The sequence below is a fragment of the Triticum urartu genome, chromosome 3A (assembly GCF_056163025.1).
Source record: "Triticum urartu cultivar PI428250 chromosome 3A, HENAU_Tu73, whole genome shotgun sequence".
In the NCBI taxonomy this organism is placed as follows: domain Eukaryota; kingdom Viridiplantae; phylum Streptophyta; class Magnoliopsida; order Poales; family Poaceae; genus Triticum; species Triticum urartu.
The window spans coordinates 25,349,918-25,405,889 of NC_141875.1; the positions used below are offsets into that span (position 1 = coordinate 25,349,918).

At 50.0% G+C, this 55,972-nt stretch overlaps 3 protein-coding genes and 1 pseudogene across 5 annotated transcripts; all 4 read left to right on the forward strand.

Moving 5' to 3' along the window:
- Positions 1 to 16,802: 16,802 nt before the first annotated feature.
- On the forward strand, positions 16,803 to 17,558 carry LOC147978062 (LEAF RUST 10 DISEASE-RESISTANCE LOCUS RECEPTOR-LIKE PROTEIN KINASE-like 1.2). The gene has a single exon (XM_087514629.1). It carries the CDS (start codon positions 16,803 to 16,805, stop codon positions 17,556 to 17,558), a length of 756 nt encoding a protein of 251 aa, XP_087370755.1.
- Positions 17,559 to 28,219: 10,661 nt separating this feature from the next.
- Positions 28,220 to 35,698, forward strand: LOC147978063 (LEAF RUST 10 DISEASE-RESISTANCE LOCUS RECEPTOR-LIKE PROTEIN KINASE-like 2.1). Of its 3 annotated transcripts, none has more exons than XM_087546114.1 (4): positions 28,221 to 29,059; positions 33,169 to 33,204; positions 34,099 to 34,528; positions 34,622 to 35,698. In XM_087546114.1, exons 1-4 carry the CDS (start codon positions 28,234 to 28,236, stop codon positions 34,698 to 34,700), a joined length of 1,371 nt encoding a protein of 456 aa, XP_087402240.1. In that variant the 5' UTR covers positions 28,221 to 28,233; the 3' UTR covers positions 34,701 to 35,698. The 3 variants fall into 3 exon arrangements, with proteins under 3 accessions (XP_087402239.1, XP_087402240.1, XP_087402238.1); XM_087546112.1 differs by having other exon boundaries at positions 33,451 to 34,528; positions 34,622 to 35,696; XM_087546113.1 differs by lacking the exon at positions 34,622 to 35,698 and having other exon boundaries at positions 28,220 to 29,059; positions 33,451 to 34,532.
- LOC147978064 (LEAF RUST 10 DISEASE-RESISTANCE LOCUS RECEPTOR-LIKE PROTEIN KINASE-like 1.2) lies at positions 29,077 to 31,822 on the forward strand (annotated as a pseudogene).
- A 6,782-nt stretch (positions 35,699 to 42,480) lies between the features above and the next one.
- On the forward strand, positions 42,481 to 44,029 carry LOC147978065 (uncharacterized). Its single transcript, XM_087514630.1, has 2 exons — positions 42,481 to 42,498; positions 43,124 to 44,029. Exons 1-2 carry the CDS (start codon positions 42,481 to 42,483, stop codon positions 44,027 to 44,029), a joined length of 924 nt encoding a protein of 307 aa, XP_087370756.1.
- The last annotated feature ends 11,943 nt before the right edge of the window (positions 44,030 to 55,972 follow it).

Sequence of the window (55,972 nt, forward strand, 5' to 3'; positions counted from 1 at the left end):
AAGGGTTTTGTCTGTATTACAAGGTGTGAAGTTGAGTAAGACTCAATGCCTGACCAAAGCAGAAGATATAGAGAAAATGAAGGATGTTCCCTATGCTTCAGCCATAGGCTCTATCATGTATGCAATGCTGTGTACCAGACCTGATGTGTGCCTTGCTATAAGTCTAGCAGGGAGGTACCAAAGTAATCCAGGAGTGGATCACTGGACAGCGGTCAAGAACATCCTGATATACCTGAAAAGGACTAAGGATATGTTTCTCGTTTATGGAGGTGACAAAGAGCTCATCGTAAATGGTTACATTGATGCAAGCTTTGACACTGATCCGGACGATTCTAAATTGCAAACTGGATACGTGTTTACATTGAACGGTGGAGCTGTTAGTTGGTGCAGTTCTAAACAAAGCGTCGTGGCGGGATCTACATGTGAAGCGGAGTACATAGCTGCTTCGGAAGCAGCAAATGAAGGAGTCTGGATGAAGGAGTTCATATCCAATCTAGGTGTCATACCTAGTGCATCGGGTCTAATGAAAATCTTTTGTGACAATACTGGAGCAATAGCCTTGGCGAAGGAATCCAGATTTCACAAGAGAACCAAGCACATCAAGAGACGCTTCAATTCCATCCGGGATCTAGTCCAGGTGGGAGACATAGAAATTTGCAAGATACATACGGATCTGAATGTTGCAGACCCGTTGACTAAGCCTCTTCCACGAGCAAAACATTATCAACACCAAGGCTCCATGGGTGTTAGAATCATTACTGTGTAATCTAGATTATTGACTCTAGTGCAAGTGGGAGACTGAAGGAAATATGCCCTAAAGGCAATAATAAAGTTATTATTTATTTCCTTATATCATGATAAATGTTTATTATTCATGCTAGAATTGTATTAACCGGAAACATGATACATGTGTGAATACATAGACAAACATAGTGTCACTAGTATGCCTCTACTTGACTAGCTCGTTGATCAAAGATGGTTATGTTTCCTAGCCATAGACATGAGTTGTCATTTGATTAACGAGATCACATCATTAGGAGAATGATGTGATTGACATGACCCATTCCGTTAGCTTAGCACACGATCGTTTAGTATGTTGCTATTGCTTTCTTCATGACTTATACATGTTCCTATGACTATGAGATTATGCAACTCCTGTTTATCGAAGGAACACTTTGTGTGCTACCAAACGTCACAACGTAACTGGGTGATTATAAAGGTGCTCTACAGGTGTCTCCGAAGGTACTTGTTGTGTTGGCGTATTTCGAGATTAGGATTTGTCACTCCAATTGTCAGAGAGGTATCTCTGGGCCCTCTCGGTAATGCACATCACTTAAGCCTTGCAAGCATTGCAATTAATGAGTTAGTTGCGGGATGATGTATTACGGAACGAGTAAAGAGACTTGCCAGTAACGAGATTGAACTAGGTACTGAGATACCGACGATCGAATCTCGGGCAAGTAACATACCGATGACAAAGGGAACAACGTATGTTGTTATGCGGTCTGACCGATAAAGATCTTCGTAGAATATGTGGGAGATAATATGAGCATCCAGGTTCTGCTATTGGTTATTGACCGGAGACGTGTCTCGGTCATGTCTACATAGTTCTCGAACCCGTAGGGTCCGCACGCTTAACGTTACGATGACAGTTTTATTATGAGTTTATATGTTTTGATGTACCGAAGTTCGTTCAGAGTCCTGGATGTGATTACGGACATGACGAGGAGTCTCGAAATGGTTGGGACATGAAGATTGATATATTGGAAGCCTATGTTTGGATATCGGAAGTGTTCCGGGTGAAATCGGGATTTTACCGAAGTACCGGGAGGTTACCAGAACCCCCCAGGAGGTAAATGGGCCTTAGTGGGCCTTTACTGAGAAGAGGAGAGGCGGCCAGGGCTGGGCCGCGCGCCCCTCCCCCCTAGTCCGAATAGGACAAGGAGAGGGGGCGGTGCCCCCCCTTCCTTCTCTCTCTCCTCTTTCCCCCTCCCGAATCCTATTCCAAGTAGGAAAGGGGGAAGTCCTGCTCCCGCTGGGAGGAGGACTCCTCCGGCGCACCTCTCCCCTTGGCCGGCCGCACCCCCCTTGCTCCCTTATATATGGGGGCAGGGGCACCCCATAGACACAACAATTGATCGTTTGATCTTTTAGCCATGTGCGGTGCCCCCCTTCACCATAGTCCACCTCGATAATACTGTAGCGGTGCTTAGGTGAAGCCCTGCGTCGGTAGAACATCATCATCGTCACCACGCCGTCGTGCTGACGAAACTCGCCCTCAACACTCGGCTGGATCGGAGTTCGAGGGACGTCATCGGACTGAACGTGTGCTGAACTCGGAGGTGCAGTGCGTTCGATACTTGATCTGTCGGATCGTGAAGACGTACGACTACATCAACCGCGTTGTGCTAACGCTTTCGCTTTCGGTCTACGAGGGTACGTGCACAATACTCTCCCCTCTCGTTGCTATGCATCACCATGATCTTGCGTGTGCGTAGGAAATTTTTTGAAATTACTACGTTCCCCAACAGATAGAAATTTACAAGCACTTAGAACATTTGTCAAAGTTCACCACCAAAAAAATTAGTTTTTTTATTTTACTGTTCATACGTGCTCATTTGAGCTTGAGCTCATATACTCCACGTCTGTAAAGCATAGCGCTAATATGCACGCACAAACGAAATCAAACCAATATATTAATCGCGTGGGACTTGACTTGGTCATTGGTACTACTATTCGGCTTGGGGGGTGACCCAAGCAAGATGCACCTTTCCGGACGGCCACGGCAACACAGGACTGGGAAGTGGAAGTGGTCTACTCTTGTCGGAGTAAATGACCACGGGTAGCCTAGCCGGCCCCCCTGGCCCTTCTGAAAAAATTACGAGCCGATCCGGCCCTTAAGAATCCAAGACGTGGGGCCGCCTTCCCCTTGCCAGCTATCTCCCAGGCCGACTATCGGAAGGCAGCCCGGCTTTAGCCCTCATGAAGAAAGCCGCGGGAGGGCCGGATCCAAGAAGCCGGCCACGAGAAGGCCGACTCCAAGAGGCCGGCTCCCACAAAGCGGTCAAGATCGTACCCTCGAAGTCTTCATCCACATAACGGCGATGTGGCGGGGCATGGCTATAGTAAAGCCTGCCACCCCCGAATCCCGGAGCACGCCTGGCACAGTGCGCCGTACGGGGTGGCCATGACCCGTCCGGCGTGGCACTGTTGCCATATTGACCCTGATGCCACCCACGATGGGCTGTCAGCGCGGCCCACGGGCGGTGGGCCCCTTCAGGTAGAGAGACACCCGAAGGCGGCCAGGCCTGCCCCAGTCGGCCCAAGATAGGGCCGGCTCCCCGCAGCCGGCTTGCCTCCTCCCTCGAAGGAGACGCCCCATTAAGGAGACAAGACGCGGTGAGGCTACAGCGATCGCACGCCGGGCGGCGGCACTGTAGCCACGCCCACCTCAGCGAAGCCCTCGTCACCAGGTTGAGGCAACAGTAACCAGCCACCGACAAGGCCCTGGACAGTGGGGCCTGCCTATCGACGAAGGAGCCGGCAGCCGGTGGGACCCACCAGCCGGCGGGCCCCAGCAGCCGGCGCAGAAGCCGGCGAGCGTAGACACAGACGGCTGGGGCCCACGCCCAGCCGGATTACCATTGTACCCCCGGGGGTGGGCCTATATAAACCCCCTGGGGCACCCATGCAAAGGGTGGATGAGAGCTAGTTTTAGATGCCACATAGAGAGGAGAGGAGAGCAAGCCGTGCCCTTCTTCTTCCTCTCGCCAAACAGCTCAAGGAGCATCTTGTAGCCACTCGTTCATCTAGTGATCATGCAGAGACCCCGCAGAGCAGCAGTAGGGGTGTTATCTCCTCGGAGAGCCCCAAAGCTGGGTAAGATTCGCCGGCGTGCATGTCTTCGCCTCATCCCGCTTCCAGGCACCGGCGACGTCTTACTGGCTCCCACAATGATAAGCCACCCGTTGGCATATGTCGCACCTACCACCCGACATTTGGGGCCCACCGTGGGGCGAGGTGCACCGTCGTCCGGAGACCTGTTCTGGATGGGAACCCTCTTCCTCCCCAGCGAGCGTAGCCAGCCTGGCAGGCCCGATGGCGCTTGCCACGACGTGCTGCAAGGCGTCGCCAGCGTCTGCGCAGCGAGCGGCCTCGCCGATCTCCTTGACGAGACCCTCATCTCCGACGAGCTCGCCTCTGACGCGGGCACCGACCACCTCGTCAACCTCCTCGGCCAGCTCCACGTCTCCGGCGAGCTTGCCGTGGACTTGGAGTCTATTGGCTCGACCGATCTGATGCCTGTCGACTCCGACACGGCCTCACTCGACGTTTTCCTCACCAACGTCGCGATCTACAACGACCCTCTTCCCCGGGCCGATGGCTGCGACGGCGCCACCACCGAGGTGATGGTGATCGGCCACGGCGGTGCTTCTGGCGAGAACGCCCTCGACGCCCCGCATGCAGCGGTCCACGACTTGTCCATCCCCCTCCCGGCCGATGCCGACGCCAAAGCACTGGAGGCTCGCCGCCTCGCCCTCCTCGCAGAGGGCCGGAAGTTGGCCTCCATGAGACGCCTCACCGAAGCCCACCAGCGCGAAGCCGACCGCGCCGCCTTTGGCACGCCGCCCCCAGGCGGGCCAAGCCGAGCCGGCGTTGTCAGACAGCGCGGCACTGCCCTCGCCGACACGCTAGGAGTCGACCGCCCAGTCTACGCCACTCCGCTCGAGAACCTGCGCGCCGCCCAGGCGGCCGTAGACGAGCTAGACGGACTGGGGGCCGAAGAACTCCCCCACATGACCAGACGCATCCAGCAACTAATCGATGCAGCCGCACAACGGCACGAAGCCGACGCCCGTGCGGAAAGCCCTTCCCCGCGCCGAGAGCACGGCGCGACGAGCCGGACGCCAACTGCGGGTAAAACCTGCACGCGACACGAGAAAGAGCTGGCTGCCAGCCGAAGCCGAACTCGGACCTCCATCGAGCGAGACGCAGAAGGCCGCCCCCGGGCCATGGAGCGGCGGGCCAACCCGCCTCCGCCTCCGCCCCGTGGGGAGAGATATCCCACACCACCGCCTGTCGCGCATCCGACTCTCAGCGGCCGACTAGGCCGCCGCAAGGGAGTCGGCGAGAACGACGCCCGCCATCGGATCGACCGCCTAGCGCGATCCCTGGCGCTAGAAGAAGAAGATGATGTCGGCCCGCCTTGCTTCGGCCCCCGCATCCACGACGAGCCTTTCCCCAAAGGGTTCTCGCTCCTAAGAGACACGCCCAAGTACAACGGCTCCGTGAAGCCGGAAGATTGGTTGATCGACTACTCCACAGCGGTTCGCATAGCAAACGGCAACAGGCGCGTTGCCGTGAAGTACGTGCCCCTCATGCTGCAACGCACGGCGCGGACCTGGCTCAATAGCCTCAGGCCCTACAGCATCAACAGCTGGCTAGACTTCACAGAAGCCTTCGTCCGCAACTTCACCAGCACCTACAAGCGGGCTCCCAAGCCCAGACAGCTCTCCTTGTGCGTACAAGGCCCTGCCGAATCCACTGGCGACTACCTCACGCGTTGGGCCGAAATCCGCAACTCTTGCGAAGGGGTGCACGAGCTGCAAGCCATAGACTACTTCACCGCCGGATGCCGAGAAGGCACCCTCCTTAAGCACAAGCTCCTCTGCGACGAGCCGACTACCCTCGAAGAGCTTCTGGTCATAGCGGACAAGTACGCCACCGCCGACTCCTCAATGAAGACTGAACTCCGGGTAGACACGTCCGGGAAGGTAATCAACCCGGCGCCCAAGACGCCGGCTAGGGACTCCGGCCGACGCCCGTACCAGAACGACCACAAGCGCAAGGGCCCCGTGCCGCTCTCCACCAGTCGGCAGGTGGCCACAGTCGAAGACGAGCGGCCCGAAGGGCGGCCCGCACCCAAGAAGCAGAAGGGCGGCAGGCCGGCTTGGCAGCCGGCTTTCTCCTACGAGCAAACTCTCGACGCCCCGTGCAAGTTCCACAGCGGCGCGAAGCCATCCAACCACACAACCCGGAAGTGCCACTGGCTCACCCGAATCTCCAAAGGCGAAGGGCTCGCGCCGCCTCCGCCTGCTGGTCCGTCGCCTCCGGCTCTGCAGCTGCCGACCGCTCGGCCAGCAGTCGGAGCTGTGCACGATGAGTTCCCCGATGAGCATGCCGCCTATGTCGTCTTCACAAGCCAGCCCGAAGGCCGGCGTAGCAGACGCCGAGAGCTCGAGGAAGTCAACGTGGTCGCTGCCAACCCCACCGAGCACATGCACTGGTCAGAAAAGCCTATCAGCTGGAGCCGGGCCGACCACCCAGAGGTGATGCCATCTCCCGGCTCTTATGCGTTGGTTTTGGATGCCACCCTTGCAACAGACAGACATGCCGCCCGTTTCTCCCACGTGCTGATAGACGACGGGAGCAGCATCAACATCCTGTACCGTGACACCCTGGAGAAGCTGAACGTCAAGACGAAGCAACTCATGCCTACTCGGACTGTGTTCCATGGCATTGTACCTGGCCTGTCCCGCGCCCCCATTGGCAAGATCAAGATTGATGTTCTCTTTGGGGACAAGGATCATTTCCGCCGAGAAGCAATCTGGTTTGAAGTGGTGGACCTGGAAAGCCCCTACCACGCATTGCTTGGCCGTCCCACCTTGGCCAGGTTCATGGCTGTTCCCCACTATGCTTACCTCAAGATGAAGATGCCGAGCGCCAAGGGCATCCTCACCGTAGCCGGCGATTACAAGAAATCTTCCGACTGCGCTGCAGCTAGCAGCCGCCTGGCCGAGTCCCTTGTGATTGCCGAAGAAAAGAAGATGTTGGACCGAGTCGTGGCCATGGCCAGCAAACAGCCGGCCCTGTCCCCCGATCCAAAGGAGTGTGATGCCCAAGGATCTTTCCAGCCGGCCAAGGAGACGAAGAAGATACCTCTTAACCCAGAGCGCCTAGAAAGGTTTGCTGTCATCGGGGCAAACCTAAACAGCAAATAGGAAGGCGAGCTCGCGGACTTCCTTTGTGAGAATCGGGATATCTTTGCATGGTCCCCCAAGGACATGCTGGGTGTTCCGAAGGAATTCGCCGAGCACAAGCTACACGTCCGAGAAGGCGCAAAACCAGTCAAACAACCCCTCCGCCGACTGTCGGAAGAGAAAATAAGGATTGTGGGAGAGGAGATAGCCCGGCTTTTGGCAGCCGGCTTCATTATGGAGATCTTCTTTCCAAAGTAGCTCGCCAACCCAGTCCTCGTGCTAAAGAAGAACAACAAGTGGCGCATGTGCATAGACTACACGAGCCTCAACAAGGCCTGCCCCAAAGATCCCTTTGCCCTACCAAGGATTGATCAAGTGATAGACTCCACGGCCGGATGCGAGCTGTTGAGTTTCTTGGATGCTTACTCAGGATACCACTAGATAAAGCTAGATCCGGCTGACCGCCTGAAGACCGCCTTCATCACGGCATTCGAAGCTTTCTGCTACCTGACTATGACATTCGGCTAAAGAAATGCCGGTGCCACTTTTCAGCATTGCATGCAGAAGTGCCTCCTCAAGCAGCTCGGCAGAAATGCCCACGTCTACGTAGACAACATTGTGGTGAAGACGGAGAAGCGCGACACCTTGTTGGAGGACCTCAAGGAAACATTTGAGAACCTGCGCCGGTTCTAGATCAAGCTCAACCCCGAGAAATGCGTGTTCGGAGTGCCAGCCGCCCAGCTCCTAGGCTTCCTGGTCTCCGAACGCGGCATTGAATGCAACCTAGTAAAGATCAAGGCCATTGAGAGAATGGAGATTCCCACCAAACTTCGAGACGTCCAGAAGTTCACCGGGTGCTTGGCCTCCCTGAACCACTTCATCAGCCGGCTCGGAGAGAAAGCTCTCCCCCTCTACCGCCTCATGAAGAAGACCACTCACTTCGAGTGGAACGACCAAGCCGACCAAGCTTTTCACGAGCTAAAGAAGATGCTGGTCACGCCGCCTGTCCTGGCGGCGCCGACTGAGAAAGATCCCATGCTCCTCTACATTGCTGCAACCAGCCAAGTGGTCAGCACCGTCATCGTAGTCCAGCGCCCAGAAAAGGGCCGAGCCCAGCCGGTCCAGAGGCCGGTGTACTATTTGAGCGAGGTGATGTCTACCTCGAAGCAGAACTACCCGCACTACCAGAAGATGTGCTATGGCGTGTACTTCGCCGCCAAGAAGCTGAAGCCCTACTTCCAAGAGCACCCCATCACGGTCATATGCACCGCCCCGCTTGTCGAGATCATAGGCAGCCGGGATGCATCCGGGCGGGTGGCGAAATGGGCCATCGAGCGGGCCCCCTACACGATCTTCTACCAGCCTCGCACCGCCATCAAGTCCCAAGCATTGGCCGACTTCCTCGTTTACTGGGCCAAGACCCAGTACCTACCGCCAGCTCCCGACTCCACTCATTGGCGCATGCACTTTGACGGGTCCAAGATGCGCACCGGCTTGGGAGCCGGCGTCATCCTCACCTCTCCCAAAGGCGACAAGCTCAGATACACGCTGCAAATTCACTTTGCCGCCTCCAACAACGCGGCCGAGTACGAGGCGCTCATACACGGGCTCCGGCTTGCCAAAGAGCTCGGCATACGCCGGATCCAATGTGACGGCGACTCGAACTTGGTAGTCCAGCAATCATCCGGCGACTGGGACGCCAAGGACGCAAATATGGCAAGCTACCGCTTCCTCGTTCAGCAGATTAGCGGGTACTTTGAAGGATGCGAGTTCCTCCACGTACCGCGAGCCGACAACGAGCCAGCTGATACCCTGGCTCAAATAGGCTCCACTCGGCAGGCAATACCAACCGGTGTCTCTCTACAACGCCTCCTCAAGCCGTCTATCAAGCCGTCTGCAGAGTCCGATTCCATCTTCGTGCCGCCTGACCCCGACGCGGCCGGGTCCGGCTCGAAGAACCAAGCAGGTGACCCGGGGACTTCGGTAGTCGGCCCGGGGACGTCAGTAGGCGGCTCGGGGACTTCCGTAGTTACGCCCGACCCGGGGACTGCTACACCCGGCTCGGCGACTGCGATAGTCGGCCCGGGGACTGCACCAACACAACAGGCGGCGGCCGAATCCGGCATTTCACCACCCAGCCCGCCCGCCCTGGTCGTAGTAGCCGTGTTGGCAATAGAAGAAGTCGCAGCTCCATCATGGGCTCAGCCCATCCTCAACTTCCTAATAAACCAAGATCTGCCAATTGACGAAACAGAGGCAAGACAAGTCCAACGCCGAGCCGGAGCATACACAATCGTCAACAGAGAGCTCGTCAGGCGCAGTGTCACTGGAGTCTTCCAGTGATGCGTCGAGCAAGAGAAGGGCATTGCAATCCTCAGAGACATCCACCAAGGAGAATGCGGCCACCATGCGGCCTCAAGATCACTCGTCGCCAAAGCTTTCCGCCATGGGTTCTTTTGGCCGACGGCTTTGGATGACGCCAAGGAGTTAGTTAAACATTGTAAAGGGTGCCAAGTCTTCAGCTCCAAGCAACACATGCCGGCTTCGGCACTCAAGACCATTCCCCTCACTTGGCCCTTCGCCGTTTGGGGACTGGACATGGTGGGCCCATTCAAGACGGCGCGCGGCGGCATGACACATCTTCTTGTCGCCGTGGAAAAATTCACCAAATGGATCGAGGCAAAGCCGATCAAGAAGCTGAATGGGCCGACTGCCGTGACATTCATCGCAGATATAACAACTCGCTACGGCGTGCCACACAGCATCATCATCGACAACGGCACGAATTTTGCCAAGGGAGCTTTGGCACGTTTCTGCGCGACGCAGGGCATCCGGTTGGACTTAGCGTCCGTTGCCCACCCGCAGTCAAACGGCCAAGTCGAGCGAGCCAACGGCCTCATCCTTTCCGGCATCAAGCCCCGACTGGTTGTACCACTGGAACGTTCGGCCGGCTATTGGCTCGATGAGCTACCGGCCGTCCTCTGGAGCCTGCGCACTACCCCAAACAAGTCAACCGGCTTCACTCCTTTCTTCCTCGTGTACGATGCCGAGGCGGTCATCCCAACTGACATGGAGTTCGACTCGCCTCGGGTAACCATGTACACAGAGGCGGAGGCCAAGGAAGCACGAGAAGACGGTGTCGACCTGCTGGAAGAAGGCCAGCTGTTAGCCCTCAGCCGGTCCGCCATCTACCAGCAGGGCTTGCGCCGCTACCACAGCCGGAAGGTCAGACCAAGATCTTTCCAAGAAGGCGACCTCGTGCTCCGGCTGATCCAGCGAACAGCCGGCCAGCACAAGCTCTCGGCCCCTTGGGAAGGCCCCTTTGTCATCAGCAGAGCGCTGGGAAATGACTCCTACTACCTGATCGACGCACAGAAGCCGAAGGGATGAAAGAGAGACAACTCCGGCAAGGAGTCGGAACGACCATGGAACGCCAACCTCCTCCGAAGATTTTACAGTTGAAATGCAGTATGTATCACGCTAACTTTTGTACTAAGTACGAGACAATAGGCCCCCCGAGGAGAGCTCGGGGACTGCCATCTTTTATCTATAAATGAAGAGTATCATGCTGATGATCATGTCATTACATTCACTTTTTTCGTCCGGCACCGGGTTCGACTAGTCGGCCCGGTGACTGGCCGCCTTGAGTTATATTAGAAGTCCTACCCGCGGTCAGACAAGTAGTGTGCCGGCACCCAAGCCTTCTCTTGCCAAAAGTCGCAGTTCGAAGAACCGGCTGTCCAGCTGGCAAAAGTTAAAGGCAGGAAAGGACACCCACACGAAAAAAGGCTAGGGACTAATGGACTAATATAACAAAAGCCGGTTTCTCTCCCACCACCGACCGACTACCAGAGTAGCCGGCCGGCCGACTTCCATTCACCTCGCTTTAATCTAAGAAAGCTCGAGTACTTGCCTTCCCCAAATAAAAAAATAAATATAGCCAAGTTCTTCCTCAGCCGCAGGCTGCAGAGTAGCTGCCGGTTGGGAAGGCAGCAGCTAGGGGAAGGCGGCAAAGGAAACAGCCTAAAGATAAAAAGCATACGCGAATGGAAGCCAAACACACACACGATCATATTTACACAAAGGGCCTTCAAAAGGCCAGCATTCAACATAGTTTGAATACACCCCCAGTGGGTGGAACTGCGCAAGTTTAATAAAAAATTATTCAAAGAGTAACAAGCAGGAAAAGCAAGGACGGCAGATTAAGCCAAGGGAGCGACTGGCGAGTCGGGCAGGTCGGTAGAGACGGCAGTGCTGGCTGGAGGAGTGGCCGGCTGGCGAACCTCGGCATGATCACCACCTCCCGCAGAGGGCGCGCTAGCACGCGCCTCGTTGCTGGAGGCACAGTCAGGCTGTGGATGGCTGGCCGCTTCACCGGCCGGCTCGACGTCGTCGCCTTCCTCCCCTTCGTCGTCTTCACCTTCATCGCTGGAAGCTATCTCCTCCGCCAAGTCCTCACCCGCTGCCGGGTCCAGCCCGAACCATTCCTCCGGCTGGGCAACGCCGTCGTCATTTATCTCAGGAGCAAAGACGCTGATGTCAGTCGACTCGGCGGTCGTTGAGGCACGCTGAGCGATAGCCGGCCGCACCTCCTCCATCTCCTCGTCGGCCTCCAGCCGCCAGGTGCGCAGCTGGTCCAGGTTCAGCCCGGGATACCAGGCTCGAACGAACTCCAGCGCCCGCCCAGCTCCAAGCCGGGCCGCCGATGCCTTCCAGGCCTTGAAGCGGCCAACCGCAACCTCCAGCCAGTCGGCAGTCCGACTCGGGGTGCGGGGAATCGTTTCGCCTGGCCAGAGGGCGGCCAACACCTGCGCCCCGGCGCGCTGGAGGCGGCGGAGCATGCGGTGAGCCGGCTGCAGCCGGGCTTGAACTGCCAAGAGTTGCTCCTCAAGCGTCCGGCTCGCGTCCGGCGCGATTTCAGCCCCCGCCTGCCGGCGCGCCTCGCGGTGGGCCTCGATGGTCTGGGTGGCAAAGACGGAGTAGCTGGGGAAGTAGTCTGCACAAAGAACAAAAAGCAGCACAAGTCAGAACACAAATCACGGGGCAAGGGGCAAGCAAGGAGTGAGGAAGGCGGCTTACCATCGATCAGATCCTCAATCCGGCCGAAGCCCTCGCTCAGCGCTTGTTTTGCCTCAGCCCAGCCCGCCGCTTCGGTCTCGAACTCAGCTTTGAGGGCGTCCTCGCTGTCCTGCGCCTTCTTCAGGGCCGCCTTGTAGCTCTCCTCCTGGTCGGCCAACTTCTTGGCCAGGCGGTCACGCTCCAGGACCAAGGCATTGTACTCGGCTTCCTTGGCGTGAAGGGCGGCCTGGGCCCTGCTGAGCTGCCCCCTCAAGTCGGCATTGGCTCCTGCAAGCATGAAGACAAAGGAAAAATCAATAAGGAAGAAGTCGTCAGGGAAGATCCGACCCGACTGCTCAGCAGTCGGCCCGAATCTCGGGGACTACACCCAGTGGGTGCGCTGACACGCCCCCATAGGAGATGAACGAAACGAAGCACGCACTCCGGCTGCTGGTCAGGTCCTCGGTTTTCTGGCCCAGCTCCTGAGCCTGGGAGTTGAAGACAGCAGCGCGGAGGTTATGGTATTCCTGGAAGATCAGACAGGATGCAAGAATAAGATAGCTGTCAGGACCTAGCAAGTTCCAAGCCGCCTGCTCGGCAGCCGACTCGGAACTCGGGGACTACACCCAGTGGGTGCGCTGACGCGCCCCCACGGAAGAAATCAAAAAAGCAAAACAACCAAGGTCAGAAGGCTCACCCGGATGACGGCCTGCATCGTGAGGAACTCCTGGGTATATCACTGCAACGAAGCGGCCTAGGCTTGAAGCCGGTTCCGGACCTCCTGGGCTGCCGTGTTCAGCTCGGCCGTCCCCCCGCTGGGCATCCACAAGAACGTACTGGCGCTGGCCGCCTCTAGGGCCTCCGCCGTCTGGCTGGCGCCCGCAGCTCAGTGCGACTCCGGCACGGAAGTAGCTCCCCCTGCGTGCCGGCGAAATGCCGGCTGCACCTCGAGGCTGGCCCCTGCCTCCGGCTCGCCCCCGGCCGGCTGCTCTGGCGCTGCGGCTGGTTGGCCGCTTTGGCCCGCTCCAGTCGGCGCCGTCCGCGGCGCCTCCTCCACGAAGACCACATGGTCCTCCCTCCTCTCCATCACCGGCGGGTCTTGGTCAACCTCCTCCGATGGGGGCACGGGGATGTCGGGGGCCACGGCGCGGAGGGGAACGACGAGCAGTGGAGGCTGGTTGTGCGAAGCCTCCGCCTCCGTCTCCGCGGCTGCCGCCTCCGCCCGGGTCATGGCCGCCGCGTCGGCCTGCTCCTGTGCCGCCTGGGCGGTCCTTCGCTCCGCCGCCTCCCGCTCCTCCCGCACCTCCAGTGCGTTCCGCTCCGTGGCCTCCATGAGGTCGGTGCGGGGATCCACGCGGCGGGAGCCTGAGGACCCCCCAGTCGGCCCGACTACGGAGCCGCCAGGACCTCGCTCGAGGGAAAACGGTGCCCTGCCCGGCGAGAAAAGAAAGGTTTAGAAGAGCCTCAATCGAAGAGGACAAAAAAATATACAAGACGTTTGATGACTTACGCCGAGATCGCGTGCGGCTGTTTCACCGCCTTGCGGTAGCGGGCTGCCATCACGGCCGCCTCATCCCGCTTGGTCGCCACCATGGAACCCTTGGATTTCTTCGGCCGGCTGCCGAAGAAGGTCGACGCGGCCCGGCGTTTCTGCGCGCCGCCACGGCCCGCCGACGCGGCAGACAGGCCCGTGCCTTGATGATCAGGCGCCGGCTGGCGGTGCGGAGCGACTTCGACCTCGTCATCGTCCGCCCAGTCCTCGAGGCCGGCCCCGAGCCCCACGCCTCCTGCCTCATCGCCTTCCCCCACGATGGCGTCTTCCATGGCGGCCGCTCCCAGGTCCGGATCATCGACGTCGTCCACCGTGCGGTCGGGGAGGAGCTGGCGCTCTACCCCTGCGGTCCCAGCCGTCGGCGGAAGAAGAGGGTTCTGCTAAGGGCAAACCAATTGATCAGAAGTCGGCCATCATGAGGCCGGCTACAAAAAATAAGAAAAGAAGAAAAACTTACGGCAGGCGGAGGGTTGGCGCGAGAATACGGCCCCTTGCCGTATCGCCAATCCTCGGCGAGCTTGCAGTTGGAGATGTAGTTCACCGTGTAAGACACCTCGGCATGAGGCATCTCGCTGGTGCTCAGCCGGCACGGGTCGAAGCGGCCGCTCATCTAGCAAATCATGTGAGGCTGGCCTTGGAGCGGAAGTACTCGGCGCTCCATGAAGGCAGCCACCAGGTCGGCTCCGGTCAGGCCCTCCGACTGGATCATCACCCGGATTCGGGAGACGGCTGCGTTCCCGGCCTGAGACAACGACCTAGCCCGGTAGCTCCACGAGGGTTGCCTCCCAACCGGCGGGCCGGCTACGTAAGCCGGCAGGTTGACGAAGTCGCCTTGCTGGGCGGCGTTCTTCACGTAAAAATAGGACTTCTGCCAGAGCTTCACCGACTGGATCAGCGGGATGGGCGGGAACGGATTTTTCTCGCCCGTCCGCCTCATGGCAATGAAGGCTCCGCAGGGGGCGGGCACGCCCACGACTACGGTGCCGAGCTTGCTCTGGAAGAATTCTCCCCAGAGCTCGAGAGTGGGGAGAACCCCAAGAAAGCCCTCGCACAAGGTGACGAAAGCCGACAGCAGTATCACCGCGTTGGGCGTGAGGTGATGCGGCTGGAGGTGGTAAAATTCAAGAAAAGCACGAAGGAATCCGCTCGCCAGGAGGCCGAAGCCGCGCAGGCAGTGCGAGCGGAAGATTACCCGCTCGCCCTCCTCCGGTGCCGGCAAAATCTCCCTCGCCAGCGCACGACGAACCTGCATGTAGTTCTCGCCCGGCAAACGCCGCGTCCGGCGGAGGAACTCAACGTGGTCCTCGTGGACGTTGGAGCCATCCCACGAGCTCGACAACGCCATGGGAACGACGCGGCGAGGAACAAGACGATACGACGACGGAGACGCGCACGACCCCGCTACAGCGGGACCAAAGGAACCGAGAGGTCCGATGGCGGAGCGGCGCGGCAATGGGTCGCTACGGCGGCGAAGGGAAGAAGAAGGAAGGTGAGAAGGGGCGGAGCGAGGGAGAGCGTGCGAGCCTCTACCGCTCCCCCTCCTCCCCCTACTTATCGACCCGCGCGGCGGAGCCGAGGAGGCGTGGTGTGGGGGAACGTGGGATCAACTGCACCCACTCCCCCACGTCCCGCGATTATTGCGCCCTGATGGCGTAATAAAACTGCCGCGGGAAGGCGAGCGGTCCGTTGTGGGCCACAGAAGATCCGTGCTCGGGCCGAGGCCTAGGAGTGGCGGGCCCGGGCCTGCGGCGGCGTCCCATCGCGCGCGTGCGTTGGCAGGTTTTCATTGCCACGTGGCCCGTGGGATGGCGCGCGGTCAGCTCGCAAGCCGACCCACGTTCCCGCCTGCAAGAAACGGAGCTTTCCAAAGACGGCGCGCATAAGCAAAGCGGTTCCTCAGGATAGGAAGCTGACCAAGCTTCTCGTCCCTTTGTCAGCCTTGAAGCTCGATCAGCTTCGGGGACTACTGTCGGAGTAAATAACCACAGGTAGCCTAGCCGGCCCCCCTGGCCCTTCTGAAAAAATTACGAGCCGATCCGGCCCTCAAGAATCCAAGACGTGGGGCCGCCGTCCCCTTGCCGGCTGTCTCCTAGGCCGACTATCGGAAGGCGGTCTGGCTTTAGTCCTCATGAAGAAAGCCGCGGGAGGGCCGGCTCCAAGAAGCCGGCCACGAGAAGGCCGACTCTAAGAGGCCGGCTCCCACAAAGCGGTCAAGATCGTACCCTCGAAGTCTGCATCCACATAACGGCGATGTGGTGGGGCGTGGCTACAGTAAAGCCTGCCACCTCCGAATCGCAGAGCACACCTGGCATAGTGCGTCGTACGGGGTGGCCATGACCCGTCCGGCGCGGCATTGTTGCCATATTGACCCTGATGCCACCCACGATGGGCTGTCAGCGCGGCCCACGGGCGGTGGGCCCCTTCAGGTAGAGAGACACCCGAAGGCGGCCAGGCCTCCCCCAGTCGGCCCAAGACAGGGCCGACTCCCCGCAACCGGCTTGCCTCCTCCCTCGAAGGAGACGCCCCATTAAGGAGACAAGACGCGGTGAGGCTACAGCGATCGCACGCCGGGCGGCGGCACTGTAGCCACACCCACCTCGGCGAAGCCCTCGTCACCAGGTTGAGGCAACAGTAACCAGCCACCGACAAGGCCCTGGACAATGGGGCCTGCCTGTCGACCAAGGAGCCGGCAGCCGGCGAGACCCAGCAGCCGGTGGGCCCCAGCAGCCGGTGCAGAAGCCGGCGAGCGTAGACACAGACGGCTGGGGCCCACGCCCAGCCAGATTATCATTGTACCCCCGGGGGGTGGGCCTATATAAACCCCCCGAAGCACCCATGCAAAGGGTGGATGAGAGCTAGTTTTAGACGCCACATAGAGAGGAGAGGAGAGCAAGCCGTGCCCTTCTTCTTCCTCTCGCCAAACAGCTCAAGGAGCATCTTGTAGCCACTCGTTCATCTAGTGATCATACGGAGACCCCGCAGAGCAGCAGTAGGGGTGTTATCTCCTCGAAGAGCCCTGAAGCTGGGTAAGATTCGCCGGATGTCTTCGCCTCATCCCGCTTCCAGACACCGGCGACGTCTTACTGGCTCCCACAATGATAAGTCACCCGTTGGCATATGTCGCACCTACCACCCGACAACTCTTCAGGTCGTTGGTTTCCTCTTTCCAGGCCCCCGCTTTACTGCACTTGTTGCCGTCTCCAATCCACGATATGATGATCCCGCTCTTGTTGCTGCTCTTTGCTTCCTTCTTTCTCCGATTCACGCCGCCTGCCGGCGCGACCTGCTCATCCAAGAGATGTGGCGACCTGAACATCACCTACCCGTTCTGGCTGGAGGAGCCCGGCCGGCCGCCCTGCGGGTCCCCGTCGTTCCAGCTCAATTGCAATGGAAGCCAAGCGCTCCTCAGTCGCTCCAGCTTGCGGGGCTACCAGGTCGTTAGTGTCTTCACCGAGAACTCCTCCTTCATCGCCGTGGACAACAACCTCCCGCTAGATAACGGCTGCCCCAAGGGGTGGTTCAACATCTCATTAGATCTCGGGCTGAGTCCGTACGTCATCAGCAACAAGAACAGCGAGCTGCTCGTCCTCGACAAGTGCACGGAACAGCTGGTGACGCCGCCTGGATTCAACCGCACGCGTTGCGCCAATCAGTCCTTCTTCCGCCTTGGCGGGGAGTACGGCAGTCACCGTGAACCGGGCGTTGTCCCGCTGGCCTGCCGTCTCTCGGTCGTGCCGGTTCTTGGTTTTGCGGATGGCGACGATTACGTCTCCAGCATGAGGCAAGGGTTCCTGCTTGAATGGGCAGTTCCGTCAGATAATTGTGCCAAGTGCGAGGCAAGCGGCGGGCTGTGCAGGTATGCCAACGACGGCTCCGGGTTTTTCTGCAATTGCTCCGGCGACGTGTACCCTGAGAAGTGCGGTGAGTCCAGAAAATTAACTAGCTCTGCTCTCCAGTTATATCTTTAAATGTTTATTTACAATTTTACATGAAGCGCTCTTGCATAGTTCCAAAAAAACAAGATCAGAAAATTAACTCTGCGCACTGAATCTCATTGCTTCGTCAATTCTTACACCTTTGAACTTGCAAAGCAAACTAGTGTCAGGGAACTAATGCTCTCGCAACTCACGGTCAGAGGAGACGATGGTTTTGCGTCGCGTTCAACTGTGCGACTTTTCTCGTTTATTTTTCCTCTATTTATTGAGTACAGAAGGGAAACGGAGTGGCCGGTAGTTTCCTACCTCTACGCCACGACCCTGACAACTCGTGCCATCCCACGAGTTCGCGTCGTGCTAAACCACCCGAGCTAAACGCATGGGCTAATGTGACGTGGTCACATCATCCTACAGGCCCATGCAGCCTACATGCAAGGCACGCACAAGTCGCGGGCTCTCGCCAAACAAACTGGGCTGAAAAACTAACTAGCTAACGTTTATTCTTAGCGACTAGATTAGCTAACAGATCACCCCCTAATCTTGTCGCCTCAGACATGCCGATCTTCCCCCTCAGCTCCAGGAACCGAATCCGTCCGAGTGCCTTCGTGAGAATGTCGGCAAGCTGGTTGGCGGTGTTGACGTAGTCGATGCTGATGCGCCCATCCTCCACGCACTCACGGATGAAGTGATAGCGCAAGTCAATGTGCTTGCTACGATCGTGGAAGACGGGATTCTTTGACAAGGAGATGGCCGACTTGTTGTCAACCAGTAGCTTCGGCTGTTTGATCTTCACGTTGAGCATCTCTCCAACCAGCCGAGCTAGCCAAATGCCCTGGCAGGCAGCAGTAGTGGCGGCCATGTACTCGGCCTCGCATGAGGAGATCGCCACCACACGCTGCTTCTGGGACTGCCAGCTTACGGGGCTGCCGCCGAGGAAAAAGAGCACTCCCGTCGTGCTTCTCCTGTTGTCGATGTCGCCGGCGTGATCCGCGTCGCTGTACCCCAACAGCTCTGGCGTGCCCTTCCCGCGGACGTAGGCACACCCGTAGTCGATCGTGCCGGCGATGTACTTCAGCAGCCTCTTCACTGCTGCGTAGTGATCAGATGCCGGCGCCTCCATGAAGCGGCTCAGATATCCGACGGCGAAGGAGATATCTGGCCTCGTGTGAACGAGGTAACGCAACCCTCCGATGATGCTGCGGTATAGGGTGCTGTCCACTGGCTTCTCCTTGCTGTCCCTGCTCAATTTCAGCCGTGCCTCCATCGGCACGTTGCCGGGGTTGCAGTCGTCCATCCGGGCGCGCTCCAGCAGCTTCTTGGCGTAGGCCGCCTGGCACAGCGTGATCCGATCACGCTCGTGGCGCACCTCGATGCCGAGGTAGTAGCTGAGCCGCCCGAGATCGCTCATACGAAAGAGCGACGTCATCTGGCGCTTGAAAGAGCTGATCTCCGACAGGTCCGAGCCGGTGATGATGAGGTCGTCGACGTACATGCCGACGAGCAGCAACTTGTTCTCCTCCCCACGCCGGTACACAGCGTGCTCGGACGGACATCGGTCAAAGCCCAGGGAGCGCAAGCTTTCGTCGAGTTTGGCGTTCCACGCCCTCGGTGCTTGACGAAGCCCGTACAATGCCTTCCGTAGGCGCAGCACCTTCTCCTCCTTGTCGGGCACGGCGTACCCCGGCGGCTGGACGACGTAGACCTCCTCGAGTAGGTCGCCGTTCAAGAAGGCGGACTTGACGTCCATGTGATGCACTGGCCAGGCGTGGTGCGCAGCGAGCGTGATCAAGATGCGCACAGAGTCCATTCGCGCCACCGGTGCGAACACGTCCTCGAAGTCCACTCCCTGAACTTGGACGTATCCCTTCGCCACCAGCCTCGCCTTGCGCTTTACCACCGCGCCATGGCCGTCCTTCTTGAGCTTGTAAACCCACTTGAGGCCTATAGCGTGGTGTCCAAGCGGGAGCTCCGTGAGTTCCCACGTGTGGTTGTCGACGATGCTTTGCAGCTCCTCGTCCATGGCGCTCCGCCACCCTGGTTCCTTCTCCGCATCAAGGTACGAGGCTGGCTCCTCCCCTGCAAACAGGCAGAGAGGACTGTACACCGTCTCGACCTCCTCCGTGGTCTCCCATAGGTTCTCGAACGTGCGGTAGCGCCTTGGTGCCTCTGCTCCAGGGGCCGGCTCAGACGCACCCGTTGGCGGGGACGCGAACTCGACGCCGGACGCCGCTGAGATCGGCGTCATGAGCTCATGTGTCGTGGGAGTAGTAGGGGAGACCCCTCTGGCGTCGGGCGTGGGAGTGGCCGGAGAAGCCTCTCTGGGATCGGGCACGGGAGTGGAAGGAGCCGGCGAAGTTGTCGCCGATGCGTCATCTTGGGCGTCGCGGGGGTCGGCCGACAGGACGTGCTCGAGCTCGACCGTGAAGGTGTCCAGCGCCGGTGCCTGATCTTCTCCACCGGCCTCAGCACGCCAGTCCCAGGAACCATCTTCGTCGAAGACGACGTCCCTGGAGACATGTACACGGTTCGTCGAGGGATGAAGCACACGGTACGCCGTCGAGCTAGGCTCGTATCCTAGGAACACCATGGGCACGCTCCTGTCATCAAGTTTCTTCAGGTTTGGCTTCGTTACCTTGACGTGTGCGATGCAGCCAAAGGTGCGCAGATGCTGAACGCTTGGACGACGCCCACACCACGCCTCGTGTGGTGTCATCTTCTCAACGCTCTTCGTCGTGGATCTGTTGAGGAGATATACGGCTGTCGTTACGGCCTCGCCCCAGAAGCGTCCCGGCATGCCCTTGGCCTTCAGTAGACTGCGCGCCATGCCGACGATCGTTTGGTTGCGCCTCTCTACCACGCCGTTTTGCTGGGGCGTGTAGGGCACGGTGAGCTGCCGTCGCACTCCCTGATCGGCGAAGTACTCGCCGAGGCTGTGGGAGGTAAATTCACCCCCTCGATCTGTGCGCAGCACCTTGAGCTTGTGGCCGGACTCGAGCTCCGTCATGGCCTGGAACCGCTTCAGCGCTGCCGACGCCTCGTCCTTGGCGGTGAGCAGCACGAGCCACATATGCCTGCTGTGGTCATCGACCAGCAGGAGGAAGTACCTCTTCCCACCCGGCGTTGGCGAACTAATTGGCCCACACAGATCGGCGTGGACCATCTCCAGTGGTGTCGCGGCTCGGTTGAGAGCCCTGTCGGGGAAGGGTGCGCGTCGGTGCTTGCCGGCGAGGCAGGCCTCGCACACCCGATCAGCCTCGTCGACGAGTGGTAGGCCATGCACCATGCCGTCCCGGGCAAGTTGACGTAGTGCCCGGAAGTTGACATGGCCGTAGCGCGCGTGCCAGCACCACGCGTCCTCGCCGCCGTGTACGCCGAGGCACACCGGCCGCGCCGGAGTGAGCTGAAGGATGTAGAGCCGTCCCGCGTTGCGTTGTACGCGGGCGAGCAGGCGCCCTCCCGGTTCGCGAAGTTGGAGTACGCCGTGATGGATCGTGGTCTCGTACGCGATCTCATCTAACTGTCCGATGCTGACTATGTTGCTGCACAAACGGGGTATAAAATACACCTCGGACAACACAAGATGCTCACCATTTTGACACTGGAACACGATTGTCCCCTTGCCCTCGATATGGACTGCTGATCCATCGCCGAGCTTGACCGTCCCGCGCACGCCGGTGTCCAGCTCGAAGAAGATGTCCCGCCGCCCGGACATGTGGTTACTGGCTCCGGTGTCCAGATACCACGCCATGTCGCAGCGCTCGCCTTCTGCCGCCGCCCGCGCCTGGGAGTGCTCCTCGTTCAAGAGCACGTGCTCACCAGCGCCGCCGGCGGTCACCACGATCTCGTGCGCGCTCGCAAGGAGGAGTGCTGACTCATGCGTTTCCTCCTGAGCCAGATTCACCTGCTCCTTGCGTTCGTGCCGTGGCTCGGTGCAGTCGCGAGAGAAGTGCCCGTTCTTGTTGCAGTTGTAGCACTTCACCTTGCTCATGTCACGGCCGCCGCCGCCGCGGCCGCCGGACCCGCCGGCGTTGTTGCCGCCGTCCTGCGGCAGGCGGGAGTCATTCCTCTTCTTCTGGTTCTTGCCCCGGCGGTTGTTCTGCCCGCCGTTGCCGTTGCCGCCACCGGAACCCTGCCCGGTCTCGCGTCCTTGACGACGCGCCTCCCACTGGCGTTCGGTGAGAAGCAGCTCCCCGCCGGCCTGGCTCGGCGTGGCCACCCCGCAGCGCTCCTCGGCCGTGCGCAGCCGCCCGATTAGCTCCTCGACCGAGATCGTCCTTAGGTCGAGCAGCGTCTCGATTGCCACTGCGATCTGTGCGTAGCGAGAAGGGACAACCCGCAGGAGTTTCTGAACAACTCGTACCTCTTCCACGTTGTCGCCGAGGGTGCGCAGCTGGTTGACGAGGCTCGTGATCCGCATCCCGAAGGCGTCGAGGGACTCGCCGTCGCGGAAAGCGATTTGCTCGAACTCTGTGCGCAGCCGTTGTGCGGTCGCCTCGCGCACACGGTGCACTCCCATGCGCATGACCTTGATGGTGTCCCAGGCCTCCTTCGCCGTCGCCTTGACGACGAGGACGCCGAGCATCTCCGGTGGGACAGCTCGGAAGAGGACGCCGAGTGCCGACTTGTAGTCACGCACATGTTGTGCGTTGCCCTCGATCGCGTCCCAGAGCCCCCAAGACTCCAGGTGCACCTTCATCACGAGAGACCACTCAATGTAGTTCGTGGACGTGAGCGTCGGGAACGTGGTGCCCGCGCTTGGCACGAGCGGCGCGCGCTCCGTGGCCGCCGCCTGGTGGATCACCACCTGCCGCTCCCTCCTCACGCGGCTCCGTCCGCGGCTGCGCTCCCGCGGTGGAGTGCGCGAACGGCTCCCACCACCGCCACCGTTGCGAGGTGCCGCCGCCGTCTGGTCCGGCTGAACTCCGGTGTCAGCCATGGCGTCAGGATCGCCGGAAACTGGCTCTGATGCCAACTGTCAGGGAACTAATGCTCTCGCAACTCACGGTCAGAGGAGACGATGGTTTTGCGTCGCGTTCAACTGTGCGACTTTTCTCGTTTATTTTTCCTCTATTTATTGAGTACAGAAGGGAAACGGAGTGGCCGGTAGTTTCCTACCTCTACGCCACGACCCTGACAACTCGTGCCATCCCACGAGTTCGCGTCGTGCTAAACCACCCGAGCTAAACGCATGGGCTAATGTGACGTGGTCACATCATGCTACAGGCCCATGCAGCCTACATGCAAGGCACGCACAAGTCGCGGGCTCTCGCCAAACAAACTGGGCTGAAAAACTAACTAGCTAACGTTTATTCTTAGCGACTAGATTAGCTAACAACTAGGTTATTCACACGTAAAAATTGAAGTGCCGAAACAATGGTATTCGGAGAGTAACATCACATCGCACCTATCCTTTCCAAAAGTCATTCTTCACCCAGAAGTACTCAAGTCCTCCGGCCCCAGTCTTCCGTCGAATCGCTATCTATTTGCCTCAAAACTCACAATCCCGTTAAACTCACAAAATTGCATAACATGTTGCTAGCTGAAAAACTTTTTTTTTGTATTGTGTAGCTGAAAAAACTGAAGTATCATCTATTACACCAGAAACGAGCAGTGCTCCACTTGCTTCAAAAAATATATGGGACTGTACTGACACTGATAACGCTTGGCGCCTCCGATACTGTTGTAATTGGGCACAAGGAGGCAAGTAGAAAAAATTCTCGGAATTCTAACCCTGAGATTCAAATATGTTTTATAGAAAGAATTCTAAGGACTAAATCCCTGCAAAATTCGTTGTAAATCGTTGAATAAAAAATACCCTATTCATTTCATGGATTTGCTACTTCAAAGTTAGCTGTGAAATTACTTTTCCTACCATGGCCAAGTTGCACAACAAAATGGCTAACTTTTTTACAGTCAAAAGGGCGTGATGTCTACATGTAGAAATGTGCAACTGAAGGTGAGATTTTTTTTTGTGTTGTGCGTTTAAAGTGTGAAGGTTGTACTACCAATATTAGAATCTAGCTAGGTAGCACACACGACCATAAAGCAGCCGGAACCGAAATAATCAGGCCAATCATCCTGGTCGCAGCGACATCATTGGCTTGCGGAAGTCATCGCCATGTACCCCGTCAAAGTCGGCACACTGAAATTTCAGAAGCCATGGCTTACCAGTCCAAGAGGCCAACTGGGGAACTTCGTGGAAGATGATCGCTTGGTCAAATTTCCGGTTAAATAATCCGGCTAATAGTGGTACCCCGCTCACTTGCCGTCGGTGATACAGGTGTTTAGGTGCTACCATGATACGGGATTTCGCGAGCCGTTGGATCCAAGATCTAAGGTTGACAGCCACATTCTTGGACGTGTACGTAAATATCAGATTTTTGGATGGTTTTGTTGCAAAGTTGCAGGAGTTGCGCCCTTGACCATTGGATCTCAGATCCAACGGTTCACAGGAGCTTGTATCATGGGAGCATTTAAGCTCCCATATCACCTGATACTCACTCTGTCGTCCACATATATTTTATGTTTGGTCCCCTAAAAAAAAAACACCACAATATTATCTCTTACGTGTAGTCTCTACCTTCCCATAGCCCACGACCACGGTATTATATATCTCTTCGTGGAGCTTTGCTACACGCATAGAGACATGGCAACTGACTATTACGGGGAAGCTGAGCTGGAATCATTTAATTGGAAGAAATCAAGATGGGGGAGCCACACTCCCTGAAAATCAAGGGGTGGAGATTAGTTAACGAAGAGAAGCCCCGTAATAGTCCGTAAAGGTTCGTTGATATAGAATTTTCGCTCTTCATGGTGGGCTGGTGGCTGCCGCTGATGCTAGTGATGGCCGAGGAGCATTAGAGTGGAGACTGCTCAGCCCAGAACTTTCCTATCCTATGATTTTTTTTGTCCTATGAATCAAAGGATGCATTAGAGTGGAGATGAGCAATGCATGCAATTGGAGGCGTGCAGGGTGCGGAAGGCAGACTGGGTTAGGAAACTTGGCCATGATTGTGTGCGGTCGGATGCAACGGCGTAGACGGGTCCGTCGTGGAGAAAATGTGCTAGGAGAAAACCGGTGGCATTGCATGCCACACTAACCTGACAATCAGGACCCACAAGACATAACGGTCACAAAATTTTAAAATGGAAAAAATATGGCAACAGTTTTGATTGATGAGGTATAATGGATGAAACTGTGCTAGTGGGGTACCTGGTGTCAAAACTGCCAATTAGGAGGTAAAATGCGATTTTTTAAACTAAGAACAGTAATGTTTTTATGTAACTAATGTAAAACAAACGAAAACACTAACACCCACACGTGTGGGCGTCTGGCAACTCGCCCACACGCATGAATGCTCGTCCAATCAATTCTGCACGAATCTTGGCGCGTTGTATCAGTTTTTATGGGCCACATAGGACTAAGCTGGTGTGTGGGCATTCATCCGGTCGCCCACACGTTCTTTTTCACCACACGGGGGCTGGTGTGTGACCGTTTAGCAATTCGCCCACACACCAGTTTTCACGCACGCGGAGGGGGCTGGTGTGTGGGCGTTTATCACTTCGCCCACACACTCGTCTCCTCGCCCACACCCAAAGCTGGCAGTTGCCATTTGTTTCTGCAGGGTACATGGCAACTGCCCTAGCTTTGCTTGTAAGAAGATGGCAACTCTTTTTTACCCGAGTTGTCATGTGTTTTTGCATGGTACATGGCAACTGCCCTAGCGTGCACGTAAGCAGATGGCAACTCTTTCCCTTTATATGGCAACTGCCCTAGCGTGCTTGTGAGCACATGGCAACTCTCTCTTTTAACCGAACATGTTTTTTTGCCATGCCTTTTTGTAGTGCTACATGGCAACTGCCTAGTGTTAGTGGGTGGGTCCTAAAGTTTTGAAATCATGACAACTGCAGTAGACCAGACCATACATGGCAACTGCAGTTGAGCAACCATGGCAACTGTAGTTGTCCGACATGGCAACCGAAGTTCAACGACATGGCAACTGTAGTTAAACGAACATGGACGAGGGTCTGGACCATGGCAACTGCGGGACGCGTGCTGACTATCACGCGGGGCGTGCGGGACCACGAGGTACGAGGCCTGACGTACGGGGCGTGTGGGCGTTATCTATTTCGCCCACACGCACGCGTGTGAGAGGGATCGGGAGGAAAAAAAAGAGGTGTGTGGGCATTACTTGTTTTGCCCACACGTAGGTGTGTGGGCTGTTCCACTTATACAGCACACAAAATGTATGGGCAGACCTCCTAACACTCATACGTGTGGCACTTATCGGCGTCCAAAACAAAATGTGTACAAAGAAAGAGAAAAATAAACAACGAGCCTTATCCAAGTCCTGTTCCCGGCAACATGATACGACTAGAAGAATATGTCAAGGCTATAAATTGGTTCCAATTCACGTGTATATTATTGTCGAACTGAAGGTCAGACCGCTTTTTTTTATCAGATATTGTTTCCTGCCAAGTGTGAAAGGTTGTACAAAAATTAGAATCTACTCCTTCTGTAAATTTTTATAAGACGTTTTAGGTTACAACTGGTAGTATTATTGTAGATACTAGCGGACAAAAGCATGAAGTAGCAGATACCGAAAGAACAAGACTAAGCATCCTGATTCCAGTCACATCAGGGGCTCACGGTGGTCATGGCTTACCCCGTCAAAGGGGGTTACCCTGATATTTTAAGACATCATGGCTTACCAGTTCAAGGGGTCACACCGTTCAAGGGGTCACACCATGAATTTGTGGACGATGATCGTTTTTGCTTAGACCACGGTATTCTCGCATACGTGTAGTCTATGTCCGGATAACCCATGACCACCGATCCAGCCCCCCTTTGTTGTTCACTTTAATCTTCCCAAGTCTTCCACTCCTATGGTCCCGTGTCGCTGGTTCTTCTGGGCCCTGTGGCTACTACTGATGCACGCAGTCGCGGCGGCTGAGGAACAGGTGGAAGCAGGCTGCTCGGCCTTGGCCAAGAGTTGTGGCAACCTCACCATCTCCCACCCATTCTGGCTCGACGACTGGGAGACGGGAAGATCATGTGGCTCCTCGGGCTTCGAGGTCACTTGCTTTAACAACAGCAGTTCAGTTCTACTGAGCTCTGAACCCATCGGCTTCGGCTTTGCATGTTGAAATATACTGCCCACCTTCCTCCATCAGTTTGGATTTTTGAATGAGTTGGCTGGTGTATAAATTCAATATGGTATCCGAGCCAAGAGGTCTTGAGTTCAACACTCTGCCAACGCAGTATTAAATAAAACGATTCTGTGGCCTACATCGATCCCACGTCTAAGGACTAAAATAGCCTAGACGTGAGGGGGAGTGTTGAAATATACTGCCCATCTTCCTCCATCAGTTCGGACTTTTGAATGAGTTGGCTGGTGCATAAATTCAATATTGCAATCATCAACATCTCTTACGAGGAAGAAAGGTTACACCTCGTTGATCTAGGCAAGTTGAAATTGTTGAGTGCCTCCAACAGGTGTGAATCCTCAATCTGGAACACCTCCGTCAAGCTGGGTCCCCAGTTTAGGATCGCCCCCGTCAACCTGCGCTTCATCTTGTACAATTGCACAGAGAAGGTCGCCATGGCACATGAAGACAGAGACCTAGTTCAGACAAGCATCAGGTGCGGGAGAGAGCAAGGTATTTGTCCGCGCACGTGGCCGTTATAATGAGATGAGTGACTACAGTGACTATGCCTTGGAGGGCTGCGATGCTACTGTCATCCCGGTGTTGGGTTCTTCGTCGGGCGAGGTGAATGCAAACGACTATGAGCGGCTCATTAACGATGGCTTCCTCTTGACATGGGATGAGCCTCCTGCCCTTGCTGGAAAGCTCACCCGTCAAATAATCTTTTAACAAGTTCATAGCTAAGCTCGAACGTGCAGTGCCTTTGTTTGGATTTCCCTTGTGGAACCAAGCAACCAATCATGTCACTCACTTATTACTCGTAGCTCAACCACGAGTAATTACTGAAACTCATGGTTTGCAATACAAACAATTTATAAAGTTATCATGGGATGCTGAGAGAGAAATACAGAACAGGAACGTACCATGGCAGCGCTCTTTCCTAAATATAAGTCTTTTTAGAGATTTCAAAATTAGTGAATCTGCAATCTAAACTACGTCCATATACATCCCTGTGTAATCCATATTGAAATATCTAAAACTTATATTTAGAATCGGAGGGAGTATTTGTCTTTGCTCACATCGTCCGCACAATTCATCACCAGACACCAGATCTCCTACCGTTCCGATGTGCCCAACCAGCTTGCCGTCGGTGCTGTTCCGAATTTCCTACATCCAAATTCACAAGATTAGACTACACACTGCTAGTTGGAACGAAGTACACCTAATTGACCCAAGACTTGCAATGTTCCACTTGCTTCAAAAAATGGATGGGACTCTACCGACAGTGAGAACGCACCATGCTTCCAGTCAATGTGCCCAGATCGGCATCTTCTACGGCAATAGCTCCTTAATCTAAACATAAAAATAGATTAACCTCAAAACACGTTCGCGATCAAGCAGTGCACCTACTAAATACTATGGATCAAGACATTTGGATCTTGGCTCTTCTCTAGCTAGTGGGAATAGAAAAGTAAATGTGCCCACAGAACCAGTCAAAGTCGTTGGCGAATCTCCTCAAAAGAAGTCGTTGGCTAACACCATTCATATTATCTTCTCCGTTATGTTTGTCCTTCAATCTCTTGAGCTAGAGCCATCCTTCCCCATTACCAAAGTCAGTCTCCTCAATCAAACTGCTGGCATGTATCCAACCTCACTGCTCTTCATCTTGATGTCACTGTTCCTCTTCCATCAACGGGCACATGCCGAGTGTGAGCCGGTGGCGTGTGGCAACTTCACCATCAAGTACCCTTTCTGGCTTGGCGCGCCGAGCCGCTCTCCATTGGAGCCCTCCTGCGGCCACCCGGCCTTCGAGCTCTGGTGCAGCGGCAGCAACACCTCCGCTTCCATGCGTGGCTCCGCCATCCAGGTCCTCAGCATCGACTATGTCGCCAGCTCCTACGTCGCCTCCCACAGCAGATTCGCCGGGCGCGAGGACAGTGTGTGCCGCGCCGACTTCAACATGTCGTCCAGCCTAGCCCTCAGCCCGTTCAACATCAGCCCAAGCAACATGGCCCTGTGCCTTCTCTTCGACTGCAACGGGACGGAGCCGGGCAGGCGAGAGTACGCGAACGCCACCGCTAACTGCGGTGAAACCATCTTCGCCTACCTTGGCGGGAGGTACGACCGGGACAAGCCGCCGTCGATCCCCACTGGCAACTGCACGTACACGTACCTCCCGGTGCTTGGGACAGAGGCGGCGGTGTTGACGGCGGCCAACTACAGCAATCTCCTCAAGGCCGGGTTCCTGCTGGACTGGGCGGGCACCGGCGGCATCGGTGACTGCCCCGCCTGCGTCGCGAGCGGGGGCCAGTGCCGGTACAGGAACACGATCGGGGCGTTCGTCTGCCTCTGCCCTGACGGGAAGCTGCATGGCCCGACATGCGCCGGTAAGCCTCCAAATTAATTTGCACCATCATTCTACAATCTAAATTCCAGAACATGGAAATAAACTTGCGAAAATGCCATAGTGGTCTTCAATTATCAGTCGTACTGGTTCTGTGGAGCGTGGAGTGGGGTAGCACAGTTGGTCAAGCTTTAGTCCACGGGCAGCAGTCACATCGTGTCCTTCCTCATTTTCGTTCCGCTGGACGATTTGCTCTTTTGAAAACACTATCTGCTGCTGAATAATCAGTTAATCACCCAATGATTTACACAAGAATTTTGCTAACTTAAAATGATTGAAATCGCCTGACGCTGCCCTCGCGTCCCTAGTTTCAGACAAGCTGGAGCGTACTTCAAATCTTTATTTGAAATGAAAAACATTTAAATGATTAGTGAGATACTGATTCCCGAAAAGAAGGGAACTGACAGATGACATAGCTGTCACCGTCTTCATTGCTAGTGGCAAAATGGCACGATCCTTCTGATCTGTGCACTCCACACAAAATATTTGACTAATCAAGATTTTAAAGTCATTAGAAAGTAAAAGACAATGATACTTTGACCGTGGACTGGCGCAGCAACTGTTAGGCCTCGTGAGACGACTAATAATAACATAGGTTATGACTAGTGTTTTAAATAGCAGGGCCTTCAAATGAGCTATGGCGAGGCTATAGCCTGCTATAGCCGGCTATTTCGTAACTTTAGTGGGCTATGCCACATAGCGGCACCTGCTCAAACTTATAACCCCGCTATAGCTGGGCTATAGCTGGCTATTTAAAACTCTGGTTATGAGTGAAACAAGGCTTCCAATATCTGACCCATCTACGAGCAGTTTGCACAAGCAAGCAGATGGACCCGTTTCACGTCTCTGTAGCTGCCATGTTCTGCTCAGCCACGGTTCTGCTCACCATCCTCTCAGGCATCACCCTCGTTGTTCTCAACGTCCTGCAAGCCGGTGGCCTGCGGTGGCCTTTGCATTGAGTATCCCTTCTGGCTCAGTGGCACGCAACTGCCTGAGTGCGGCTGCCGGGCCTTCCAAGTCACCTGCGACGGCACCGGCAAGACCTCCTTCAAGAACTCTGGACGTACCAGATTCTGGAGATCTCCTACCCAGACAGCACCTTCCAGGTCACCAACCTCGATCTCGTCAACCGCACCTGTGATATTGAGCTCATAGTAAACGCCTCGTCCGACCTCGGCCTCGTCCCCTTCAGCGTCAACGCCGCCAACCAGCAGCTCTTCTTCCTCTCCAACTGCACCACCTTGCACATACAGCCGCCTCCGCCTACATGGGCGCCTTTGAACTGCACCGATAGGTCGCGAAACAACTGTTTCACATTGCTCGCCGACGGGTACAAGCCCGACGACAAATGGGCACCGGTGCTGGGAAACTGCACGGTGTCCATTATGCTGGTGGTGGGGTACCCAGGCGGCCGGGGCGGACTATCGGCGGCTGATCAAGGGCACATTTCTTCTTAATTACATGGCCGGCGACTGGATGGCTTGTGTGGACAGCAGTGGACTTTGCCTGATCAACACCACCTACGATATCTTCGAGTGCCACTGCTCCGAGGGCGTGTCCAACCTCATCATCTGCGATAATCAATTTATTACCCCCCAGTACTATCTCAAACGAGTTTTGACTCATTTACAACAGCCATGTCAGGTAGTTCAAACCCACTATTAAAAAATACAATCTAATTTAGTACTGCTACATAGACTTACCAATCGTCCGTAACTGTAGCAAAGCTGTAGACTTACTAGTGAGTTTCGTGTGACCCGGTCACTTAACCACTTTAGTCCATGAGGCATGGATATTAATGAGCAGGGTTTTATATTTCAGCCAAAATATTTGTGTTTAGAACTTAAGACTATTGTAAAATTCAATCCGAGGACAGTTCAATCCCAGGTTTAAAGGATGTTGAATTTTTTTACGTCTAAAGACTTCCAAAATTTGGTATTACATGTGTATTATTCATAAGTTTTATATGATTCAGTCACTTAACCAGTTTAGTCAGCAAGGTTTCGTTGGATAATTACTAGTCCTCAAGAACAAAGACTAGAATAATGATTATTTGTCTGCAATTTAATATAATATTCTATCCAATTTTGACATGGTCTGACAAAAAATTCCGTAAGTAATCACAGAATTTACGAAATTTCAGTCATTTCAGCAAGGAGCAAAATGTTTCTATATTTAGAATTTTAAATCCAATCAATTAACACACACTTTTGTCTTTGTCAAAATATTGGTAAGATTGACAAAATATCATTCTTCCGCACATTTGCGTTTTTCTTCTCCTTTCGCAAGTGATTATCTTTTTTCTGAACCGGGCTAATCCCCTTCCATTATAGAAATAACGGAAATACAGCTACGTCCAAGAGTACACAAACAGGGAATCAAAATATTGGCAGTTTACATTTCTAACCAAAATCTCTCTTGTTCCTCCTTCCTGTCCACGAATTGTCTGGTTTTAGTCGTACCGAGCTCACCACGATTAGATGTGGAGCCATCTTCCACGCATGTTACCTGTCCACTAGGGAAGTTAGTCTAGTTCATTGTTCAATATGCTTACAATTTCCCTCCCCTCCAAAATCCTCTGAATCAGGCAACAACATGCGCGCGGGGACATCCATATCATTTATTCTTTCTGGCTCTGTAGCACGTGCCTTCCCGAGTGTGGCTACCGTAGCTTCCAGTTCATGCACGACAGCACCGACAAGGCCTCCCTCTGGACGAGATCCTCATCATCTCCTACCCAGAAAACTCCATCCGTGTCACTAACCTCTAGCTCCAACAGAGTGTGTGACATCGAGCCCCACGTGGACACCTCCCCTAATCTTGGCCTCCGCATTAGGGCAATCAACCAGGAGCTCTTCTTCCTCTACAGCTGCGCCCTGCATGTGAGGCCGCCTCCGCTTACATGGGCACCCATGAACCACGCTATTGGATCCAACACCTGTTACTCAATAGGTAATTTGCATGGCTTGCTGGGGCATACAAAGCCTGATGACATTTGAAGGCCGGTGCAGGGAACTGTACATCATTGATGATGCCAGTGTTGGGGTACGAGGGGGCGGCTGATGAAGTTAGGTTTCTTCTTGAGTGCATGCCCCAGAGGCTGCAAGGTGGGCATAGAGAATTTTGCCAGATCAAAATCGCCTACGATATCTTCAGGTGCCACTGCTCCGGAGCGTGCCTTTGTCCATCATCTGCGGACGCGGTTCACATATATAATAGTGAGGGTGAGTTTTATCTAGAAAAGGATACACCGCTTTTGTTCTGTAGATTAAATAGTCTTCGATTTTGGCGCACTAAGTTGAGGGGGTTTACGAGAAAAATGAACACAACATGTGTGTATACCTTCTAGCTGGAAATGGTTTCCTTGTATCTCCTACTAGTATGGCTGGTGTTCTGTCCAGTTTACTCTGTTTTATAGTTAGGGGGGTATGATCGTTGTTTTGCGGTGTTTTGTAGCAGCATTTTAAGATCATATGTGTAAGTTGCAGTGTTGCTTGGAATCTGCAAAAGGTTTGGGTTGAGGTTGTAATACCTGATTGAACCTTTTGGGTCGATCACAAAACTATGTCTTATCAGTTTCATTGAGCAGATGAAATTGGGGGTAGAAGCTCCTTAATTATAAGAAAAAGCTTGCGTGTACCTGCTAATTACTACACTATGGATACTAAAATGCCTGACTAGTATAAACCGAACACTCTTCAGTCTTGCCAAACGGTGGTTCATGCTGCTGGTAAATAGGATATTTGCAGGAAAAAATGACAGAGCACGCATGTTGCTGCTAATTTCCATGTAGATTGAAATGTACCATCCAATGCAATGGCATTTAAATACGTACTTATGAATCAAAGTTTATTTGATTGCTCATATTGGCTACTAAACTACACAGGCCTAAAACTTTTTATTTCTCGAACCAGTATTTGATCGACATAGCTGCTCTATAAGGAAGTCAGATATATAGCACATGTTCTATTGTTCTTAATGATCAAAATACTGAAGATCCATATACATTCTTACTTTTGAAAAAAACAACCAATGTAGTAATGTTGGACAACATTGCTTTTACTCATAAATGTTATATATGTTATATTCCAGGTACCAAGGGGCCTAGCAAGACGATTATAATAATAGGTATGCTTAAACTTTCGCCATTTTCTCATATGCAATGATTTAAATATTAGTAGTTTGCTACAGTGATTTCTATGTTGAAATAGTACCTTAAAACAATAGTCATCTCTGTAACCATTGAGAATTGATTCTAGAACTAAAAATTGAAACAAGCAACTCTCACTTGATAAATTTAAACCATTGATGTGCTTGGAAATCAAATGACTGTATTGTAAGTCCTGGTTCACAAAAGGAAGTGACATTGATCAGCTTCCATCTCAGGTATGACATCAGTAGCTGCAACCTTGCTCCTTGCATGTCTTTATGTACTCATATGGCGTAGAAAGCGGAAAAGACTATGGTTTCTCCTTTGCAAGAAGACTAGCAGCAACACTGAAAAGAATTACGAGGCCATGATAGTATCGTATGGATCCCTAGCTCCAAAAAGATACATGTATTCAGAGGTAATGAAGATAACTTCTTCTCGCAACAATCAGCTTGGAAAAGGTGGTTATGGTGTCGTTTTCAAAGGAAGACTACACGATGATCGTCTGGTTGCTGTGAAATTCTTGCATGACTGCAAAGGAAATGGGGATGAGTTTGTGAATGAGGTTATGAGCATTGGCAGGACCTCTCATGTTAATATTGTTAGCTTATTTGGATTTTGTTTGGAGGGATCAAAACGAGCTCTTATATATGAGTACATGCCCAATGGTTCCTTGGATAAGTACATTTACTCAGAGAACCCCAAAGAAATTTTAGGATGGGAGAGGCTCTATGCGATAGCAGTGGGGATTGCTCGTGGCCTTGAATACTTGCACCATAGTTGTAATACACGTATTGTCCATTTCGATATCAAGCCCCAAAATATCCTTCTAGACAAAGATTTTAACCCAAAGATTGCTAATTTTGGTCTAGCTAAATTGTGTCATACAAAGGAGAGCAATCTTTCAATGACTGGAGCTAGAGGAACAATTGGGTTCATCGCTCCAGAAGTTCACTCTCGAACCTTCGGGGTGGTTTCAACAAGGTCAGATGTTTATAGTTATGGAATGATGCTTTTGGAAATGGTTGGAGGCAGGAGAAATGTAAAATCAACTGTTCCAAAATCCAGCGAAAAGTATTTTCCAGACTGGATTTATGACCACTTTGCGCAAGACGATGGATTACAAGCATGTGAAGTCACATCAGAAATGGAGGAAATCGCAAGAAAGATGACATTAATTGGATTGTGGTGCGTACAGATATTGCCTGCATATCGCCCTACCATTACCAAAGTTCTTGAAATGTTCGAGAGAAGCTCAGATGACATGGACATGCCACCGAAGCAAAACTTCTCTGGATTGCTGTAAGATATTTCTCCCATATATTTGTCCCTTTGTTTTTCTGTGCAATTATGACTATGCAATAACTTGACCTACATGCGTATCTCTCATTGCAGTGAAAGTTCAGCTCACAATATGGATGTACAGAGTTCAAGTTCTACCAGATCTGACTATCTGAGGAGATCAGCCTTGTGAATTCAAAAATCCTACAACAATCGCTAACTCTTTGAACAGATAGGCCGTGTGAATCAAAGAACCTACATTCATTTCAACACTGTGAGATGGTGGCCCTGTCGTAGAGTACATTCAGAAATTGAACAAGCACAGCAAAATTTGGCATTGTAGTACAACATATATAGTACATTTATGCATGACAAGAGTCAAGAGCACCCTCATGACAGCGTCCTAAGTTACAGAGAACAGAAGGAATGAAATGTATTCTGACAAGTTTTGTGTTCCAACTGCTAAAAGGCATCGAGGAAGACGGCTACCGAGGACTTCTGAACTGTAAATTTCCCCCAAAAACTGAATACACACGATTAGGCTCTAACTACAGCCCCTAAAATTTCAGAATCCGGATTCATATATCAGTCTAAACATTGTGATGTTATATGCCAATTCGTCGCAAGCAGAATAATCGTGGAAGTGGAAGCGGAAGGCGCATACTTACTTGGTCATCTCCGTAGATTGTATCGACTCAATCAAGCAGCGCCGTGCTATTCCTTGACGCGCGCACAACGCCACAACCTCGCCGGCGACCACAGCCCAATTCCCCGTGCGTATTACTCTCCCTTCGCTGGCGAGCCGAGGGTTTGCGCCGCTTCTCAAACAACATCGCTTCCACGGCCCCTCAGTCGCCGCCATAGCCGCCGCCAACGCCGAGCGGGTCCGTGGGGGTGGACCAGGCCAGCAGTTTGTCGGTGATCCACGTGTCAGAAGACGCCGCGGCAAGCCGCCTTGCTCTTCTCTGCGCGGGACACGACGGCACCACACGCCGCAGATGCGCTGACAAGGGGGTGGCGCGGGGAATAGTGGCGCATACCGGCCGGCCAACGGCGGCGCAACACCGATTGACGTCGGAGATTTTGGGCATAGGGTATAGGTTCCTGCAAGCCCGAACAAACTCATCGAAGGAAACGGGAAGTGATTTCCGATAGCGCGACATGGCGCGTATGGCCCAGGAAGCAACCGCGTGGCCCAGTTTGTTTTGGCAGCCCGATTTTGCCTTTTCCTCTATATGATTTTGAAGATCATTTTCCTCTCCAATTTGATCATTTTTCCTTTCAAAAAGAAAGGTTAAATCTCCAAAACTCTGGTTCGCGGATGCACAAATTCATGCCATTAAAAATGCAAGATAATCAAACAAGTCATGTGAACAACTAGAGTACTTGAGATGGATAACAATGGTAGAATCATGTCAAAAAAATGAAGAGCCTGTTCGGAGTACCTCCGCTCCACGACTCCGCTTCTGGAGCAGGCGGAGCCAACCGAAACACTGCAACTCCTTGGACTCAACAGAGTGGAGCGGAGCGACCTGTAGTTGGAAATCGTAGAGCGAGGAATGAGCTGCTCCGCAGATCCATAAAACAGAGGAGTTCATGAAATTTATGACATACTGCCGACGATAAGTGAAGCATACTGGTTCATTCGTGTCACTTCTCTCGTGCATGTCACCTTTTCAATCCTACCACCTCCCCTCATTATGGGCCACATGCCAAATTATTGGGCTTTCGGCCCATCTCATGAACCGGAGCGGAGCGAGCAAGCCAAACAGTTTCCTGGATCTCACCATTGATGGAAGAGTGGGAACTCGCTTGGAGTAGCCGGAGTGCAGGATTTCATGGAGCTGCTGGATAACCGAACATGCTCGAAATAAACACCTACGACCAGGTTACCCTTTGTAGCCCTCCTTTGAAAGAGATAACACACTTGTGGTTTTAATTTTATTTGTAGCCTGAGAAGAGACGGGACACCAATTTTCATCCTTGACAACGAGGTTCAACGAGTGAAAGTCAGGACAACGGCACAAAGACAACTCGTTCGACAAGGTAACAATGCGCAGGAACTGCTTCTGATAGAATGCGTCTTGTTTATCTCAAAAAACTGGGGGAAATATCTATCCCAATGCCTAAAAGTTTTACCATGTTTAGTAGCTTTTCAATGGCTTCTCTTGCCTTACCAGGAATGAAGCGAATGCCTCTCGTAATTGATTGAAAAGTGCTCGCCTCTAGTTCCGGCAGATGCCTGCCATGTACCATCCGTGCAGGAAATAGTGGGTTATTGGAAGTATAGGATTAAGTTTACTACTACATGTCTGGCTAGAAAAGACAAGATCACAGATTTGACACCCCCACCATGCGGCTATGCGGAAGTAACAACCACCAAATATTGGAAACAAAAGTAGTAGTCAAATCAACCATAGAAGCTGAAGGGAGCACGCTTAATTCTTACCTTGCTGCTCTTGGCAACCACTCAGTCGAATACGAAAAGGTGCCATAGCATGTAGCCAGTAGCATGTCAAGATTCGTGTTGTTGAATAGCCAGTAGCATGTCAATTACGGTGTCAGGTTAATTTAGCAGGCATTTTGCACAGACAGGCAAGACTGGTACTAGGATGTAGCTTGTAGTGTAGGCCTAGAACTAGGGTCAGTGTGGATGGGACAAATCATAAGCGGTGCATGCATGCATGCGTATTGAGTAGGTTGCATCCACATGGCCCGGCCTTCCTTTGACCATTGGTGCTGCATGTGCTATCTCAACAAGCCACCATGCAGAATATTTCTGAAGGACTCAGATTGTTTATATAAAGAGCTATGTGGTCTCTCAAATATATCAATGTGGAACAGCATTTTTGTGAAGAGGTAATATCACCAGAAGTCATAGAACTTGCATTCGATGTTCAGTTTGGTGCTAAAACTTTAAAAATACGGATTTATGGTCACATAACTTGACATGACGTGCAAATACAATGCTTTCTCTCGTATCTGGCCATATGACCTGCCCATGTGGCGTGCCAGCGCAGCATAGGCCCTGTAAGTGGCTGAAGCATTCTTTTTAGATAAATCCCATGAATTTTATCTATTCACGTACAAAATCCCTCAAATAATGGAAAAAGCTGGGCGGCGTCGTTCGAAGTCTAACATCTAGTGCAAACTGGCTAGCATGGATAGCCACCAGACCACTGATTTTCACGTCTAACATGCACAACTAAAAATTATATATCCTTTGAAGACCGTACTTATTAAAGTTCAAATCTCTAAAACGAAAAAAATGGGACCCATGCGGTTTGAACCTTTTTCCTACTGGTCGCTCGCCGCATGTGTACTAGTAAACAATTTTGGCGAAAAAAAAACATATCCACAAATATCCAGGTGTCTGTGTACTTGTATATTTTCATAGAAAAAGGTCAATTTTGCTACCCCTGTGATTTTTTTCCAGAAATGTAACACTGAAATGTATTTCTTTGTTTGAACAGTAATTTTTTTTGTTTGAACAGTATTTGACCCTCCATATGCTTGCGCAATTTCATGACAAAGATGGCTTGTTGAAAAATGTTTTTTAAGAAAATGGGTGCTTGAATAATGAAGCATTTGTTTTTTACTTTCTAGGAATGTTTACAAGTATATAGTACACTCTTATTGCTCGATCAGTTTTTGCCCATTTTCTTTGGCTAACTAATTTTTTTGACTTTTGTACTATATTTTTTTCAGTAACAAATTTAGAAAGAAGCTGAGTACAGCAGAAGTTCATTAAGCGCACCTGATCCTCAATTGTAGATTGTCAGCTTTTTTAGCTTCTTGGCTCACCTAAGTCACGTTGGCATAGAGTTTTTTTTGCAGGATACATTGGCATAGAGTTAACCACCGCAAAAGTTACAGGCTGTTAAACTGGAGCCACACAAGCCTCTTTCAGATAGTGCCTTTAAACTTACTATACCTAGGAGTATTATCTTTCCATAAGTGTAGTTTTCGATAGGCATTACATAAGAACTGACAACATAAATATATATCCCTTTAAAACATAAGGTGTAGTCCTGGTCTGGTGGTTAGCCAACATACACGCGAGTTTTGATCAGGAGCTCACTGGTACGACCCAAACTTCCCTATTTCTTATAGCTTTCAAAAATTTAATTTGTACGGTCCGTCTTGATCGTAAATAAATAAAGTATAAGTGGTGCTAATTAGACGTCCAGCGTGATTGTGCTGGTGGCTGTCTATCCGAGTCACTAAGAAGTAGATCCTCGGTTCGACTCTTCAGATTTTTTAATTTTATTTAAGTGACTTTATACGTAAATAAATAAAATGCGATGGAGTAATCAGCAAAAAATCCTCTTCAAGACACTGACAAATGGGCCTATGTCGTGCTGGCGTGCCACATATGCATGCTATGCAACCGGATACGAGAGAAAGCACCGTATTTGCACAGCTTGTCAAGTTATGTGACCACAAATTCGTATTTTCAAAGTTTTAGCATCAAACTGAATATCAAACGCAAGTTTCTATGACTCCCAATGATATTACCTCTTTTGTGAAATACTAGAGTAGACGCATTGCTTAAAGAAGATCCTAGTGAATAGTAAAAAGTAAATAACTTTTTTTACATTGCTCCTGTTGCTCGAGACAGACACACACGCTAGCAGTCTAGCCATTCCTTGTTTTTTTATGACACTTCTCCATGAGGATCAAGTTTGAAGTACCTTCTCCATGAACCTAACCTATCAAATCAGCATGTCCACAACAACTAGAAGAAATCCTAGTGATAATGGACAAATTAATCGCGCAAGTTGAAGTGGCGTGCTTATTTAGTTTCTTGTGCCTTCAGGTGCGCAAACTCGTCGGCGACCAGCCGACCACAGCCCTACTCCCCCACCCTGGCACACAGAGCACCGATCTGCCAGATCGTATTACTCTCCCTACTTCGCTGCCGAGCTGAGCATTACTTCGGGGTCCCCGGTCCTGCATTCGCCGCCCTAAGGCTACTCATAGTGGAGAGTATCATATACTATTATCATGCACATGATACTAGTGTATAATACTACCTTCATAGTGTATAGTAACATAGAGTACTATTATATTTATTACAATGCATGACACAAAGTACCATAGCATTTAACATGATACGGTATCTATTTATGTAATTTTAATCCCTCTTTTTTTAAATTCTTTGCCACATCAATATGGACGAAACGCACCCAACTTTTGCATGCGCGTGTGAGTGACCCCCACGATCTCGCATGTCAGATTACGACGGAATCAGAGTAAGAACAGAAGTCGTGTCACGTGGGGAGACGTTTTCTGGGTATTTTCACGGAGAAAATCGTAGTAAATGCATCGAGTGTCGAAACACACCCAAATTTTGCAGGCGTGCTTGTGTGCCACACTGTAGCGTGTGAAAAAAATTTCCGACGTTTCATGGCTTTGCGAAAGGGAACACATACTGAATGCATGTCACACCCCAGACCGACACCTCAGGATTGTACTGTGAGTACATGTCAACATGGACGAAACGCAGCCAACTTTTGCTTGCGCGTGTGAGTGACCCCCACGGTCTCGCATGTCAGATTATGACGGAATCGGAGTACGAACAGAAGTCGCGTCATGTCGGGAGACGTTTTCTGGGTATTTTCACGGAGAAAATCATAGTAAATGCATCGAGTGTCGAAACACACCCAAATTTTGCAGGCGTGCTTGTGTGCCACACTGTAGCGTGTGAAAAAAATGCCGACGTTTCATGGCTTTGCGAAAGGGAACACATATTGAATGCATGTCACACCCCAGACCGACACCTCAGGTTTGTACTGTGAGTACATGCCAACATGGACGAAACACACCCAACTTTTGCATGCGCGTGTGAGTGACCCCCACGGTCTCGCACGTCAGATTACGACGGAACCGGAGTACGAACGGAGGTTGCGTGACGTCGGGAGACGTTTTTTGGGTATTTTCACAGAGAAAATCGTAGTAAATGCATCGAGTATCGAAACACACCCGAATTTTGCAGGTGTGCTTGTGTGCCACACTGTAGCGTGTGAAAAAAAAATCCCGACATTTCATGGCTTTGCGAAAGGGAACACATACTGAATGCATGTCACACCCCAGACCGACACCTCAGGTTTGTACTCTGAGTCCATGTCAACATGGACGAAACACACCCAACTTTTGCATGCGCGTGTGAGTGACCCCCACAATCTCGCACGTCAGATTACGACGGAATCGGAGTACGAATGGAAGTTGCGTCACGTCGGGAGACGTTTTCTGGATATTTTCACGGAGGAAATCGTAGTAAATGCATCGAATGTCGAAACACACCCAAATTTTGCAGGCGTGTCAAAAAAAACATGGCGGCGTTTCATGGAAAAATAATACAAAAAACAAAAATATAAAAAGTTCCATATTGCGGACGGACTCACTTAAGAAGATTAAAGTGAATTATTGCTGTGACACTACATGATTATGGAGTGCCAGAGCATAATTTACGTTAACTTCCTTAAGTGATACCGCCACACTAGAGAACTTGACATTGCAAGCAGACTACGGTATTTAAACAGGTGAATTAGCACGACGAGAAGCAATGTGGGACTAAACATTAGCATGTTTGGCGGTGGCCGCCGTCGCTATAGGTTCGGCGCTATAGGTTCGGCGGTATCGGGCCTGGGCCCAGACGGCGAATGAATATTTTTTTTCCTTTTCCATCGCCGTATATCGCCACGCATGGCGGAACCCTATCCACACCATTCGCCCCTCGTACGCCGCCCCGTGCCCCCAGTCGCCCTACCGCGATCGCCCTATCACGATCGCCCTCAGGCGCGCAACGATCTCGCCGCACGTGCAGCGCCGTCCATCGCCGTCCACAGTCAACGGCGCTCGTTGGCACAGACTGCCCCACGCCCGCAGGCGCAGATCGCCGACGCTGTTCGGCGGCTGTCGCCCGGATTAAGGTCACGTTTCCCACCTCAAACAATTTCTGTCGATGCTATTGCGTAATCATATGTATTAATAGGAAAAAATTAACATGCAGTATGGACATCGATGGTGTGATTCCATATTTCATAGAGAAGTGGATAAGTCTTGTTGAAAAATTTAGAGTCAATTACATTGTTGGTGTCACAACTTGTCCTGAATGTTCACTTTGGTGCTAGAAGTTGTGAGATACGTCAAAATGGTGAAAAAACTTGGCTCAATCGTTCGCATACGGTGCTTTTCTCAATTTCATACGAATCAAGCGCTGACTAAGCAAGACAGCGTGGCGCGGGTCCCATTGGCAGTGACCAGAGGCCGTGGGCTGGTGCGTTTGGCATGAGTTATCTCAGAAACCCCCTCAGAGTTCACGTTTTTGACAAATAAGCCCCCGAGTTGGCTGTACACAGGTGGCCTTTCCTGTCTGCATTATTGACTTGCCTGTTCGACTCCCTCGCCTCGAGCTTTCCTCCTGTCGATCGTTTGAAGGCGACGATGGTGGTGATCTGTAGGACGCGTTGATCGGCGGCGTCGACGATGATGGAACCCCGCCGGCGAGCTCCCGGCGAGGCAGCCCCTGTATACAGTGAGCACAGCCCCAACTTTCCCCCTCTATAGCCCCTGTTTTTTTAGGGTTTCAATGGGTTGGTTCGCCGGCGAGGAATGTTGAGTTTTGTGTTGATTTCGTCCGCGGATGCTTTTTAGATGGCGTGACGTTAAAATCCCCCCTCGCATTCATCCGTACTGTCGTTTGTCTCTATGGTTTAGCACGGGTTTAGAGGCCCCTTCTTTTTTGCATGAACAAATCAGATATCAGTTAAAATCTGAGTGCTTTAGTCAAGTCAGTGTATGTGCGCACAACCCTACATTGTATTTGTCAATCTGTACTTAACTGAATTTGTCAACACTTGTTAACTGAATCTGTCGACACATGTTAACTGAATTTTTCGACACTGCTATAACTGAATTTTCCGACACATTGTATTTGCCAATCTGTACTTAACTGAATTTGTCGACACATGGAGGTGCTTAGGCAGGTGCCTCAATAAAAAAACCCGGTTTTTTGGATGAGATCGCTTAGCACCGGTGCTTGCAAACAGGGACGGAAGCAAACTCTGGCACCCAGTGCTAGCCGGTGCTTGATCTTCCGTGAGCTGCAGCTAGCTTTGTTCTATACTAATTTAAGCACCCGTATGAAGCACCCAGCATTGCAAGGCAAAATAAATTCTGTGCCGCAACATGAGTCTCTCTCTTTAAGCACCGGCCATAAGCATCCTACATTGTATATGGCCTAACTGAATTTTTCGACACTACTATAACTGAATTTTTCGACACTGTTTTAACTGAATATTTGAGCAGGTTAACTGTGAATAACATGTGCATCTTTAATTGAATACTACATGGCTTGTTGTCTGCTCTGTTAATTGAAAACTAGATATTTGCATTGCCTTGTTGAACAGAATTATAATTGCAATGGACTGTTCTTTGTCATCTGAATATGTTTATGCATTGTAAGTGATTTTGATGGATTGTTCACTGTTGAGATTCATCACAAGGGATTTTTTGTGGAGCTGGCAGCAAGAGGACATACATGGACTATCAAGTTGATTGGTTTGATAGCTGTGATAGTGACACATGGTCTATATTGTGGATTGAAGATAGCGGCTGGGGTATGACAGAGATAGTGGACAACATGAAGTGTTTTGGTGTCAGCCTGGAAGGACACTTAGTGAAGGAATGAAAGAAATGAAATGTGATGCTGACAGCCTTGCAATGATAGCAGCTAGTACACAACACAAGAACTTATTGCTGATCATGGACCATGCAGATACACTGAACAATTTGGTACGAGATGATGTTGTAGTTCAAGGGGTTCCTGAATTTCCAAAGGTCATAACTCCAAGGAAAGACAAGGGAAAAGAACAAGCCACCTCACCTAAAGTTGCAACTGTGAGAAGTAAGAGGAGTAAGAGGAGGGCAAGGGGATTGTTTTCTGAAGGATCATCTTCAGGATGTGCTGATGATGATGTTGACGAAGAAGACGTAGAACCTGCAGTAGATTCTGAGACCGATGAGGAATTTTTTGACAGTGACTATGATGTAGAGGATGGGGATGATGATTTATTTGAAGATCATGTAGACAAAGAAGTGGATGATCACAGAGAAAGAGTTACAACATGTGACTATGAAACAGAGCTAGCAGAGGATGCTCTAGATGACCCTCACATCTTGTTATCCAAAGAAGAGAGGGACAAGTTGAAGTACCATTTCAAAGGTTTCAATCCAGAGACAGATCTGAATGCTCCTGTATTTAAGTTAGGAATGGTGTTTGGTAGTGTGCAGGAGCTCAGACATGCTATAACTTCTTATAGCATAAGAAACAGAGTTGCTATAAAAAAGACAAGAAACACAAGCACTACAGTTGAAGCAATATGCAGTAATGCTTGCCCATGGTACATGAGAGCAGTGAAGGACAGCAGGAAAAACAACTTCATTATAAAGAAGTATTGTGATGAGCACACTTGCCCTAAGTCATGGAACCTTAAAGGTCTAACTGCCCCTTTTTAACCAAAAAATTCATAGATGAGTTCAGGGACAATGAGAAGATGCCTTTGAAGAAATTTGAGGAGAAGGTTCAGCAAGAGTACAATCTCATACCAACTAGGACCAAATTAGGAAGAGCTAGAAGAGATTCAATGAAGCGGATTAGAGGTGAAGATGATGACTAGTTCAAGCACTTGTGGGATTATGGATAGGAGTTGAGGACCACAAACCCTGGCAGCAAGTTTTACCTATGCACAAAGGAAATTTTTGATGACAAGACTAAGCAGACAAGAGAACACTTTTCAACTCTATACTGGTCATTGGATGCTTGCAAGAGAGGATGGCTATTGGGAGGCAGACCCATCATATTTGTAGATGGATGTCACATTAAGACCAGGTACAAAGGAAATGTGCTAACAGCTGTGGGTATTGACCCTAATGATTCACTACAAGAAATATGCTCAATTGTGACCTTCTGGCAGTGATCGTGGAAGAAATCGTCATAACTCTATGACCATTTCGATCCAATTGGTCGTGGCCTGTTTAGGAGAGTCGAAACCATAAACCATAGTGACTATTTTGGTCAAAAAGGTCATAATTGCCTTACACAAAATGGTCATAAGCAGACAACAGTGGTCGACAGCCTTATTTCTAGTTGATTACGACCAATCCAGATGGTCATGGTGTTGTAACATGGATGACTGGACATCCACATCATCAATTTTACCTATGTGTCGTGTCATTTTGGCTTATGTGTTGGTTGTAGCGTCAGTCCGTCCATAGATTGACTTGTTGACTAATCTGGGTCTACATTTACAGATGGGGCCAACTAACACAGTACAAATGACATGTGGGACCCATCCCACAAAGGTGAATAAACCAGAAAAAGGCGAAAAATCACTTTGGCTCATAGGTGTATATGCACCCATTGTCTAAATATATATTTTAAGAAGTTAAAAAATCGAGAAAAAATTTCCGCGTGTAAATCCGGACACTATACGTGTGTGCACCAAGTTTCGATGAAAAATGACATTTTTTGTGGCTTGTGTAAAAAAGACAATTTTCGATGCTTGATTACAGCTATTCACAAGCCATTTTTAATGTTTTTTACACATGCAACAAAAATGCCCTTGTTCACCGAAATTTTATGTGCGAACATAGGATGTCCAGATGTACACACACGGGATTTTCTATACATATTTCATAATAGATGTATCTACATCTAAGATCCAAAACGTCACTCTCTAAGAAAAAAAGACCCCACCCACAAAGGTGAATAAAGCAAAAAAGAAAGGCCACCGCGCCAAAACGTCACTCTCAAAGAAAAGAAAAAGGACCTGTCCCACAAAGGTGAATAAAGCAAAAAAGAAACCACACCACGTGATTCAAACTAGCTACCAGTCGAGTTCCCCTAAGGAGACAAACCACCACACTGTAACAAAGACACTGGTACATCCTCGCTCGTAACGTATTTAATGGGTAGTGTTGAGTGGGCTTGGGCCTTGGTGGGACAAGTGCACCTTTTTTTTCTTTTATATTTTTTGTCCGCCGAGTGGGCCAACTACTGGACCGCGGCTTGTTTTTTGGTCTGTTTTTTGTTCGTTCATTCTTTTTTTACTTTTTTTAAATACTTATACTTCCAATTATTCTATATATATATATTGAAAAACAAACTTCACATAAAACGTTTGAAAAAATGTTAACCAAGCATTTGAAAATCTTACATGTGTATAAAGAAAATGATTACCATATGTACAAAAAATATACAATGTGTGTGGAAAAAGTTGATCATGTATTTAAAAATGTTAATTGAGCATTTAAAAATTGTTAAACAATTATATAAAATGTAAATCAAGCATTTGAAAAAGTTAAAATGTGTAAATAAAAAAACTATTAACCATGTATTAAAAATATTAATCTTGTATTCAAAAAATATTAATCTTGTTAATTGTGTATAAAAAATTTGTGTCTCATGTAGAAGAAAAATGTATACAGAAAATATACAATGTGTATGAAAGAAGTCAATCTTGTATTTAGAAAATGTTAAAGCAAGCATTTGAAAAAAATGTTAAACAAGTATTTAAAAGATATGAAACGTGCATTAAAAATGTTCTTGACGTTTATGAAAAATGCAGAATGAAAACCACAGAAAGATAGAAAAATGATCTCGACGTATACGGAAAATATAGGATGAAAACTAGGTCACATATAATGACACAATGCAAAAAATTTACATATTTTTGTTTTTATTTTCCTATGTCACATATAATGACACAATACAAAAGCTTTGGACACCCAATCATTTTGTCAACTGTGTATTAAATATGGCCTAGTATTTTATAAAATTGATTTGGTCCAAATTTTCAACAAATATATGGTAGGTCCTTAAAAAAACTCATTTTGGGCACTCTGAAAATGGAAAATGATTTTTTTGTTCAAAGAAAATGAAAACTTCCTTAGGCAACATTGTTTGTCATTCCAATATGCACCTTTGTGCACGATATGAGATCATTTGAACAAACCATGCCATGAATGTGGCCATAAGATTGATCATTTGGCTTGAAAGTCATTGATCTCCACACATGATAGCTCGTTTCTGAGAACATTTTTTTAAAATAATTATCATATTACAAGTTTATTGTTTTTCCTGGTAACTTAGCCACATATAATGACACAATGCGGAGGTTTTCCTTTTTTGATTTTTTTTGAATTTTTTATGCCCGTTTCAAAATGCGGTTAAAACGGCGGGCTTGACCATTCCTAGCTAGTGGTTGAATCATGGAAAACTTTTGGTGTTTCCTTGATTAAATAGATACTTTTGTACCTAAAAATGATTTTTGGAAAAAATAAAGAGCAAACTATGAGGCAGCTGCAGTTCAAATTTGACCCGCTTCCAACTGAATCGGCACAAATTTGTCTTTTTCACGAGAGGTGGATAAAAGCTTTTGACACCCAACCATTTGGTCAATTGTGCAATAAATATGGCCTACTATTTTAGAAAATTGATTTGGTCCAAATTTGCAATAAATATATGGTAGGTCCTTCACAAAAACAACTCATTTTGGGCACTCGGAAAATGGAAAATGATTTTTTCGTCCAAAGAAAATGAAAACTTCCTTAGGAAACATTGTTTGCCATTCCAGTATGCACCCTTGTGCACAATATGAGATCATTTGAATAAACCAAGCCATGAGTGGCCATAAGATTGATCATTTGACTTGAAAGCCATTGATCTCCACACATGATAGCTGATTTCTGAGAACACTTTTTAAAAATAATTATCGTATTACAAGTTTATTAATTTTCCTGGACCCGAAGGTTTTCCATTTTTTTGATTTTTTCAATTTTTTATGCCAGTTTAAAAATGCGGTCAAAATGGCGGGCTTGACCGTTCGTAGCTAGTGGTTGAATATTGGAATTTTTTTGGTGCTTATCTGATTAAATAGATACTTTTGTACCTAAAAATGATTTTTGGAAAAAATAAAGAGCAAACTACGAGGCACCTGCAGTTCAAATTTGACCCGCTTCCAACTAAATCGACATAAATTTGTCTTTTTCACGAGAGGTGGATAAAAGCTTTTGACACACAACCATTTGGTCAATTCTGCATTAAATATGGCCTAGTATTTTAGAAAATTGATTTGGTCCAAATTTGCAACAAATATATGGTAGGTCCTTCACAAAAAAAACTCATTTTGGGCACTCGGGAATTGGAAAATGGTTTTTTCGCCCAAAGAAAATGAAAACTTTCTTAGGAAACATTGTTTGTCATTCCAATATGCACTCTTGTGCACAATATGAGATTATTTGAACAAACTATGCCATGAATGTGGCCATAAGATTGATCATTTGACTTGAAAGCCATTGATCTCCACGCATGATAGCTCGGTTTTGAGAACACTTTTTTAAAATAATTATCGTATTGCAAGTTTATGATTTTCCTGGTAACTTGGTCACATATAATTACACAATGCGAAGGTTCTCCAATTTTTTGATTTTTTTTCTGAATTTTTCATGTCGGTTTGAAAATGGGGTCAAAACGGCGGGCATTACCGCTCGTAGCTAGGGGTTGAATCTTGGAAAACTTTTGGTGTATCTCTGATAAAATAGATACTTTTGTAACTAAAAAAATTTGTTGGAAAAAATAAAGAGCAAACTATGTGACGGCTGTAGTTCAAATTTGACCCGTTTTCTGCTGAATCGGTAGAAATTTGTCACTTTGATGGGAGGCTGATAAAAAGTTTTTAACACATAATCATCTGGTTAATTGGACATAAATATGGTCTAATATTTTTGAAAAAAATGGTGCCTTTTTGCAGTAAATATTTGATAGGTTATTTACATTGGTGAAAAAATATAAGAGAAACAAAAGAAGAAACACAATTACCTGCACTTAATTCTCATTGGTGGAGACGTTTGTGCCATGGATCGATGACATGGCACAGATCCATCCATCCATCCATCTATCTCCTCATACCACATCCATCCACCCATCCACCCCTAAAAAAATTCATTCATCAGCTCCACCCCACCGCAAACCCCTCTCTGTCTCCACCCCTCCTCCTTTCCCCTTCCAGATCGCCGCCGCCGCCGCATCCCCATGAGCTCCACCAGCGAGCCCTCGCATCCATGGCCTCCCCCATGCCCTTCCTAACCGCATCGCCACCCAGACCCCCTCCCTTCCTCACCGCATCGCCACCCCAAGCCTCCACCGATGGAACCCTAACCCTACCCCAGCGACAATAGCGTCGCAGCTGGCTTGCTCACCGACGCGTGCGTGCGTACTTCGATGCGCGACGCCCCGTAGAGCTGGCCGGCGGCGGCGAGGGCGGCAACAAGGGCCTGGGGCAGGGTGGTGGCGCGGTTCGTGCAGACTAGGCACCGCTCCTCCGGCAAGGTGCTCGGCGAGGAGGAGAAGGCCGCCGAGAACGTCTACATCAAGGTATAATGCCCCCGCCCCGTCCCCCTCCCTCCCTCCTCCCGCCCCGGCACAAGATGGCTCCTTGTGGATGCGATGCGGTGCGACTCCATCTCGTCTGGTCCATCCCGCGCGTCTTGGGCTAGGGTTCCGGGCGCGATCCGCACTTGATGATTTCTTGCCATAGGATTTACTGCTAGTAGTATTTGAATGAATTGATGAATGAGTCTTTCTAACTGTGAAGTGCTTGCTCTCTCCTATTGCTTTCAGTGATGACTGATGACTATCTGCTCTAGGATTTACTACTCCTAGTACTGACTGACTGGTTGAATGAATGAACGAGTCTTGCTTGGTGTGAACTGGAACTAGCAGCTCCGAGGAGGGGGGCTGCCATGGGCCATGACCATGTTGTTGTTGCTGCTAGTGCCAAACCGAATCTGGTTCTTGCGAGGGTCTCCCAGCTGATTTTTTAACCAGAAAAGATGGAGGCCGCCTTTGCTTTCCGCACTTTGGTGGCCCTAGGAATTTTATCCCCTCCCTAAAACCCTCTCCAAAGGCTTTTTTGTGCTCTGCTCTCGGTGCTCAGTGGCCTGAAAGTAGATGAAACTTTCTCTGCCCCTGCCTAAATATATATATGCTCTTGCTAACCATAGTGCAATGTACCACTACGTTTTGGGGTGGAATTTATTCAGTCATGTAAAACCTTTTGAGCATCATTATTGCAATTTGTACCGTTTTGCAATTATTCGAAGCATGTACATGGGATTTTGTTGGTCATCCGATCATTTCGGTGAGTTATTCTTCAAGTGGCGCAATTTTACCTTTTGCTTTCTTTCTTCAATTGTTCGTTGATGCTGATATCCCTCTAGTTGCTCTTGAGTACCATCTAGGTTCGTGGATTTCCTGCTAGTTGCATATCTGCACTTCACTGTACGTATGTCGTGTTGGATCTCAGTCCAGAATCCAGATCCGCAGCTTGTATTGCAACTAATGTGTGATGCGTTCTATGGCAGCAGCAGCAGCTAGCAGGAACAATCCTCTTGCCGGCAACTAACTGCTTGTAAGCCTCTGCTTTGGTCTTATTGCATGTGATCTCGGTTGTGTCCATTGACGCAGTGTAGCTCTTCTGTTCGTGTAGATTTGGGGTTGGGCAGGGGGGATCTTTGCCAACTTAAATTACTTTTATGTGCTCATCGAATTGGATGGTTGCTCTGGTGTCAATCATACTAGTATGCATTAGCAGCAACCTGTCAATGTTTGCTACTGGAAAATCCTCAATATTTTTTCCAGTTATGCTTGCTGCTAAGGAATGGTTGCTCCTTTCATCATTGTGGTCGCCTATGCTGTATCATCATTAGATACTGTGTCTACATTTTGTCTTGCTCGATGAGTTATCCAGCAATACTAGTGCATAGTAGAAAATTATCATAGATCCTGGTTGTAACATGCTTTCATGCTTGTGACTTTGGCCTGCATGATTTTGTGGGGATGTGGTACCAGACTAGAGGGTAGAGGCTGACGATTTCTTGCTGTTTCAGTCAAGTGCTGTTCTCGGTGGAGTTGTGCCTCCGGTGCGCTCTTCGGGCTACTTGGAGCCATGCTGTCAGAGCTCTTCATCAACTGGGCCATCTACACCAACAAGGTGGGTGCATCTCCTGCCACAGCCCTCTCTTTAAGGACACAGCCAGAAAGATGCTCAATAAACAGATCGTCGTCCTCTCCAAACGGAGGGGTTAGCTCAAGGGATAGTAAGTTTCTAGTATTCTCTACCATCTTGATGTGGCTTGTTTACCTCGTCCTTGCTACACTTGATCGCATTATATGATTTCTGCTCGAGGATCTGACAGAGATGGTTCGTTCAAAGTAGAGTATATGATTCATGTTTTGTTATAGTTTGTTTGTTTGTCCCAGTCCTCTGTTTCATGGCTGCTATGTTTCCTTTCCTAATCACATTGCACATATTTTTGGTACTCAAAATGTGACAGTAATCAGTCAATTTCAATCTCTATCGCAGTGCAACACGCATTGCTTTGTCATTGGACACTGTTAATTAAGAGAGAGCGTTGTATACTCTATGATTATTTGTCTAGTGATTTCCTGAAGCATCTATCTTACTAGCTTTTAGAATGGAGAAACTCGTGTCATTTCATATATGATCTGAATGAAATGATTAGGACTTTTTGCAGTGGTTTTATTTGATATTGTATGTTGTACTAAAGAAACAACATATGTGCTCCTGAAACGTACTACGTTCTTGTCTGCTACATGTTCCCATTTAAGCTACATGCCCGATTTAAATTTCAACAATTGTTTGTTTTTGCATGCTTACCTGTTTAGTAAACTTGGTGCCATGCTTATTTCATTTAGCTAATAGTAACCTGCAAAAAAAATTGTAATTGCCAAGATTGATTTGTTCTGCTTGCCTGCTACAAACTTTTCAAATAACTACTACTTAATTAGTAGCATGTAGACTGGATTATTATTTTGTCAACATTCTATTCTAGAGATATATACAAAAGCATGTGCTGGCCATCCCATGTAGCAATCACTGCTAGTCTGTATTGAGCAAACAGTGCACCACACTGTAGCTATCCTCGTGCAGCAGCTGCCTCCCGGGACGCGGGCGTGCGTCGTGTGCAGTTTAGATTTTCCAGTCTTTCTTTCAAAATGTCACTTGTTGTATTAGTATCATGATGTTATCCTCTTAAATTATGCTACTAGGACATCTATTCTTGAATAGTTTGCTTATAAAGTTTCCTAGTCATTCAGAACCAACTGCAATATATTGATCGACATAGTACTCTGCTCATGTGTACATCTTTCTTTAAATGTCAAGAAAGAGGTACCAGAAGGTGCTATGGAACAAGAGGTACCAGAAGGTGAAGAACCAAAGAGTGATGTTGCTGTTGTTTCTGACCATTTCTCACTAAAGAATGGCCCTCCAGCAGATTCCCTCACTGGTTGTGTTGTTTTGGTTGGTGCCATCTTATGTTACTAGTTACTAGTGCACAATATGGACATGTGCCATCTTATGAACATGGAGTAATAATACTAAGCTACTGGTTGTGTTATATTGGTTGGTGCATGTTATGAACCTATGGTGTAATAATACTGCTGGGCCTAACTTATTGAAATCCTGGAGAATTATATTATTATTATCATCATTATATTCTCATGTGTTGGCTGACTGCCAAATTGCCCAATGTATTTTTGTTTTTGAGATACTATTGGTTGTTGTTGGTCACCCTTCAATAAGGGCTGGATTGAAAAAACTAAATTGTGTGAGTGGGCTGGACCGTTTCAAGGCCAAATATAGTTTTTTATGGAAAAAATCAAAATGTTTTTGCTGGGTCGATAAAAGTGATGGCCCAGTTAATGATGGATTAAATAAATGTGTTGCACACCACAGCCCAAGAACTGATCTATTGGGCTCGGCCCATTCTTGTGGCCCAAAAGTAAATTTAAAAGGGGGCTGAATTATTGGGCTCAGCCCATTAAAACAACTGATTTGGACCAATCCTACATTGCATCCATGTCATCGCATGTGCCACGTTGGCTCAGCCACATCAGATCCTATGTGGTCTAGGCTCATTAGTAGTGACCATAATTTTCGTCAAAGACTTAACGACCAAAATTTTGGTCAAGGACGGCCATGACCAAAATTCCAAAGAAGGTCACGTTTGTTCGTTCTTGACGGCCAACTATTGACCTTCCAAATTTGGTCAAAAAAGGTCAACAAACGAAAACAATGACAAATTAGCGACCAAAATGGGGAGTCATAATTGGGCGTATTTCTTGTAGTGATTGCATCTACCCCCTAGCATTTGGGATTGTGGAAGTTGAGTCTACTAGCAGCTGGGAGTGGTTGTTGGCAAGCCTAAAGGATGATCTAAACATCTGTAACACCTCTCCATACACAATAATGAGTGACAAGCAGAAGGTATGCTCCTGAGTTCGTTCACTTTACACGTACTTTATTAATTTAGAAGTGTGTAAACCATATATTGATCTGATAGTCAATCTTGTATGTGATGTTCAGGGTCTCATTGCAGCAGTAACAAAGGTTTGGCCAGATGCTGAACACAGGTTCTATGTCAGGCATATGTACCAGAATTTCCATAAGCTACACAAGGGGGAACAGTTGAAGAACAATCTTTGGGCATTTGCAAGAGCCACAAACAATCCTACATACATGAAAGCTATGGAAAAGATGTTGGCCGACAGTGTGGGTGCATACAAATGGGTAGTGAAATGGCCTCCAAAGACATGGATTAAAGCCTTTTTTAACCCTTTTCCAAAATGTGACATTCTACTGAATAACATGTCTGAAGTATTTAATAGGTTAGCTTCTAATTTAGTATTGTGCTTCAATAGTAATTTTGCAATATTCCTTTTTCAGTTTCTATTGTACTGCATTAACATGTTTTTCTTCTTCTTATGACAGTTGGATATTGTCGGTAAGATAATTACCAATTTTATCTATGGTGGATAACATAAACAACAAGATAACAACAAGGATTTACAACAAGCAGAAGGAAGTGGCCCTGGATAGGAAATGGAGTGGTAGATTATGCCCTAAGATTAAGAAAAAACTTGACAAATTTACTGACTGGGCTGCTAATTGCATGGTATTTGGAGCTGGCCTGAAGGTTTTCAAAGTCGTGTCAATGAACCATTCTTACATTGTGGACTTGAACATGGAAACATGTGACTGCAAAAGATGGGACTTGTCCGGAATTCCATGTCACCATGCAATAGCTTGTGCTAGAGAGGAGAGAATAGATCCTGCAACTCTAGTACATGAATGCTACTCTGTGGATAACAACAACAATAACAACAACAAAGCCTTTAGTCCCAAACAAGTTGGGGTAGGCTAGAGGTGAAACCCATAAGATCTCGCAACCAACTCATGGCTCTGGCACATGGATAGCAAGCTTCCACGCACCCCTGTCCATAGCTAGCTCTTTGGTGATACTCCAATCCTTCAGGTCTCTCTTAACGGACTCCTCCCATGTCAAATTCGGTATACCCCGCCCTCTCTTGACATTCTCCGCACGCTTTAGCTATCCACTATGCACCGGAGCTTCTGGAGGCCTGCGCTGAATATGCCCAAACCATCTCAGACGATGTTGGACAAGCTTCTCTTCAATTGGTGCTACCCCAACTCTATCTCGTATATCATCATTCCGAACTTGATCCTTCCTCATGTGGACACACATCCATCTCAACATACGCATCTCCACCACACCTAACTGTTGAACATGTCCCCTTTTGGTCGGCCAACACTCAGCGCCATACAACATTGCGGGTCGAACCGCCATCCTGTAGAACATGCCTTTTAGCTTTTGTGGCACTCTCTTGTCACAGAGAATGCCAGAAGCTTGGCGCCACTTCATCCATCCGGCTTTGATTCGATGGTTCACATCTTCATCAATACCCCCATCCTCCTGCAGTATTGCCCCCAAATACCGAAAGGTGTCCTTCTGAGGTACCACCTGGCCATCAAGGCTAACCTCCTCCTCACACCTAGTAGTACTGAAACCGCACATCATGTACTCGGTTTTAGTTCTACTAAGCCTAAACCCTTTCGATTCCAAGGTTTGTCTCCATATCTCTAACTTCCTATTTACCCCCGTCCGACTATTGTCAACTAGCACCACATCATCCGCAAAGAGCATACACCGTGGGATATCTCCTTGTATATCCCTTGTGACCTCATCCATCACCAATGCAAAAAGATAAGGGCTCAAAGCTGACCCCTGATGCAGTCCTATCTTAATCGGGAAGTCATCAGTGTCGACATCACTTGTTCGAACACTTGTCACAACATTATCGTACATGTCCTTGATGAGGGTAATGTACTTTGCTGGGACTTTGTGTTTCTCCAAGGCCCACCACATGACATTCTGCGGTATCTTATCATAGGCCTTCTCCAAGTCAATGAACACCATATGCAAGTCCTTCTTTTGCTCCCTATATCTCTCCATAAGTTGTCGTACCAAGAAAATGGCTTCCATGGTCGACCTCCCAGGCATGAAACCAAACTGATTTTTGGTCACGCTTGTCATTCTTCTTAAGCGGTGCTCAATGACTCTCTCCCATAGCTTCATTGTATGGCTCATCAGCTTAATTCCACGGTAATTAGTACAACTCTGAACATCCCCCTTGTTCTTGAAGATTGGTACTAATATACTCTGTCTCCATTCTTCTAGCATCTTGTTTGACCGAAGAACGAGGTTGAAAAGCTTGGTTAGCCATACTATCGCTATGTCCCCGAGACCTTTCCACACCTCAATGGGGGTACAATCAGGGCCCATCGCCTTGCCTCCTTTCATCCTTTTTAAAGCCTCCTTGACCCCAGACTCCTGGATTCGCCGCACAAAACGCATGCTGGTCTCATCAAAGGAGTCGTCCAGTTCAATGGTAGAACTCTCATTCTCCCCATTGAACAACTTGTCGAAGTACTCCCGCCATCTATGCTTAATCTCCTCGTCCTTCACCAAGAGTTGGCCTGCTCCGTCCTTGATGCATTTGACTTGGCCAATATCCATCCTCTTCCTCTCTCGGATCTTGGCCATCTTATAGATGTCCCTTTCACCTTCCTTCGTGCCTAACCGTTGGTAGAGGTCCTCATATGCCCGACCCCTTGCTTCACCAACAGCTCGCTTTGCGGCCTTCTTCGCCATCTTGTACTTCTCTATGTTGTTTGCACTCCTATCCAGGTATAGGCGTTTGAAGCAATCTTTCTTCTCTTTAATCGCCTTCTGGACATCATCATTCCACCACCAGGTATCCTTATCTTCGCTTCTCCTTCCCCTGGATACTCCAAGCTCCTCCGAGGCCACCTTACGAATGCAAGTCGCCATCTTCGTCCACACATTGTTCGCATCTCCTCCTTCCTCCCATGGGCCCTCCTTAATGACCCTCTCCTTGAACGCTAGAGCTACCTCCCCCTTGAGCTTCCACCACTTTGTTCTAGCGACTTTGGCACGCTTATCCCGCTGGACACGAATCCGAAAGCGGAAGTCAGCAACCACCAGCTTATGCTG

Bases quoted from the DNA above. Each gene is read 5' to 3' on its own strand.
- LOC147978062 (XM_087514629.1), top strand. From the start codon at position 16,803: ATGATGATCCCGCTCTTGTTGCTGCTCTTTGCTTCCTTCTTTCTCCGA.
- LOC147978063 (XM_087546112.1), top strand. From the start codon at position 28,234: ATGTTTGTCCTTCAATCTCTTGAGCTAGAGCCATCCTTCCCCATTACC. The intron at 29,060-33,168 runs GTAAGCCTCCAA...GTTATATTCCAG, and splicing joins GCATGGCCCGACATGCGCCG to GTACCAAGGGGCCTAGCAAG. The intron at 33,205-33,450 runs GTATGCTTAAAC...GACATTGATCAG, and splicing joins CAAGACGATTATAATAATAG to CTTCCATCTCAGGTATGACA.